Source organism: Acinonyx jubatus, chromosome D1 (assembly GCF_027475565.1).
Source record: "Acinonyx jubatus isolate Ajub_Pintada_27869175 chromosome D1, VMU_Ajub_asm_v1.0, whole genome shotgun sequence".
NCBI lineage: Eukaryota > Metazoa > Chordata > Mammalia > Carnivora > Felidae > Acinonyx > Acinonyx jubatus.
This window is the reverse complement of record NC_069390.1, coordinates 97,072,700-97,133,647: the sequence shown is the minus strand read 5'-3', so window position 1 is coordinate 97,133,647 and position 60,948 is coordinate 97,072,700. Positions and strand designations below refer to the sequence as shown.

Below are 60,948 nucleotides of genomic sequence, written 5' to 3'. Positions count from 1 at the left end.
TCTGTGTGTCAGTCTGTCTGTCTACCTACCCACCTGGATCCATATGTATCAGGTGAGGCCGAGCAGGTGCATGGACCACCTTCCCCACAGCCTTGTCTCGCGGCAATCAGCTCCAGGCCCCTGGACTTCTCACTAGCATGCGTGCAAACAATTCCTGGAGTCTCCAGCGGCAGGAAGGCCAACCTGGGGAGTGACTGCCAGCTGGAAAGTGACAGGTCCAGCTTCCGGGGTGCTGTGAGTTCCATTTCATGACCCGATTACCGGCCGTTTGCTTTACAACCATCTGTACCCTGGCCAACGTATTTTATGCACTTTCCTGTATGGTGCTTTAGCTCGTAATAAAATCAGTTGGACGTTTACGTGAGAGTCCATCAACCTGCTTGGTCTGGCCCACTTGGACAGGAGGGCAAAGGGCCTGTGGCGGCCGGCGCTGGGAGCGTAGCAGCCTCCGCCGGGCTGAACAGGCGGCAGCTGGGTTGACTGATCCACCCCAACTCGAAGGTTGGAGCTCTTAGAATAGCGGCACACCTGCAGGTAAGCAGTTTCTATTGTGGTGAGGCGTTAAAAAAACAAAAGGGCAGGCGAGGAACAAGTTCGCCTTTAAAGCGACAGCTGTGCGTGACTGCCGCCTCGGTGGCCCGCCCACTCCCCCTGCAAGCTCGGTGCTAGCCATGAGCTGGGCCTGGGGAGAGGTGGGGGGCGCTCCCGGCACCTGCGCCTGAGCCCCGCCCTCGCCCCCCCACCAGCCTCCTTTGACCACTGACAGAGGCTGCCTCTGAGTGGGGGTCTCGGAGATACTGAGCTTGGTTCTGCCACATTTGTGGCATGAGTGCAGGCGAGCCGATGGTCCCTCTTTGAGCCTCAGTATCTTCATTTGTGAAGTGTGGATGGTATCTCTTCTAGAGGTCGTTGTAAGAATTAAAGAGGACACATTTCAGGCACGCAGGGAGCCAGCCAAGGGTAGTGCCTATTTGGTAATGGGTGGAGACGCCCCAGTTAACTCCATCTCGGCAGCCCAAGGCCGGGGGGGGGGGGGGGCGGGGGTGACCGTGCTCTCCACTCCACCAGGCAGGTCTGACGTTGCACAAGCATTTCCCAGGCGTCCGAGAAGGTGCATTTAAGGCCAGGCCTCCACTGGAGGACCTCCTAGTCAGCCAGTCACCGCAGGGCTGCTCCTTCGGGACCCTTCATGCTCTGAGCCTCGTATGACACAAATCTGTGGCCTGAGGTAGGGCGCCAGCAACCACCTGAGCCTTACAGACGAGGACCACTGGTGCTCAGAGAGGCAAAGACCAGCGTCAAGGCAGGCCTCACGGCAACAAAGTCAGACTGTCCTTGGGCCGGAGTCCAGGTGAGCCTCTTGGCACAGCCATCTGCATGGCAGTGAGGAGGGACAAGAGGGGCTCCTCAGAGCCAGCCCCCCTGCAGAGGCCTTCAGCTCGACACACGAGGTGGAAACCCTTGTCGGAAACATGGGGATTCATTGTAGTCAACACCTCTGTCTCAGGCTGAGGCTCACGTGGGAAGGTTCTCATTCCTCATGGGGAAGGCTAAGCCCTGACATCGACCACCTTCCTCACAGCCTCATCAGTGTGGAAATCGACTCCAGACCCCCTGACCCAGTCCCTACAAGCTCTCATGAGGTGAGGCTTGCATGCTGTGAGGCCGCCCACTGGCAAGTAACGTTTCCGCATTTCCCCACAGAAGGCGTCTTTTAGCTCACAGCTTGTCGGTAGCTTGGATTCCTCCAGCGGTTTCTCTGTCCTCCAATTCCCCGAGGTTCTTGCAAGAAGGATGTGCTTTGGCCAGCCTGGAGAGGGTGGGCCTGGAAGGATGTTCTGACGTCACAACTTCCAGGCTCTGCTCCAGACTTGGCAAATAAGTGGAGGCTGCTCAGGCCATGTGAGGAGGGTAGGCACTTATTCTTAACTTTTTAAATTATTATTATTGTTTATTATTCAGAGACAGAGCATGAGCATGGGAGGGGAAGAGAGAGAGGGAGACACAAAATCCGAAGCAGGCTCCAGGCTCCGAGCTGTCCGCACAGAGCCCGACGTGGGGCTCGAACCCATGAACTGTGAGATCATGACCTGAGCCAAAGTTGGACACTTAACCAAATGAGCCACCCAGTTGGAGCTGAGCTCCCTGTAGGAGCTTATTCTTAAGGTCGGGTCTCTGAATGACTCCTACTTACCAGGCATACATAATATCTTGTTCCTTCAGATTATGAAAAACCCAAAGCGTATTACAAAATTTAGAGTATAGGGCCCCTGGGTGGCTCCATCGGTCAAGTGTCTGACTCTTGGTTTCAGCACAGGTCACGATCTCACGGTTCATGGGTTTGAGCCCCAGGTCGGTTCATGGGGAAACTGAGGTTCAGAGAGTTTAAGTAACTTGTGCAGAGGTAGCACTGTTAGCAAGTGGCAGAGCTGGGATTTGAACCTACCACAGACTCCAGAGCCTGTATTGACCTCTATCATCCTCTGGAATTCTTCCAGGTCATTAGTGATCCGTAAACATGGGGAGTCCAGACTGGAAGGCCAGCCTCAAGACTGACTCAGACTGGGGGCGCCTGGGTGGCTCAGTCGGTTAAGCGTCCAACTTCGGCTCAGGTCATGATCTCATGATCTCACCGTTTGTGAATTCAAGTCCCACGTCAGGCTCTGTGTTGACAGTGTGGTGCCTGCTCGGGATTCTCTCTCTCCCCTTCTCACTGCTCCTCTCCTGCATGCACTCTCCCCGACCTGTCTCTCTCTCAAAATAATAAACATTAAAAAAAAAAAAGACTGTAATCTAATCTGTATCAAAAGCCTAACATCTGTGAATCCTTTGACCTTGAGAATGCCTGGGAATCTCACTCAGCCGTAAGAAAGAATGAAATCTTGCGACAACCTGGATGGACAGGGAGGGCATTATGCTAAGTGAAATAAGCCAGACACAGAAAGGCAAACGTTGTGTAATCCCACTTACTTAAAGAACCATAAATTCCCAGTGACAGATAGTAGAATCGAATGATGGTTGCCAGGGGCTGTGGGGAAGGGGATCGGAGTTCAATGGGCACAGATTTTCCGTTTGGAAAGATGAAACAGGTCTACGGACGGAGAATGGTGATGGTTGCACAACACTGTGAATGCAACTGAATACTACTGAAACCTACACTTATAAATGGTGGAAACGGTAAACTGTACGTTATGTATATTTTCCCACAATAAAAATAACGTGCAAAGCAATACTATACGTAGCTTGTAGGTGTATACAGCAAAAGCATAAAGACATGCATGAGAATGGTAAATTGCGAAAGGAGGAGAGCAGTTACACTGAGGGGGGGCAGGGATCCCAGTAGGCATGAGTAGAAAGAATGCTTCAGTTGCATCTGGGATGTTTCCATTCTAAAAACAAAATATGAAGGAAAGAGGACAAAGCTAGTTGGTAGGCATACGTCGGTTTCCCATAATTATACTCTAACTTTTTTTAAACAGAGAGTTAAAATTTTTTTTTAATTTATTTTGAGAGAGACAGAGTGAGTGGGGGAGGGGCAGAGACTGAGGGAGAGAGAGAATCCCAAGCAGGTTCCACACTGTCAGCACAGAGCCTGACCCGGGGCTTGATCTCACAAACCGTGAGATCATGACCTGAGCGAGCCAAGACCAAGAGTAGGATGCTTAATCCACTGAGCCACCCAGGCGCCCCCCCCCCCACATTCTTTTTGAATAACAAAGAGTTGAGGCCTTTGGCCCCGGGTGGGGGGTGGGGGAGGGGGTGGGGGGGTGGAGGGGGGTGGGAGGGGGTGGGGGGGGTCGCGTAGCTGAGGACAACTCTCGTGCCATAAAGTAAAGCAGCGGTGGTCAGAGGTCGTGGGGAATGGTTGTTGAGATGTATGAGTTCTCACTGGGAAGTCAGATAACTGCCAGCGTTCTGGAAGGTGCGTGCCTGCGGCCCCAGGCCCTGCCCCCGTAGAAGCTGGGGAAGAGGGCCTGTCGCACGGCATGGCACACATCTGCCAGAGGACCCTATTCTGGTTGGATTCATCCAGGACGCATGTGGCTTCTGTTGGTGTGAGCTGACAGTGCCCCAAACAGAATTTCAGTGTGCCCCAGAGAGGACACAGAATGTAGTATCTTCCCTGCAGGGGGGATCTCCAGGTTTTGTGGGGCCTGAAGCCGAAACAATTTGGAGGGCTCGGACCAACAAGGGGCCTCATGTGCGCGAGGGGCCCTGGAGCTTCAGTGTCATTAACTTGGTAGGAAGTCTGCTTGCCTGGTGAGACTGGGTTTGCCCTGCCTACAGCCCAGTTTTGCTTCCAAATGACTTAAATTACATGTTTTCCCTTCTTGCCTTTTGCAAATGCATTAAAATTTACGAATTGAACAATAAAATTGTCATTCAATAACGTAGTCATTTTTGGCAAAATGGCTCGTTTAACCCTCCCCTACTCAAATTGCTAACAATGCATGACGGAACGAAAGAGGCCAAACCCCACGAACCTCGTCTGCAGTGTGGAGCCAGGTAGGGCGGTGGGAGGTGGGGGGATTCTTCTAGCATTTATTGAGTCTGCCTGTACAGACATCGTGCTGGGTGCTTGCGTTGTATTATTTCACCCTTTTGCCTGCTATGGGGCAGCAGACCCTCCCAGGGGGCTCAAAACAGCTCCCCTATAAGAGCGTGGGGGGAAATGTCAGGACACCACGAGTTGAAGTTCAAATAATGAAACTGTTAGCAGGGTAATTTTGGCATAAAACCCACTGCATCAGCCAGTCTCCCAACAGGAAACAGATGGCACATTCAAAATAGGATAATTTGAGGAGGGTTTATTTACAAAAACGATGTGGGTGTCAGGGAACCACAAAGGATAGGGCAGCAATCCAAGTTCGGGAGCAGCCAAGCATTGCCCCCATGATGCGGGAAGGGACGAGGGAGGGAATGGCCACTGGCCTCCGCAGGGAGAGAAAGGCACCACAAGGCCCGTGAGAGAAGACATGATCGTGGTTGATCACAAGAGGAAGTAAGCCACCTGACCTCTGCCTCTGTCTCCGATCTCCTGTGGGGCTCCACCAGGACACAGAAGATCCTGGACGTGGGCCACAAGGGTGGCCTCCTGGGGCAGAGGGCTGAGTGGAGAAGGTGGCAGGGGCGGAGGTGGTTCTGAAGGACAAAGAAATGTAAACGGCACAGGCTACCTCTTTGGCCCCTCAGCATCCACCCTAGGCCTTTTCCCAGGTGAACATCTTGTCTCTCCTACAAGATGAGACAGCCATTGAGAAGCCATGAGAGACAGCCATGAGAAGCAGACCCGCCATTTCTCACCAGCTATCATACCACCGTGGGGTAATGTTAGCTGGTCATACTCTCAGCCGAAATCACCGGTGTTCCTCAGATAGAGTAACGGGCCAAAGGGAGAAAAAGAAACAAGAACAGCTCACGAAATAGGGACGCGACGGTCTCCACTCCTATGGCTGGCCCCAAGGCCAAGGTAACCCTAGATGCCTTCTTCTCACTTCCATTCCCTTTCACCTCTGCTGGCACTTTTCGGGACAGGGTTCTTGACCAAGCAGGGTGACCCACATCTTCACGTTTGCGGGATCTGAGTCCTTGGTTGCCTTAATTTTTGGGTTCCCACAGTTTTCTGCTGACTTGGACGGTTAGGCACAGGGGTGCTCCAGTGATGCCCCTCACTTCAGACACTGTTCTCCTTGTCCCCATTCAGTAGCAGCAAGCCCGTTTTGCCCTGGTAGCCAGGATCAATCATGCCACCCAGGGCTGTTAACCCCTCTCTTTGTCTGTTGGTTTAGTGGCACGTGGAGCCCCAAATGAGCCAGGGCCATTTCAGCTTCTGACTCATCAGAATCAAGGCTGTGTACCCTGGAAACAGCGTTTCTTCTTTGGGCGCCAGAACCTCTAGCTCACCAATCCGAAGGTTGGGGGGCGGGGAGATAGGAAGCAAGCATTTTTCCAGTGGGTTATTAGGAATCGTAGTGAAAGAGGCCATTCTCACCTCTACCCCTTGGTTCTTGGACCCACATAAGGCACCATACATATATTGGCCACTGGTTTCAAGCATATAGTGGGTCTTGTACGACAGCACCCCAACCTTGCAGAATAATTCCACCACCCCATGAAGCCAGAATCTCCCAGAGGTCTCAGTGAGACCCCAGTACCAACCTCCCTGAAAGTCACAAGAGCCATAGTTGTAAAGCAATACCATTAATCGTTATGTTTCATGCCTTCACCAAGGATCGGTGCCATGCAAATACTTTAGCTAAACCAACAGCTCAGGCCAATTCCAGGCTTGCTGGAATTGACCTTCACGGCACGGTCCTCCTCGGTCCGTTACCTGGTCATGGAGGAACACCCCGAGGCATTAGGTGTTGTTCGGCAGCACTCGAGAAGGTTGCAGTGTTAGTAGAGACGCTGTGGTCATCTGCCCACGACCACAGATCCACACGGTTCAAAACACTCGATGACCATTGTTGACCTAAATAAAGAGGTAATCTGAGGTAAGCCAGGACAACAGTGTATTCGGGAATAGCAGAGGAACTGCAGTTGAGGGCAAGCAAACAGCGAGCTGCTGGTGAGTCTGTTGAGGGTTTGGCTGTACTCATGGGCAGGGACTACAGCGAGGGGGGAGCTCAGTTAGAGCCTGTTAAAATAAAACAACAAATGGAGAGGAGACTTCGACATTTTCCTAAGCAGATCAGATCAGTCACCCAAGCAAACCTCAATTCAGCCCACTTGGTGAGACCAGCCCAACCTGGGTCATCTCCTCTTCCCGCCTCTAACAAAAGCTCCCGAGATCGATAGGAGACATCTTCTCATCAGCCCGTCATCACCCAAGAAAATTCCAACATTGTCTATTTTCTTCAAATCAGACATTTACTGGAAACCAGTCCTTTAGTCCCGAAGCTTTGTCTTCCTGACGGCACATCGGATTGTCTATATTATGTCCTCCGGTTCTATTTTATTTTATTTTTCTTTATTTAGTTTTAAAGACAAATGGTTAGTTTATTCAAATTGTTTAACCTCGTGGTTACAGGCTTCAGTTCAAGGTACATATTGGTTTGAGAGTGATGGGTGGTGGTAAAAATTACCCAAAATAACGAGTCATGAGATACCTGAGCTTGAAAAAGATACGGCACTCCTAAAAATACCAATTTTTATCTTTTAGAAGTTGATCAAATTTAAATACATGTTTTACATTATATGTGTCAGTCTACCTAGTTTATTTCTCATAATAGTTTCTGAAAACTACCACCGTAACAGGGTTCATTTCCCAGAGGGACTTAGACAGTGAAACCACAGCCATCAAGCACCTCGGTCACTCATACTCAGTTTTATGTGGTCTATGGTCTCTCTATCGCCCCATCTGATCGCCACACTCTCCACCCTTAAGAAAATTCATTTTCGGGGGCACCTGGGTGGCTCAGTCGGTTGAGCGTCCGACTTCGGCTCGGGTCATGATCTTGCTGTCCGTGAGTTCGAGCCCCGCATCAGGCTCTGTGCTGACCGTTCAGAGCCTGGAGCCTGCTTTAGATTCTGTGTCTCCCTCTCTCTCTGCTCCTCTCCCGCTCATGCTCTGTCTCTCTCTGTCAATTATAAATAAACACTAAAAAAAAAAAAAAATTAAAAAAAAAAAAGAAAATTCGTTTTCATAACTAATGTCCAGACTATGGGATCTATCAACCTTTGGCACTTCTGCTGCCCCAACCCTCCCTCCCCAACCCCACCACACACACTTCATTACAAATTGGTACATGCACAGAGCAACCTTAAGGAATTTAAAATCTGCTGGTCTAATATCAGGTCGCTCTTTAAAAACTTTAGCAAGCATAACGTTACACAGAATTTGTTACTCAAGGCAGATTTTCATGCCTACTCTCAGAGCTTTTGTTTCATTTATTTTAAAGATTTTATTCTTTTCAGTAATCTCTACCCCCAGTGTGGGGCTTGAACTCACGACCCTAAGATCAAGAGTCGCACGCTCCACTGAGGGAACCAACCAGGTGCCGCCCCAGAGCTTTTAATTTCATAGTTCTCGGTGAGGAATCAGCATTTTTGACATTTTATTTTATTATTATTTTTTTAAATTTTTTGAAAGGAGAGAGAGAGCGAGCAAGCACGAGCGAGGGAGGGACAGAGAGAGAGAGACAGAGACACAGGATCAGAAGCAGGCTCCGGGATCTGAACTGTCAGCACAGAACCCGAAGCTGAGCTCGAACCCACCAACTGTGAGATCATGACCTGAGCTGAAGTCAGACACTTAACAGACTGAGCCACCCAGGCGCCCCAGTTGTTGCCCTTTTAAACTGCAGCTTTTCTTCTGTGCCCCAGGGTAGGTCCCTCAGTCCTATTCCTCCCAGCTGCAGTTCACAGCTTGGAGTGGGGTTCCCTTCCTTACTTGCCTCCTGCTCTCTTGCCCTTCTCGGTGTGGTCTCTCTACCTTTTTTTAAGCAGAAGGTGTTCCGTCAGCCCTCAGTTCTTCCTCAGGAGGACTTGCTCTCAAGTCAGTGTAGAGTTGGTGTGTCCGCGGAGGAGGTGAGTTCAGGGCCTTCCTGCATCGCCGCCATCTTGCCCTGGAACAGAGCCCTCCTCCAGTTCTGCGTCAGCCTGAGACTCTCTCACACCACCTCGGCTCCGGGGCTCACTGTGGTAACGAGGCTTACCTTGTCTCTGATGGTGAAGCAGCTGGCCTTTGCCAATGAGTCTCCATTATTCCTGCTGAAATTAGGGAACCGATCCCAGCACCTGCTGTCACCTCCAGTGGCCATCACAGGGTACTTCGAGGAGGCTGGCCCTCGCCTCACCAACTGACACCTTAACAAAGCGTGAGTCTTTCAGTTCTCCCAGGGAATCCAAGTTGGATCCAGTTCCAACATACTCATTACCTGGAGCCTTAGGAATTCTTTCCTGATGACCTTATGCTGGGGAAGACCTGGCATTTCGACCTCAGTGATTGCAGGCCCGTGGTTCTCAACCTTCAGTGTCCATCACAATCACCTGAAGGGCTTGCAACACACATTGCTGGGCCCCTTCCCCACGGTTTCAGATTTGGGCGGTCTGGGTTGGGGTCGGTGATTCTGCATTTCTAACAACTTCTAGAGTGGTGTTGGTATTGCTACTCTCGGAACCCCCACTAAGCAGGTCCACGCTTTCATTAGCCAATTTAGCAAATTACGAATACTACTCAAGTCTGCTTCGGTCAAACCATTAGTGGCTGCAACCGTATCAACGGACGTGGCTGGATTAAGTCTTATATTCTATCCCTTTCGGTCTGATATGCCTAGAATTCACTCCCATGTATACCCCCCCCAGATTCTTGCTAATACAGATTAGCAAGACATTGTAACTCTTTGGTGTATAACCACGCCTTCTACCTCTCTCACTGAGTTATTTTGGGGTCTGATGGTCATCATTGGTCGAGGGGCGATGAGAGGTGGAGCCTGAGGAGAGTCATAGCAGCTTGTGAGATAATTAGCTCTTGGGACATGGCCATTTAAAAGCCTTTACACAGGGGTGCCTGGGTGGCTCAGTCGGTTGAACATCTGACTTCAGCTCATGATCCCGCAGTTCGCGAGTTCAAGTCCCATGTCGGGCTCTGTGCTAACAGCCTGCAGCCTGCTTTGGATTCTGTGTCTGCCCCTCCCCCACTTACACTCTGTCTGCCCCCCCTCTCAAAAATGAACAAACTTAAATAAATTTTTTTAAATAAGTAAACATTAAAAAAAATAAAAGCTTTGGGGCGCCTGGGTGGCCCAGTCGGTTAAGCGTCTGACTTCGGCACAGGTCATGATCTCACAGTTTGTGAGTTCGAGCCCCGCATCGGGTTCTGTGCTGACAGCTCAGAGCCTGGAGTCTGCTTCGGATTCTGTGTCTCCTTCTCTCTCTGCCCCTCCCCCACTTGTGCTCTGTGGAATTTGTTTATTAGGCTCAGGAATTTGTTTATTAAGACTTTGAGAGATTTCATTGGCCTTAGAATTTGAAAGTCTCCCCACACCCACCTAATTCCAAGAGAGAGGCATTTGCGAGGCTTTTCAGTTAAAAACAAAAAACACTTAATTTTAGAATCATTTTAGATTTACAGAGAAGTTACAAAGATAATACAGAGACTTTCCATATACTCTATACCCAGCTTCCCCTATTACTAACGTTTTACATTCATATGGCATATTTGTCACAATTGATAAACCAATACTGATACATTATTAGTAACTAAAGTCTATACTCAGATTTCCTCAGTTTCTCACTTATCCCTCTTTTTTTCCAAGATACCATCCAGGATACCAGTTTGTATTTAGTAGGAATGTTTCCCTAGGTTCCTCTTGGGTTCAACAGTTTCTCAGACTTTCCTTGTTTTTTGTTTTTGTTTGTATTTAATGTAATTTACTTTTTATTTTTAATGTTTATTTATTTTTGAGAGAGGGAGAGAGAGCAAAAGCAGGGAAGGGGCAGAGAGAGAAGGAGACACAGAACTGGAAGCAGGCTCCAGGCTCTGAGCTGTCAGCACAGAGCCCGACACAGGGCTCGAACTCTCGAACTGCGAGATCATGACCTGAGCCAAAGCTGGACGCTTAACCGACTAGAGCCACCCAGGTGCCCTTAATGTAATTTAAAAAAAAAATTTTTTTTTAACGTTTATTTATTTTTGAGATAGGGAGAGACAGAGCATGAACAGGGGAGGGTCAGAGAGAGGGAGACACAGAATATGAAGCAGGCTCCAGGCTCTGAGCTGTCAGCACAGAGCCCGACGCGGGGCTAGAACTCACGGACCGCGAGATCACGACCTGAGCCGAAGTCGGCCGCCCAACGGACTGAGCCACCCAGGCGCCCCTGTAATTTATTTTTAAAAAAAAAATTTTTTTTCAACGTTTATTTATTTTTGGGACAGAGAGAGACAGAGCATGAACGGGGGAGGGGCAGAGAGAGAGGGAGACACAGAATCGGAAACAGGCTCCAGGCTCTGAGCCATCAGCCCAGAGCCGGACGCGGGGCTCGAACTCACGGACCGCGAGATCGTGACCTGGCTGAAGTCGGACGCTTAACCGACTGCGCCACCCAGGCGCCCCTGTAATTTATTTTTTTAAGTAAACTCTACACCCAACGTGGGACTCCAACTCATGAGCCAGAGACCAAGAGTAGCATGCTCTACCAGCTGAGCCAGCCAGGTGCCCCAGACTTTCCTTGTCTTTTGTTGTTGTTGTCGTTGTTTTTGTTGTTGTTGTTGTTTGTTTGTTTACAACCTTTACTGTTTTGGGGGTACTGGCCAAGTATTTTGTAGAATGTCCCTTAATTTGAGGTGTCTGGTATTTTTCTCATGGTTATACTCGGGTCGTGGTTTTGAGAGAGGAAGAACCACAAGAGGTGAAGTGCCATTCTCATCATGTCCTATCACAGTACATAATATCAACATGACCTTTCACATGATCCTGACCTTGATCACCTGACCGAGGTTGTGCTTGTCAGTGTTCATTGATTTATTTTGAGAGGGAGGGAGGGAGGGAGAGAGAGAGAATGAGAGCAGAGGAGAGGGACACAAGGAGAGGTAGAAACCCAAGTAGGCTCCCCGCTCGGCATGGCCAGATGCAGGGCTTGCTTGATATCATAACCGTAGGATCATGACCCAAGCCAAAATCAGGAGTCAGATGCTCCGGGCCCCTGGATGGGTCCGTTGGTTAAGTGTCCGACTCTTTTTTTAAAAACATTATTTATATTTTTAAATTTACATCCAAATTAGCATATAGTGGAACAATGATTTCAGGGGTAGATTCCTTAAGGCCCCTGACCCATTTAGCCCCTCCCCCCTCCCACACCCCCTCCCATAACCCTCTGTTTGTTCTCCACATTTAAGAATCTCTTATGTCTTGTCCCCCTCCCTGTTTTTTATATTATTTTTGCTTCCCTTCCCTGTGTTCATCTGTTCTGTCTTAAAGTCCTCATATGAGTGAAGTCATATGATATTTGTCTTTCTCTGACTAATTTCGCTTAGCATAATACCCTTTAGTTCCACCCACATAGTTGTAAATGGCAAGATTTCATTCTTTTTGATTGCCGAGTAATACTCCATTGTATATATACACCACATCTTCTTAATCCATTCATCCATCGATGGGCATTTGAGCTCTTTCCATACTTTGGCTATTGTTGATAGTGCTGCTATAAACATTGAGGTGCATGTGTCCCTTCGAAACAGCACACCTGTATCCCTTGGATAAATACCTAGTAGTGCAATTGCTGGGTCATAGAGTATTTCTATTTGTAATTTTTTGAGGAACCTCCATACTATTTTCCAGAGTGGCTGCACCAGCTTGCATTCTCACCAGCAGTGCAAAAGAGATCCTCTTTCTCCGTGTCCTCGCCAACATCTGTTGTTGCCTGAGTTGTTAATGTTAGCCATTCTGATAGGTGTAAGGTGATATCTCATGGTGGTTTTGATTTGTATTTCCCTGATGATGAGTGATGTGGAGCGTTTTTTCATGTGTCGGTTGGCCATCTGGATGTCTTCTTTGGAGAAGTGTCTATTCATGTCTTTTGCCCATTTCTTCACTGGATGATTTGTTTTTTAGAGTGTCTGACTCTTGGTTTTGGCACAGGTCATGATCTCATGGTTTGTGAGTTCGAGCCCCACATCAGGCTCTGTGCTGACAGTGCAGAGCCTGCTTGGGATTCTCTCTCTCCCTTGCTCTCTGCCCTTCCCCAGCTTACACTCATTTCCTCTCTCTCAAAATAAATAAGTAAACTCAAAAAAATAAAAAAAAAAAGAGTCAGACACTCAATTGACTGAGCCACCCAGGCGTCTATATTATCTTTCAAAGGTATTAAAATAATAATAAGAATGTCATGTTTACCCATGTAAATTACCCTTCTTAGAGATTTTTATTTCCTTTCTGTAGATCCATATTTCCACATGATTTTATTTCATTTTGGCTTCTCCTTTAACATTTCTTATGTTGTGGGTCTGGTGATAATGAATTCTTTTAGCTTCTGTATGTCTGAAAATATTTTATTTAGCCTTCATTTTTGAAATGTATTTTAATGGGTATAGAATTCAAGGTCAATGTTTTTTTTTTCTTTCAGTACTTTAAATGTTGCTCTGCTGACTTCTCACTTGAATTCTTTCTGATAAGAATTCTACTCTCATTTTTATCTTTGCTCCTCTGCACATAGTGTCTGTGTGTGTGTGAGTGTGTGTGTGTGTGTGTGTGTGTGTGTGTGTTTCTGGCTGCTTGTAAGATTTTCCTTTATCATTAGTTTTGAGCGATTTGATTGTGATATACCTTATAGTTTTCTCCATATTTCTTGTGCTTGGGGTTTATTGAGACATTTTGGATAGCTTCTATTGTTGTGTCTTCAAGGTTACTCATCTTTTTTTTTTTTCTGCAGTGTCTAATCTGCTGTCAATCTGTTCAGTATATTTTTCATCTCAGACATTGTAGTTTTCACCTCTAGAAGTTTGCATGGTTTTGGTTTTTGTTTTTAACTTCTTCTGTCTCTTATGTTTTGGACTATGTGGGACAGACTTACAATTGTTTTAATGTCCTTGTCTGGTAACTCTAATATGAGTCAATTCTGATGGACTGATAATTCTCCTTATTCTGGGTTTTGCTTTTCTGCTTTTTTGCATGCTTTTTTTTTTAAAAATCAGCTTCCAGATATTATGAATCTCACTTTGTTGGGTGCTACAGTTTTTATATTCCTATAAATATTCTTGAACTTTGTTCTGGGGTGAGTTATTTGGAAAGTGTTTGATTCTCTCGGGTCTTGCTTTTTAAGATTTGTGATAGCGGGACCATATCCATGCTCATTCTAAGTCTAGTTATTTCCCACTACTTTCTGAGTACTCTATCCCATGCCCCTCAGATCATGAGGTTTTCCGGTCTGCCTGGTGGGAAGGGGCACTATTCCCAACCCCATGTGAATGCTGGGCACTCTTCCCTCTAATCCATTTGAGTGGTTTTCTTCTGCCTCAGCTAGTTTCTGCACATTCTTGGGCTGATCAATACCCAGCCAAATACTCAAGGGGACCCTCTGCACATCTCTGGAGTTCTTCTCCTGTGCAGCTCTCTCCTTTCTGGTACTCTGCCCTGCAAACTTGATCTGTTTCATCTTCTCAGAATCAGCTCTGTTTCCTCAACTCAGTTTGTTGGGCTCCACCTGGGTTCCCTTTTCCACATCACGGCTGGGGAACTCTTTCAGGGCAGTAAGCTGGGTGATCATAACCATACTACAATCAGCAAGCTGGCTCATCTCATCTTTCTCATCTTCAAGTTTCACTGCCTTTCATTGGCCGGTGTCCAGCGGTGTTGAAAACTGTCCCTTCATATATTGTGTGTCGTTGGTTGTTGGTCATTGGCAGGAAGTGGAAGACAGCAGTCCTGCTCCCCAGTGGTCACTGGCATGTCCCTAGTTGCACGTTAATAGTTTTTAATTTCTGTTTTTCCCCTATGTGCTCTGGGGTTCTATGCTGGCCAGAATTAAGTCAAGGAATGCAGAACTACAATGGATATTATAAAGAGTTTATTATAAGAATTAGATTTTGCTCCAGTGTTCTCAAAGTGCAGTCATTAAACCAACAGCATCAAGAAGCAGCATTACCTGAGAGTCTGTTAGAAATGTATATATCTAGGGGTGCCTGGGTGGCTCAGTTGGTTAAGCATCCGACTTGGGCCCAGGTCATGATCTCGTGGTTCATGACTTTGAGCCCCGTGTCAGGCTCTGTGCTGACACCTCCGAGCCTGGAGCCTGCTTCGGATTCTGCGACTCCCTCTCTTTCTGCCCCTCCTCCATTCACACGCTGTCCCTCTCTTTCTCAAAAATAAGTAAAAACATTTAAAAAAAGAAAAGAAATGTAAATGTCGACGCCCCACCACAGCCCTACTGACCCAGAAGCTCTGAAGGTGAGACTCAGCAAACGAGTGTTAATAAGCCCTCCAGGTGATACAGTTGCAGGTTGAAGTCTGAGAGTCACTGCTTCACATATTGGAGAAGAGACTGGAGAAGTAATGGTTCAAATAACCGTGTTGGAAGACCAGACCAGCGGGGGGGAATCACTCATAGGCCCTGTTCGACACTAGCCTTGGTGAGCAAGTTAGTGCTTTCAGGGAAATGTGGAAGTGAGGCACATCAGCTGCTGGAATGGGATCACAGAGGGGACTGGAGTAGACGATGGAAGGCTGTTGTCTCTTCATGGCTACACTCTGTGAATTCACAGCAGAGTAGTCTGGTAACGGGTCTGGGATTGCTTCTTTAGCAGAACTAGCAATAAGGAAGGAGAGTTGGACAAGGGAGAAACAAGAAGAAGGATGCACAACAAGGAAAAAGAACAAGGGGAAACTAGAACTTTCTGGCACCTATCACCTCTGACCATGATGGCCTTTATATTGTTAATGCAAGCTGCTTCAGTCCCACCTCCCAGATCTTGTGCAAATTTTCTTTGGGCCAACTCTGATCCCTAGCCAAACAGGGAAGGGGATTCTGGGAAAGGCAGGTCCAGATTAGCCCAGCAAACAATTTACAAAACCACAACCCTCCACCCTATGTTAATCTGACATTCAGTCACACTTCTTTTAACCATATTTAACTTCCAAATAAACAGCAAAATCATGTTTCTGGTTAACATACTCCATTGTTCATCACAAAATCAAAAGCATACTCTTTTCCCAAAAGAGGATACACATTCTTGTTTTCTATTTTGAGAAAAAGAGAGAGAGAGGGAGAGAGAGAGAGAATCCGAAGTAGGCTCTGCACTATCAGCACAGGGCACGATGCAGGGCTCAAACCCACAAACTATGAGAAATAGACCTGAGCCGAACCAAGAGTCAGACACTTAGCTGACTGAGCTACCCCAGGTGCCCCAAGGATACAAATTCTTATGTCACATTATCTTCAGATGATGTTCAAGCCTTTTCTAAAGTAGGCCAAAATTCCCTCTAATCTTTATTGATACATCTTAGATGGTAGAATGAGAAGAGAGAAAAAGAGAATTAGTTAATACATACCTAGTAAAGCTTATAGTAAGAAATATAATTATTATACTCATTTCTACAAGTGGTCATGTGGTCATAAATGGTATCTATAATTTCTTTCTTCCTTCTTCCACCACCCATTCCATATTTTCTTTGCCCTCTGCAAGGACCTTTGATAGTCCTGATCCCTTGCCTGGAGGAATGACCCAGACCTTCATTCCTGAAGGGTCTGGGCTAGTACTAGTCCAGCCTGTACTAAGTTGTGGTTTTCCACTTTTTGTCACATTATATGGTAAAATTAAGAGTAGCCCCAGAAAATCTGCCGCATTCCATTCATATTCTTCCTTACCTTCTTTGTGTGATCACAACCCAATTTCCCCCTTTCAAATCTGGATCAATCACCACAAAGCAGCCCGTTGGTTCATTAGCATAAGAAGCCCAAAGTAGGCAGAAGCCCACGTGGCAATCTCAATTTCCAGTTTAACGGAACTTCTGCCGAGTTCTCTGGAGGGGCATTCCTCTCTTGGGAACTAAGACTGTTGGACCAGCAGAACCCAAAATTGCTGATGGCTTGCAGGCAACATCCAATTCATGATGGGCAATTCAGGTAACTTGGTAATGCTTGGTGGTCAGCATTCAGTCCTCCCTAAGGCCCAAGAGCAAGCTAGAAACGTTTCTCAAAGGGGGGAGTAGTTTTTGTCACAGGATGACATAGCTTTTCTTCAAAATCCTAAAGGAGCCTGCCAAAGGCTCTGTACAAGCATCCCTGCCATAGGTACTTCAAGGTCACTGGATCTGCTCGATCATACAGTCTAAGGGCCACCTGTACTGCAGCTTGGACCTGGTGCAGAGCCTTCTCGTCCTGGGCCACACTTAAAAATGGCAACAATTCAGGGGCACCTGGGTGGCTCAGTCGCTTAAGTGTCCGACTTCAGCTCAGGTCATGATCTCATGGTTTGTGAGTTCGAGCCCCATGTCAGGCTCTGTGCTGACAGCCTGGAGCCTACTTCAGATTCTGTGTCTCCTCCCTTTCTCTGCTTCTCTCAACTCTGTCTCTCAAGGGTAAATAAACGTTAAAAAAAAAAAAAAAAGGCAACAATTCAGATTTCTCAGCAAATAAGTTAAAGTGACACACCCAAAGTATAGATTACCTTCAAAATCCAAAGAGGCCCACTGGACATTATGCCCCTTTCTTGGCAGTAGGAGAGGCCCGATGTAGCAATTTGTCCTTCACCTAGAAAGGGATATTGCAACATACCGTGGTCCTATGGATCCCTAGAATTCCACTGACACAGGTCCACGATGTTTTAAATCTATTTCCTATCCTCTAGCATGCTTGAGTTTTTATTAAAGTATCTAGGTAGATGCTATATATCATCACATCCATAATATAGTGGGCCAGCATGATATCCTGTAGAATTCAGAGGTGACCAAAGTCTCTGTAGACCAGTAAGAGCGGTAATAGAGCCCTGACGTAGGACAATGAAGTCATATTGCTGGTTCTGCCAGTTGTATTGCTGGTCTTTGCTGGGGGGGGGGGGGGGGGGGGGGGCGGGAAGTATTCAACACATCAATAGCTACATACCAGGCCTAAGAGGATGTGATTTTCTCCAGAAAAAAACAAAAAAGCACTTGTAGGATAGCACTTGAAGTCATCATAATCCACTATCAATCTCTATAATCCATTTGTCTTCTGCATAAACCAAACGCACAGGTGTTGAAAGATATGGTAGGAACAACCAATGTTTCAACTTTCAAGTCTCTGTTGGTGGCACTTTTACAATTTTATCTTTGCTCTTTAGTTGGGAAGGTTGCTGTCCTGTCCCCCTACATTTCCTCACACACACTGTATTGTAGTGAAAGAAGTAGATTTACAACTTTGCTGTAGCTGACTTTTCAAACCAGGTAATAAGCCCTTTCATTTTTTCAAAATTGTTATGGCATTCCATGAACACAGCACACCTCGAATTTCTTTCATCAGCATTTTTGCAGCTTTTGGGATACAATTCTTGCACACTTTTTGTTAGTTATACCTATTTTTTTGGAGGTTGGGACAAAGCTGTGTGTTCAGCTGTAAGTATCTAAGTTTCTCATTTAGGTCTTTGATTTCTCTCATCAGTGTTTTGTGCTTCTAAACATACAAATTCTGTTCATACCATTAGATTCACTCCTAAGTGGACTTCGTGGGTATGTTTAGCTTACTGAAACATCTGATACCTCACTTCCATGTAGCCTGGACTAACATCTCTCCAAATGATTACTATCTTGCTTCGGTTTAGGTAATGAGAACTGAAAAACTGAAAGGAAGATGGTAGACGTTTTCTACGCTGAATGAGGGTGCCCACTCAGATTTTATTCAACTGGGCTTACAGAAGTAGTGCTGGGAATGTCTTAACGCCACATCATGTGAATTACTTTAGTAAAATGTTCTCAAATGCAAGCATTCCTAAACACACACACACACACATACATACACACACACATTTGGAGTTCCAGTGGGCTTTTATTGAGATAAATTAACAAAAACCAAGATTTTATCAACCATTTTTTTCTGAACCTTCTAAACTCAGCAGAGACTCTGGTCCATATACGTGTACATACAACATAATACATCCCGACAAAAACAGAGTCCCACTGGAACATTTGCCAATTAACAAAAAGCCAATTTTCCCTTTCCCCGAATGTTTTCAAAATTTTGAGTCCCCACTGTTCACTTCTCAGTGGAACTGGTCCCTTGTGGCTAGGGACATTAGAATTCCATTCCATTTTTACTGAACAAAAAAGTATTTTTTCAAGTTTTAGTTTTGTTTCAAAAAAGGGAAGTGACTTTGTTTTCTCCAGGCACCCCTCCCACACAACCACTGGTTAAAATACAGTAGCCTGTATCTTAATAACCCAGCCCCTACCCCCTCCCTTTCCCTGCCCAGTATTGTCTACTGGAGAATTTAAACACACTTCTGCTGGAATCTGTCAGCTGTGGAGGGGCAGAGTCCAGGTGCCAGGCTAGCTCCCTCTAACCTCATGAACTGTTATAACCTTTGGACACGTAACCCTTTACCCCAAAGATGAGTTTTTAGACCAGAGATTTTTCTTTGGGAGTTTTAAAAAGCAATTCTTAAGGATATAAAGTAGGATACAAGCTCACCAAAGTCCACTTAAGTTCACCTAAAAGTTGACTGACTTCAGCTCCCATGAAGCCAAAATTTTGCTGGACAAGTGTTTTGTCAAAAAATGATTCCACAGTAACAATTTTTAACATACACAGAACGTTGAAAAAAGTAGCAAATTAAAATAACATGGCTTAGTTCCCCCAAAATTATTTCATCTTTTTTTACTCATCTATAAGGTCAGGAGTGTGGCTAAAGGCCATTTCTGATGAGGTTATGAGCTTCCAAAGTGTTTCTAAATCCTTAGTGCAGACACCCTCCCTTTTGGGGCATAGTAACCTCCCTCCCACCCCTATTAAAAAAAAAAAAGAAAAAGAAAAAGAAAAAAAAAAAAACTAAACAAAGTGATCAGAATGAGATGTTTTGATTCCAACCAATTTACACTCAAGGCTTTGTGCTGAATTGTCTGGTTCTGACCCAAGCATGATGGTATCAAACACAAAGCACACAGCAAAGGAAAGATGCTCCCATCTCATTCTGAAAAAAATAATATTGATAACCAATTGCCTCCCCCCTCCCTCCAGCCACTGGGGCCCACCCATATGATGATGCTGGGACCAACTTGAAAATAATTAAGAGACATATTTAGATTTCCTTCTCCCTTAACTTCTTCCCATGGGAGATCATTTTAGAATAAGTTTATTCCATTCCCAAAGGAAAGCCAAGAAAGTTTCTCCATCAAAATATACAGGAAGAGAAAAACTAAACAGGCCCAGAGGCATCAAGGTGTGTAATGATCCATAAACCATTACACAACTACTACACCACAGGCAAAACCATGAGTTGGACATAATTTAAGTATTAAAAATAGGGAAGTCTCATTCAAATGAACCACTGGAAAAAAAATAGCGCCATTACTTAAAACAGCCAATATTGGAAAGAACACAAAAACAATTTCCAGTAACAATACCCCTTAATAGCCCGAGGGGGGGGGGGGTGTTAAAAAAAAAAAAAAAAAAAAAAAAGAGAGACTAGGCTTTGACCTAGTCTTTAGAGCATCTTTCCATTTAGCAATTCCTATTCAAGAGTCAAGCACCAAAACTGGACAGCTGCCTCTACAGGACTGTGTCCAATAGTGGTGTCCCAGATAGTTTAAGTGCCACTCCTCATCAGAGGCTATATACTTCAGTAATACTTTCAGTTAAGTCTGTGCTTTAAGAGGGACCCCACAGGCATGTGGCACCAGGCACAGTCTGAGGATGGCAAAGGAGACTGCGCGGTTTGTTGTCACCCACACACTCTCTAGCGAGATACCAATTTGCATTTACAAGCTTTTCTTCTATAATGAATGATCCCTCTTATCTCGCCAGAGGTGGGGGAGAAAGAGAGAGCTGCATCAGTACAAGGACAAGATTTTTTGGTCAAAAGTTGATGCCTTCTAAATTCCCTCCCCCCACCCCTCCCCGGAAGAAAAGGATTCCTTAATTAGGGTTTGTATTTAGTAACCAACATTGGCTGGAAAGAACATAGCTTGGATACCAAATATTTGAGCTTATTCTTTTTGGGGTTTGTACTGTGCAGCTCTTGCTACAGTTTTTTTAAGGAGTTAGGGCTATGTCTCATCAGGAGGCATCTGCAGGATTTTGATCCTAAGGAGTTTTGGGTGAGTCACAAATAGTTTTGCTTAGAACTAGGCAAGAGTCAAAAAAAAAAGCAACTTTGAATAATTGATTTCTTTACCCAGATGAGTTAAGCATGAAAGCGTATGCAGGATTTATCTTGTAGTATTTTAGGGTCTGGAGAAAAATGCAGTATGGCAATCAGATTTTTTTCATATTATTTTTTTGCTTTTTTTTAAAACCCTAGATGCCTCCTGACTGACCTAGTACACTGGGTTAAAAGGGAATTAAAAACATTAAAAAAAAAAAGTTCACTGGTTTTGATTCATCTCACTCCTTTTGCCTGGAGATCAGGCCAAACATCAAGCATGTTGGGAGGGGCACAATTTAAAGCAACACTATTAACTGTAAAGCATTTGCCAGCAATTTACAATGCAAAATGACAGATAATTCTTGTCACAAAGCAAGAGGATGGCAAGCAGCTTTCTGTAGCGTGAAAGTTAACAGCTCTCAGGAGTTGCCCATTCCTGGAAGTTTATGTATCAAGGTGGGCGGAGGGCAACACACTTACAGAGTATAGGAAGTGATCCACAGAAAGTAAGCTCCAGAACTGCTAACGTTACCAAAGCTGGTACTGGCTAGTATTCTGAAATGCAAATCCATGCTTTGTACATACACTGCTCAGACACTGCCACTCAACTGAATCCCCACACTGCAAGGGAGATTAATCTTTGTCCCCTTTTGCTGAGCTTGAAAAGTTCCTCAAACTTTTTTTAAGAAGGGGGAAGAAGCACAATCAGAGAGAGCTTCTCAAAACTAGCATCTTGAATCAGAGGTTTTTGAAGTTTCCTTGCTCTCTCTCGCAGGTGTTCTCCAAAGGTATCAGATGATACAGTGTGGCAGCAAACAGTGAATCCCAGACTTCTGGGTCCCTCTTCCAACACAGGGTCCCCACAGAGGTCTGCTCTCTACAGCAAGAGGCCAAAAGTACTTTTTAGAATTTAGTGTTGCGGAAAACTGAGCCCCTCTCATCTTTAGCTGCTCCCATAATCACTCTAATCCCCTTAATCCCAGCAACCTTCATCCAAAAAAAAAATATATATATATGTATATATATATATGAACCCAGAAAAAAACTTATTTACAAAGTTTATACAAGTATACACACCCAATTTTCTATGGGACACGCTCTGCCACTGAGGAAAGAGGGTCAAGGCTCTGACATGTCTACACATCAAGTGCCATAACTGCTAATGGAAGCGTATGTAAACCAGTCTTTAGTGTTCTGCTACAGAGCACAAAGGCGTGTCATATGGCTCCTGCAATGATAGACTGCTCTTTCCTTTGGGAGCGATGATGTTGGAATCTACTCAGCCCAGAAGAAATTTTTACTTGGGATTGTTTTTTTTTTTTTAAATACATATATTTACAGTGCGGATGAACTGCAGTTGCATATCAACTCCTCCACATAAACAAAAAGAAAATGGTGTTTAACATTACTAATATGTTTCATCTTCCAGCCCTGGGCTTGAGTACTGGGTAAAAAGGGAAGGGAGAGACTTCAACTTGAAACCAAATGAAAAGACAAAAAATTTTTAAAAGATAGGAAAAAGAAAAAAGAAAAAAAGCAAAGAATTACTATGTTGATTCCTTGGGCTGTGTCTAAAAGATGATACTCTGAATGGTCTCATAGCATAAGGCACTTCGCACAAATAAGTAATAAGCTCTTCAGGCTTAAAAAACGGATGAGTAATTAGGGAGAAGTTGAAATGCACTCAAGAGTCAGCTGTTGGAGAATTTTGAAATTGTAGACAAGCTTGTGTGTTCATCAAGATTCTTCTCTTTTTAGGGTTTCTCCCCTTCTCTTCTTCCTCCTCCTTCCTTGTCCCCCTTCCCCAGAAAACATTTTTTAAAAACCAGCAGTTAGTGCAACTAATGTTCAGTCAGCACACAGTGCAAACAAGTGGAACAAAAAAGGTAAATTCCTTCTTTTCAGCTTTTTCTCTTCACCAGTTAAAAAAAGAAAAAATGTCTGAGCTCTTTTAAGTCTTCATAGTTCCAAAATAAAAGAAGATGAAAAACCCACAAAGAGAAGAGCATCCCCCCCAAACGATGTGTCACAGATCCAAACGAGCCTTCTGTAGTTTGTCAAAGCCTAAAGAAAGAAGGAAGAAACCTAAAATTAACTTTTGTGAAAGCAACGAACTAGGGTACCTACTTTTTCACAATCTCCATCCCAAATGCTCTTAGTAGCTTCTACTGAGCCTATGCCTCCCACAGAATCCATTTAGGATGAAGGAATTTCTGCTAGGCATCCCAGAGATAGAATGAGAGCCTGAAAGTTCTGGGATCCAAAACAAGTAAAATCAAGATTTTTTTTTTTTTTAACCTTCCACGAACTCAACAGCCTACCAACACACCAGCAAACATTGCCTACTTTTAGGTTTGCCTGAGGGCTTTGTGTTTGACATTTCAATTAAGGAGGGGAGGGGAAAGAAAGACTAAAGCGAAGAGAGGATCTTAGAAACTTGAAACTTAAAAATAACAGGTAAAAGGTTTATTGCTAATTTGGAAACAATCATCTCTCAAATCAGATTTTCCTTACAAAAAACCCTGCAAAATAGCCTATATTCCTTTATGTTGAGCTTTCTTTTGAGCATCAGTATTAGAGCCTGATAGTTGATAGTCATCAAACAATGAAATGAAATGGTGCAGGAAACCAGAGTGGGCAGTTAAAAAAAAGACAATTATCCTCACAGCCTGATTACACATTTGGCAATGAGGCAGTGTAGGTAATTTAACCTGATTTATTAAGGAGGTGCCTGGGTGGCTCAGTTAAGCGGCCAACTTAGGGCCAGGTCATGATCTCACTCAGTTCATGAGTTTGAGCCCCATGTCGGGCTCTGTGCTGACAGCCTGGAGCCTGCCTCAGATTCTGGGTCTCCCTCTCTCTCTGCCCCTCCCCTGCTCACATGCACACACTCTCTCTAAAAAATAAACATAAAAAAAAAAAAATTTTTAACCTGATTTATTAAGGTGGCCAGTAGAAATTAAGAGTGATGCTAACAACAGAGAGATGACTGAGTGATAAAGGAAAGACAAGAAATATTTTCATATTCAAACCGCTAAAAAAGATTCTTTGCTTTCATTATTTTGGAAGTATGGATTTGTCTTAAGTACTCCTCATATATCACATTACACAGGAAGACTGCATTCAAGAACAGGATTTACAGATTCTCTAATGAGACCACAACTTCACCCAAGCCAACAGGTCCCAGTTTATTTATTTATGCCAACCTGTGTTTTACTCTATCATTGTTATTATATGTAGCGCCACATCAGATTTTCCCCAGGAAAGGGGATTTTGGTTTCTTTCTTTTCTTTAAACATCACACTCACTTAGCTACTGTTCTGTCAGGTACGCACATGCTTGTTAAGGTTTCTCATCTTCTACAGGCTCGCTATGGTATTCTGCCACATACAGACTCTTGTCAATGTTGCTTGGGATCGGTTTAATTTCTGTTCCCAGCTGCTCCTCAATACTTTTCAGGTTGAAGCGATCATCATATGTGATCAAGTTGATGGCTAAGCCAAGATGACCAAAGCGACCTAAAGAAAAACAGTTTTTAATAAAAATGAGTTAAATATGAGAATCAATGTGTGCACGCAAGTCTATTAGTGGCAAAACCATACAGGACTGTTTTTGTTCACTGCCACTGTGAGTGTACGAAACCACTTATGGTCTCATACACACATTACAACTTTGTTTCACGCCCTAAGTAGTACCCTCATTTACCTTTTTCAAATGACAAAACAGATGCTCATTTATGTCAAAAGTTGCCACAAAACATCAACAGTAGTTTGCACCACCTGAGAAAAGCATGCCTCTCATGCTTTATATATATATATATATATGCTTAAATTTTCCCTCACCTTAAGCACATATAAAGTTATTTTAACTTTTCTTAAATGCTCTAGAATAGAAATCAGTTTTAAATATCAAACAACTAAATTAGTTTTAATTCACTGTTCTCACTGCTAGTATACTCTATTTCACAAAAGAACAGAATTTAGTGATTACACTTCTCCAAACACTTCCATGAAGAACATCTTCCTGGGGCGCCTGGGTGGCTCAGTCGGTTAACGTCCGACTTCGGCCCAGGTCATGATCTCGCGGTCCGTGGGTTCGAGCCCCGCGTCGGGCTCTGTGCTGACAGCTCGGAGCCTGGAGCCTGTTTCGGATTCTGTGTCTCCCTCTCTCTGACCCTCCCCTGTTCATACTCTGTCTCTCTCTGTCTCAAAAATAAACAAACATTAAAAAAAAAAAAAAAGAAGAAGAAGAAGAAGAAGAACATCTTCCTTTTCCTCACCTGATCTTCCAATACGATGGAGATAGGTCTCTGCCAGCTTTGGGAAGTCAAAGTTTATTACCACATTCACAGCTTGTATATCAATACCTCGGGTAAACAAATCTTAAAAAAGAAAGAGAGAATCTCCATTATATCTTTCAATTTAAGCATGTTTCTTGGTACCACAATACTCTTTAACATGTCTTTCTAGTGCAACCTAAGTTCTAATTCATTAGGTATTTTAAATGTACTTGCAAATTACTAGCATTATCTTTACTGCACATTATCATAAATAATTTTCTGCTAGCCAAGTTACCTTTTCCTAAGTCCCATAAATTTTTTTTTGAAACGGTGTAAGGTAACTGCAAATGCAGGAAGAGATCAGAATGACTGTTAAGCTACAAACTCATTATAAATGAGTCTCAGGAGTAACCAGTAATTTTTAGTATTCAATCCAAGATCAAAATAGATTAACCAAGAATACTTTGAAAAGAAGAGATAAGCCACTAAGAGTAATTACTTACACTTTTAGAATTCATTCATCTCATTCTAAGTGATTTACAAGTCTGAGGTTAGCGCCAAGGCCACACCTTCTCTTTTCTAGTTCCCCAATTACTACGCTAATTTAGGCTATGAAAACTACAAGTAGAAACAATTACAATAGACTAATAACTAGGTTTTAGGGCTTCTATCAGTTCCACACTCCAAAATAATCCACAATGGTGACTACTGTTTCCAAAATACCACTTTGAATTTGTAACTCATTAATTTGCCTCTGGATAAAATGTAAGATTGACATACAAGGTCCTCCACCCTACACGTGTTGATCCTAATATACTTCTCTAACACATGTCCTCAAACCCCCTCCATGAAATTCATCCACTTATCTTTCCTTAAATGCATGTTCTTGAAGCCCTCTATGGATCATGTTTTATACCAGTCCCCTAACTGAAAACTCCTTATTCAAGTCTAAAACTTATATAGTTTATGAAGCCAGTTAAAATTCCAGCTCTTCTCAGATCACCACAGCTAATTAATTTCCCTTCCTATGAAAATTTAGGACTTTTTTCCTACACACACCTCACATTTGCAAATTAACTTTACCCCCTTGAAGACCCAACCCGAAGCCTGTTTTAATAAAGTTTTACTGCCACAGGACCATGCCTGTGTGTTTTTGTACTGTTTAAGGGTGTTTTTAAGCTAGAATGGCAGAGCTGAGTAACTTGTTTCAGAGACCTTATGGTATACGAGGTCTAAAATACCTACTATCTGGCACTTTAAAGAAAAAGGTTGCAGGGCCTGCTTTAGACTCTCAAGGTTGTTTATCTTTTTTACCTCTGATTAAACCATTGGTCCTTGAAATAAAGAGTGATACTTCGCATGTATTTATACACTTTGTACACATACGTTATTCAGTACTTATTTAATGACATTAAACACTCTTCTGTTTTCTGTCTGCACATGCTGAATTTGCTTAACAACTCTCAACATTTCACCAGTGAACTAGTTCCTTTTCTACATTATAGGTTCCCCAAGGGCAGGGAGTATGTGTGTATATATCTGAAAATTTTTAATTATGGTAAAATAGACATAAAACTGAGGAGTAATATTTTTCCAGCACCAACTAACTACCTGGCAGAATATTGGTTGAATATCAAAAACTATTTTTGAATAAATAAAATACATATTTGTTCAGAATTTGGTTTAAAGCATCTCATTTTACAGATTAAAAAAAAGGCATAAAAGAAAAGCATGACTTGTCCAAGGTCGTATGATTACAGGTTAAAAAGGGTAGGACTTGAACCCTAATCTTAAAATTCTAAGTCTATGCTTCAATTTTGTGTCAGCCTCTCTCTCTGCCCCTCCCCTGCTCACGCTCTCTTTCTGTCTCTCAAAAACAAACCAACATTAAAAAAAATTTTTAAATACAAATAAAAATTCTAGAAGTCTAATATCCTTTCCATTTATTTCAATATAAAGGTTAGAATTGCTGGTAAAGTAAACATACATGTATTAATTCACAGCTGTATTGTTAGATATAAGACAGAAAAAGGTAAACTGGAAGCACCAAGGACACCTGATAGTCTTTTTTTGGTTCTTGTAGATTAGCAAATTCAATATTCCGTTAGTAAAAATTTGGAGTTTATTTCTAGAGCAGCATTTTAACAAATTCAAATTGTGAACTACTCTACATTTTGATCTGGGTGATAGTTGTATGGGTGTATACATATGCAAAAAGTCACTGAGGGGTGCCTGGATGGCTCAGTCGGTTGAGTGTCTGACTGCAGCTCAGATCATGATTTCGTGGTTCGTGGGTTCGAGCCCCGCATCGGGCTCTGTGCTGACAGCTCAGAGCCTGCAGCCTGCTTCCGATTCTGTCTCTGGCTCTCTCTGCCCCTCCCTCACTTGTGCTCTGTCTCTAAAATAAATAAACATTAAAAAAAATTTTTTTTTATGTAAAAAAAAGTCACTGAATGATATCCTTACAATTACTGTATTTCTCTGTGTATGTGTACCTCAATTACAGAAAAAAGTCCTTGGGCCGCCTGATTTGTGGGTTCAGGCTCCACATCACGTTCTGTGCTGATAGCTCGGAGCCTGGAGCCTGCTCCAGATTCTGTGTCTCCCTCTCTGTCTGCCCCTCCCCTGCTGTCTCTCTCTCTCAAAATTAAGCACTAAAAAAAAATTTTTTTTTAAATCCAGATTCTTCTCTACCCAGAAGCCTAGTTTAGATGATTAATCTCATACCAATACTAAGATTGTACTTCCAGTGTAGAGATGGAAAGATACTCATTGTCTGTTCTGAATGTCCACCTGGCTCCCGAGTTGAAGTTCAGTACACTAAATATACACCAAAATATACACTAGTCTGTTTCTGGCAAAAAAATTAAGAGGCCACAGTAAATAATTTCCAAAACATAGTTTCTTAATGTTAATTTATTTTGCATGTACTACATACATCTTATTCCTGTATGCTAAGGTTATTCAGAAAACACACAAATTCCACAACTGTTTAAAAGACAGAGATGAGGTATGAGCGCCAACAAGTGTTCTGCAGTTTCAGATATGGAAACTAGTTTCAGGAATTAAGCTCATTTCAACTTCAGAAATTCCAGAAATGGTATTAGGGTGAGCTGAACTCTGTCACAGACTCTGATGGAAGATATGGATAGAGAAAGCAGAGCAGAACTAAAGAGAAAACCAAGGGGTAAACACGGAAATACTTACCAGTGCAAACAAGATTGCGGCATAAGCCATTTCGGAAATCATGAAATACACGATTTCGATGTTCCTAGGAACAAAGTAATGCACTTGGTTTGTTTAAATCTCATACACATAACCCTAATTTTCCTATCATTAATTTCTCCTATCCAAACAGTTTAGTATACCCGAAATTTACACAAATGAGAGAGGAGCCAATTCAAAACCCCTAAGTTAAAAACAAAAGATAAAAAAGTTAACCATATATTAGTTTCCCACGGGAATTAATAAGCAACTAAAACATACTTTAATACGTATCTTCATGTACCATTTATCTTAACTCTTAAGGGTATTTTTTATCTTTTTTTGCTGGGTTTTAAGCAACAATTTTCACCATGTTTCTGTGTATATATTTTTTCAATGTTTCAAACAGAAAATGACAGAAGTTTGGCCTGATCTAAACATCTACTACTTGTCTTTTGAGTTACCTGTATGCAAAAACAAAAATTTACTTTTCAATTAAAATACAAAAATGAAAACACATACATAATGACTCTAAAAAAAGTGAAATAAATCTATCATCTGGCAAACTCATCTTTCCTTTCATTCAAAGCAACATTTTTCCAGTTGGAAATATTCTCTACACCTTAATACATTCATTTCCTGTGACAATTTCTATTATTAGGGTCCACATGATGATATCTGATCCATTTTCAAGCTGCTTTGAAAACCGTATGTGTGATTAACTTAAGCTCTTAATCTGTTAGTCTACAGGAACTGCTTTCTTTCACAAAATTTCACAATGTTTAATTAGCACACACACAAAAATCTTATTTTTATAGTTCTGCGTTTCTTTAAACTCTTGATTTAGTTCTAAAATTTAGAGATTGTGCCCTTAAGGCAAACAGTGAAGAAAAACATAAGGGCTGAGGTACATAAATTAAAAATCTAGAGCAGTGTTATCCAATAGAACCTTCTGCAATGATGGAAGTGTTCTATATCTGTACTTTCTAAAACTGTAGTTGCTAGTCACATGTAACATGGCACTTAAAATGTGGTTAGTGTGACAGAGGAACTACATTTCAAACTTTAATTTTAACTCCTTTAATTGCCACATGTGACTAGTGGTTACTGTATTAAATAGTGCAAATCTGCATTACCTGGGAAAGGGAGTAAAATCTCATATTTGTATCATGCTCAATAGTTTACAATAGTTACTCATTTATAAACTCATTTATAAACTATCTCCATCTTCCTAACAACCTTGTGAGGGAAGAGTGTGTATACCATGTTTTATAGCCAGAAAACTGAACCACGGAGGTCACAATGAAAGGTCCCTTGCTTACTAAGGAATAATTCATTCTTATGTTTAGGACATATGGAGGAGCATTAAAACAAAAAACAGAATCCAAGAAATACTTAGAAAAATATTTTAAAAATCTGCACACAAGTTCCAGTTTTATACTCACCTGCCTCATTTTAGCATGGATATAGAAGCAAGAATAACCCAGTTGAGAAATCTTCTTGGCTAGCAATTCAACTCGCTGAGAGGAGTTACAGAAAATGATCGACTGGTTTATCTGAAGCTAAAGGGAAAAAAAAAAAAAGATATGAGAAAGAAAAACAAAAACCTTCATTTTACTTTGCCAAATCTTGAAAATAGTGACCGATAGATGTTAAAAATACGGTCTAAGACTTAGAATCTCATGACACAACAGAGATGCAAAATTGTAAAAATCATCAAGACTACAACACATTCAATTCTCATTATATGCAAGAATTATGTTCTATAAAGTTGCCACAAACACTGGATATGTGAAAAAAACAAAAAATACTGAACACGTGAATACAAAACCACTGCTCCCAGGAGAGATAAAGGATTAGGTTCCTGTGAGCCTCTAGTCACATCTTTTTCACCAATCCATCAACAGATAATCTTATGTGTGTTGCTATTCAAAGACCCCTTATTTACTCATGGCCAACAGTGTAACTCCTGCCTGGCTGTGAAGAGTTTATCTGCAAGGCACATCAGTTTTCTTGTGCTTAGGAGCGACGGAGAGCACTAAGCTTAGGAGCCATTTAAAACTGTGAAACAGGGGCGCCTGGGTGGCTCAGACGGTTAAGCGTCCGACTTCAGCTCAGGTCATGATCTCGCGGTTTGTGAGTTCAGGCCCCGCGTCGGGCTCTGTGCTGACAGCTCAGAGCCTGGAGCCTGTTTCAGATTCTGTGTCTCCCTCTCTCTCTGACCCTCCCCCGTTCATGCTCTGTCTCCCTCTGTCTCAAAAATAAATAAATGTTAATAAATAAATTAATTAATTAAAACCATGAAATAAACAAAAACCAAAACATTAAAATGCAAAAAATGTGGCATTAATGTAGCACAGACTACAAGAAAGACAAGTATGAGAGCTGAAATAAGAAGGCAGTGTGTCACCTTGTTCAATCTCAGTTGGGATTATGCACAACTGCTGTTATTTTCCATTGTACTACTAGTATCCACAAATGACTTCAGTAGCACGTGTGTATTGATCACAAGTTACAAATAAATTTTGGGGAGCAGCCAAATTTGCAAATACAGAATATGCAGATAATGAGAGCAACTATAAAATCAAGGTCAAATTATTTTAGGATCTAATTAAAAGTACCTTTGACATCATACTGTATCAACTTCAGATCAACAACCCAAACTACCTTTTAAGAAAAAGCTGTGGACTGTTTTTTATATTGAAAATGGTAGGAAAAATAGACACAACTGTTTAATTGGGGTTATAATATTCAGTAGCTGAAGCCCATTACTTACCCTGGAGAAAAGTGTGTTGAGGCAGTGTACTTTTTGGCGCTCAGTTACATAGGCATAGTACTGGGTTACTCCCTTCAAAGTTAGTTCCTCCATCAGGTTAATCTCATAGGGTTTCTGCAAATGGGAATTCTGAAAAAAAGAAGAGTCATATAATTCAATGAAAGCAGAGTGTATCTCTGGAACTCAAAATATACCCTACAATTTTCTGATAAAACTATCGCTTTAAAGGGATGCAGATCTCTTCTCTTCAAAGTATACATAATCTATGATGGAAACAAGTTACCATATAATGGAAGATCTAACATTCAGATATGTAGCTAAGTTCCTATTTTGTGCTTTGTATATAGGATCACACTATAATCAATTTATCCAGTATCAATGATTATATGTCAGCCTGACACCAAACGCTAAGTGAATAATTTAATCAAATTACTATTACAACTAAAAAAATAAGTTAATTTATGCACAACAAATCTTAACTGATCAGCTGACAAAAAAGCCAACAACTTCAATCAGCATAACGTAGAGACTGATTACAGGATGTAATTATGAATAAAGGTATACTTGTGGGCAACAGAATGGCACTGCTTCCATGTAGATTTATACTCACCATGAACTTCTGTACACTAAGAGGAAAAGTAGCGGAGTATAATAAAATCTGTCTGTTTTTAGGTAGCGTGAGAATAATATCCTCCATTATCTGCACAAAATCCTGTGACAGCAACTTATCTGCCTGCAGTACAAAGAAAAGACAATTTCAAAAACAATTAGTGTTTAAGGTCTTTGGTTAGTAAGGCATCATCCAAGAGCATTCATGTAATACTCCTGGTTGTAAAACAGTAAGTTCTCTAACATCATCCAGTCCGATGGCACCAAGACACAGTCCCAGGGATTCAGAAGGTGGATAATCTATAATACCATATTCTAGATAGGCAAAAAAAAAATCCTAGAACAGAATTTTAATTTAGTTTGAGAGACAGTGAGAGAGAAAAATGTGCATGCGTGGGAGGGGCAGCAAGAGAATCCCAAGCAGGCTCCGTGCTCAGTGCAGAGCCCCACTTGGGGCTCTGTCTCACTGTGAGGTCATGACTTAAGCCAAAATCAAAAGTCAGATGCTAAGCCACCTAAGCGTCCCCCATAACAGAATTTTAATGTGATTTCCATGAGAGACAGTACATGGCTGAGAGTACAATCTGCAGAGTCAAATTACCTGAGTTGAAATCTAGTCTCTTTGACTTTTTAGCTATGTTGGCAGGTTATTTACACCCAATACTTCAGTCCACAACTTTAAAATTAGAAATTTCACTTATTGTTAACTACTTTATAGGATACCTACCTTACAGGGTTGGTGTAAAAAGTAAATGAAGAAACATGTTCAGTACTTATTGCTAGCCAATAGTCATTAATAAACATTCTCTCTCCTTACTCAAAGATAAAAAAACCTGTCTGATAGACTACAATAACCTGATCTAGTTATCTAAGACACAAATCAAATAGGAAAGCAACTTTATTTCAAAAACATTAACACCCATAGACTTTATATACAAAAACACTGCCAGATCCCACAAATGCAGAGCCAGAGTAAGTTCTTAAAAGGCACTTACAACCTGGTGAGATAACACATATACTGGAGATGAAAAACCAAACAGTACAAAGGACATACTAGGGGCATCTGGGTAGTTCAGTCAGTTAAGCATCTTCACTGATCTCACGGTTTGTGAGATTGAGCCCTGCATGGAGCCTGCTTGGGACTCTCACTTGCTCTTTCAGACAAGAGAAGAGAAGAGGAGAGAAGAGGAGGGGAGGGGAGGGGAGGGGAGGGGAGGGGAGGGGAGGGGAGGGGAGGGGAGAAGAAAAGAAGACATACTAAACGAGGGGTGAGAGACATTACATGTCTTTTAAGATGTATTAGTGATTGGAAAGAGACTTAGAATGAATTTGGCTTTAAGGTACTCAACAATTACTTTTCTTGAAAAATAAAAACAAAACTTACAAACTATCTGTCATCCCTAAGAAAAAGACCCAAGGCTGAACTTTTCCTATAAATACCTATCACCTATTGCCTTTAAAAAGTTAAATGGGTTTTATAAGCAAATTAGTTTGAATTGACAAGAGTCATGCATTTATTAAAGGTTCACAGGGGCGCCTGGGTGGCGCAGTCGGTTAAGCGTCCGACTTCAGCCAGGTCACGATCTCGCGGTCCATGAGTTCGAGCCCCGCTTCAGGCTCTGGGCTGATGGCTCAGAGCCTGGAGCCTGTTTCCAATTCTGTGTCTCCCTCTCTCTCTGCCCTTCCCCCGTTCATGCTCTGTCTCTCTCTGTCCCAAAAAAAATAAAAATAAACGTTGAAAAAAATAAATAAATAAATAAAAAGGTTCACAAACACAAAGAGCTTTTGCTTCATTCACTGACAGTTCTAAACAAAGCACAAAATAATACTTTCCAAATAAGGAGACATTACCTCATCCAACACTATCATCTGGACATGATCAACTTTTGCTACTCCTTTCTTGATAAGATCCAGGATTCTTCCAGGGGTAGCTATCACCACATGCACTACACAAAATTAGAAAATATGTATTCTCATTAATTTTAGCTTAGGCAAACACGATACAATAAAGATTTATCATACATATTTTATCAGAAACACTGTTGTAAAGGTAGGAATAATACAAACAGGCAAAGATGTGTTTTAGGATATGGATTTTCATTTCATCTTAGGTTGGCCAGAAAATACTTGTTTCACTTCTATGTGGGGTGAGCTAACAGATTGCCAAATCACCTGCTCCAAATAAGGGGCATACTTGTATTAAAACAATCCCCAATGAATAACAAAGGCATACCAGGCTTTTGGTACAGTTGCTTCCCTCTAATCTAGAGGAATGGCCTTCAGAAGATTATTACAAAGATGAAATGAGACAATCATTTTAAGTAACTGTGCAGTATGAAGCACATGGTAAGTAATTTACCAGATGACAACCATATATAAGATTCTGACTCAAACTTTATGTATAATTTTATATAAGTTAATTTCATGCTTGGTGTTTTGTTATCTTTTTTCACTTAATGATGTATCCTGGAGAACTCTTAATGAAAATGAATACAGTTCAGCTTAATTTTTTTAACAGCTTTGGGAATTCCATTCAGACTACACCCCGATGTATTTAGCCAATCTCCACTAACGTTTAGGATGTTCCAATTTTTTTAGTACTACAAACCATACTGCACTAACCTGACCCTGCATTTGCCTATTTCTTCAGGAAAGATTCTTGAATATATACACTCCTAATTTCAAAACATAATCACAAACTGCTCACCATAAAAATTGTATCAATTTATACCCCCATGCTACAAGATAGACTGTTTCTTCTCAAACTTTTATTATTGGTTACTACTATTTCTTAGTCTTGCCAATTGGATAGGCATGGTATCAAATTGCTGTTTTCATTTACATTTAAAAAATTACCAGGAAGGCTGAATATCCTTCCAATTAATATCAATTTGTCTTTTTTTCTCGAATGAAATGGTCATTTCCTTTACTCATTTTTCTACTGCAATGTTTCTGGTCCTTAATTCTCAAAAACAATTTTTAGTAAGTTTAAAAGGAAACACCTGCGTATGTAATTCCACTTAGAGCCAGGCCACCTTAGAGCAATCATTTCCTACCTGTGTCATCAAGCCTCATTATGTCATCCCGTAAATTGGTTCCTCCTGTGGTTGCCATCACTTTGGCCCCTCCCATGTGTTTGCTGACCTGGATGCAAATTTGACTGACCTGTAGAGCAAGTTCTCTAGTGGGAACAATCACCATTGCTAGAAAACAGAAAAAAAGAAAACATATTTTAAGAGTTTTTAATAAGCTACAGAAATACTGCCTCTTGCAATCTAGATACTCAGGACATTTTAGAAAATTGAATCATAATAGGCCTGATTCTGAAAAGTCAAGTAAGTAAATTTCCTTTACCAAAAAAACAAACAAAAAACAAAACAAAAAAACCAACCAAAAAAACCCACCTATTACAGTATTGCAGATTCAGACTTTTCCTCAGCAGCACTGCTATATAAACCTGGTACTCCTTAGTTACAAACCTTTAAAGGGTTCTTTTGAGTTGGTAAAAACTAGCCCAAAGTTTATTAATTTTTCACCAAAAGATTCACTAGTCTAAACACCTGAATAGAAAACTCTTGCTGCCCAGGTTCCATTTAAATCACATGAAGGTAGGTAAAGGGAAAATGGAAGAAATGATCATTATAGATCAAGACCAATTTATGAAAATTTAAGAAAAAGCTTTAGAGATCAAAAATTATGGGATGCCTGGGTGGCTCAGTTGGTGGAGTGTCTGACTTCGGCTCACGTCATCATCTCATGGCTTGTAAATTCAAGTCCTGCATCCGGCTCTGTGCTGACAGCTCAGAGCCTGGAGCCTGGTTTGGATTCTGTGTCTCCATCTCTCTCTGCCCCTCCCCCACTTGCGTTCTGTTTCTCTTAAAAATAAACTTAAAAAAAAAAAAAACTAACTCTATTAGCTTGCTCTGCGTACAGCTATGGAAATTTCTTTCTTCTCTACTTCCTAAGCTCTTAAAATTCCAAAACCACAAGGCTTTATACAGAAGAAAAAGTTCATGAGCTCTTGCAGACACACAGGTGCCACAAGAAACAACTCAGTTCCATAATTTCTAAGTAGCAATGTCAGATAACTTCTCATGATCTTAGCTTTCCTATCTATAAGGCAATAATGCTTATTTTGCCTATTTCACTGGAATGTTATCAAAACTGTGTAATATGTAAAACTCTTCTGAAAACTAGAAATCTTTCCAAAAGCTGGATATTTTGTAAGACAACTGGGCCCCAAGCTATGAAAGGATAGGTAAATACTAACTCCACATTATATAAATTCTGACTAAAAAAAAGATGGTAACATCTTCCACATAGCTCCAAGGTGCAAACTGCAATTTTTAGTTTAAACAAACAACTAACTGGGACACCTGGGTGGCTCAGTCAGTTGAGCCTCCAGCTCTTGATTTCCGCTCAGGTCATGATCTCACACTTCATGACTTTTGAGCCCCTCACTGGGCTGTGCGCTGGCAGTGCAGAGCCTGCTTGGGATTCGCTCTTTCTCCCTCTCTGTTCCTCCCCAGCTTGTGCTCTCTCTCAAAATAAATAAATAAACTTAAAAAAAACCACAACAAAACTAACCTTGTATATTGTCCTTCTTCAGGTCTAGCCGTTCAAGTAAGGGAATGAGGTAGGCACCGCTCTTGCCTGTTCCATTTTTTGCTCTAGCTAAGATATCCCTACCAGATAAAGCAATGGGAATGCTCTCCTCCTAAGAGACAAGAAAATGAAAATTACTCATGAATAAAAACAATTAATAAGGAAATTATTCTTTGAATGCACTGAAGGTATACCTCTTTGGTACAACTTTAAAGTGTCTCACATTTGCATTTTACAAGAATAGGCAGAGGTAAATTACCAGCCAATGTCATCAACATTGCCAACCAATACGGATCAGAACTGCATACAGTATAAACTGTATCCCAATGTAATACAAACTGTATACGTGAATTTGTACGTGCAAGAATGTGTATGCCTAAGGAAGCTGGGCATCTAAACAAAGAAAACAACAAATGAAAAGGAGGAACCTGGGCTGACACACAAATAAGACTTGAATAAACAGAAAAAAAGCAAAGGACATCTCACAATTAAAAACTGGAGAAGAAGTGATACAAAGAATACAAAGGTAAGACTGTATGTTTTGAGACTAGGAAGCCAATTTAAATTTAAACACAATGAAAAATTGTGCCTTGGGCAGCCCATCCTTGCAAAAAATAGGAATCAGCTAGAAAGTTTAACTTTAGTTCCTAGTTGATTTTATTACATAAGTTCACAATGTCAATGTTTTCACATGCAACTTCTCTGTCCTGAAGCGTGCTCAACTGGAGGCCCAATTCTATTCCAGTTATCTCCATCGATGGTCACATCAGAGACTGACTTTTCACTTTCACATTTAGCTTACTGTGTCAAGTGTATTTTGTAAAAATAACATTTCCTATTTGGACAAATCACCTAAATAGCAAAGGCCTCCCCAAAATTACTGAAAATTATTCATATACGGAGAGAAATTTAAAAATGAGAATAGGTATCAACAGGGAAGAAGCAGAACACTTCCATTTCTAAAACTAAAAATTTTAATTTCTAAAACCAAAAAATTAGGAAAATAAATTAGGAAAGAGATTTATTACCACTTTAACAGTTTCTATGCCTGAGCTAATAACCAAAAGAAGTATCTCTGGCACTTTAAAGTTATTATACAAACATTTAAGTAATAAACATCATTACTTGCATTTTTTTCCACTGTGGTACTCATTCTACCTAGAACCCATCACAGGAGTCAGATGGGTTCCATATTATCAGAAAAAGAAACACAGCTGCCAAAACAACGTAAAAAATGGTCCAATGACAATACTCTGTTACCCTCTCTTCCTACAACCAGCATTAAGCACTCTGCTTATCACAGTAAAGCAGGTCAAAGAAAAATCCTTGGCTTTGACTCTTTGGTCTTAATCTCCTCCTACTTTGAGTCAACTCTGTTAATCTTCAGTTGCTCTGGAGGCCTATTACCTCCACGGTTCATTTTATTTATTTATTTATTTATTTACTCTCTACCCCCAATATGGGGCTCGAACTCACAACCCCGAAATCAAGAGATGCATGCTCTCCAACTGAGCCAGTCAGGTGCCCTATCTTCTACAGTTTTTAAATAGGCTACGTGCACACTACTCAGTTCTAGAGCAGGATAAAAGGGTCTCCCAGTGACATCCTGAGTCAGGTTCTTTATTTTTATTATTTTATTTGTTTAAGCAGGCTTCACACCCAGCCCTGAGCCCAACACGGAGCTTGAATTCACGACCCTAAGATCAAGACCTGAGCTGAGATCAAGAGTTGGACACTTAACTGACCCAAGCCACCCAAGCAGCCCTGGAGTCAGGTTCTTTAAAAGAATAAAACTTTTAATGAAGTGAGGCAGGTCAGAATTAGCTTAGGGGTATCCTAATTCCCATTTTGGGTTCACCTTTTAACTTGGATTAAGGCACTGACTTCCGTTCCCCTGCACTCTCTGATAAGGGCTTATAGTCTACAGAAACTGTTTAAAGTTTTTTTGTTTTTTAAACCAAGTAAACTAGTCTTTAAGATACACATATATTTGCCCCATATGGTAACCATTATGATTAGCAAGCAGGGAATTCAATACATCCACACCGTCTCTCACCACTGTTTCCTAGGAAGATTAGGTAATATGAAGAAAGAGAATTCAAGTCAGGTTCAGACAGCTTTGAAACCCAAGAGAAAATCATGGGAGCTACCAGGGAGAAAAGAAAGAAGGAACGAAACAAAAAACTTTAAAAACTTACTGTGTGTCCGGCACTCAGATACTTTATATTATTTATATCCTTTCAAGTTAGGTACTTTGTTTTATAATGAAAACCTCTCCACACAAAAACGTGTCCATGAATGTTCACAGTAGCATTATTCAAAATAGCTAATAGCAGAAAAAAACCCTGTCGACTGATAAACCAAATGTAGTATAGCCATGCAACAGAATTATTATTCAGCAATACAAAGGCAAGGACTGACACATGTTACAACGTGGATGAACCCTAAAAAATGCTAAGTCAAAGAAGCCACTCACAAAAAACCATGTATGCTAGGATTCCATCTAGATGAAATGTGGGGAACAGGCAAATCCATGGAGACACTGAGATTAGTGGCTGGTTAGGGCTAGAGGAAAATGAAGGGAGACTGCTAAAGCAGCTTCTTTTTGAGGTGATGAAAATTTTCTAAAATTGATTGCAGTAACAGTTGCACAACTGTGAATATACTATCGCACTGAATTATATGGTTTAAATGTGTGAATTCTGTGATATGGGATTTGTATCTCAATCAAGTTATCAAAAAACCCATGATAACCCTACAATCTGAGGTCTGATTTTGCCACCTTATCTCCCCAAGTCCATGTTCCACTGTAAGGTCTAGGGACTTATCCACTAAGTATTTGTTGTGTTTTGGTTACCCTAGGATTCATCTTCCCTTTCCCAGTAGCACCCTAACTTCCATCTGAGGAACTGCATCTCCCCACCGGACACTCTAGCCAAAGAGGAGACATCAACTGAAGCCAGGCCAGCTCCATGCTCCCTTCTTAGAATTTAAATTGTTAAAGTACATCCTATAACAATTTGTAGCTTTCTAAGCCCTTCACAGCTGCCTCAGTTCTTGGTCTATTCCAAGTGTGTTTCTCTAGATTTTTCTCACTCTTGTGAACTCCTCTGATACTCTTTCAAGAAATTTCCCTTTGCTTAAGTTAGCCCAAGTTGGTTTCTGTCGCCTACAACCAAAGCACAGTACACTTCCCAATTTCCTAATACTGAGAGGCATTTGACAAAAGTGTCTTACCTAAAAAAACTGAAAATTGCCCAATTAGCTGCTTTTGGAGTAGCTGCTTCTTTTTACCTCCTAGTGCTAGGGAGCCTTAACAATATTAATCTCAAGGGAAAAGATAGTATGACTATGGTGAAGAAGATGGCAATGGTTCTCCCATCCAAGTACTAACCAGGCCCAAACCTGCTTAGCTTCTGAAATCAGATGAGATCAGGCATGTTCAGGGTAGTATGGTCATAGACAATGGCAATGGTTCTCATAGGTATCTAGTGCTACCCAAAAAAAAGGATATGGAAGATAATAATTTCAAAAATGTCTCTAACTTAGGAACACACTCCAATTTTGCCACAGTAACCAATGAGGAAATACTTTTAAAACACTTTTCTGCAAAGTTAGGAAACCAATTCCTAGAGTCATAAGAAATCTACATTAGCAAAAGGAATGATTTGCAAAGGATTAAGGATGCTATAATTCCTAGCTATCAATAAACTATCAATTTTTATTAGACCTGGTTGACAAAATAATTTCTCAAAATAGTTGAGAAATTTTGTTGCCAACAATAAGGAACTTCCATGTTTCCCTCAATAATGGACTACTTGCCATTTCGTCATTACCTAAAAAGTCTTCAAAGGTTGTACGTAGGGTCTGGAAGCAGTAAGAGCTGTCATTTTCAACCATCTCGAAGTAAACAGTTGACCCTTGAACGAGGGAATTACAGGCACTGTTACCCTCCCTCCCGTTCCACCCCTCTGCATCGCGGCAGACTCAAAAATCCATGTATAAATAACTTTTGACTCCTCTACAACTACGAACAGCCTACCATTGACTGGAAGCCTGATATTGGTAAGGTAAACAATCAACACATTTTGTACGTTATATGTAAATAAATAAAGTAAGCTAGAGAAAATACTAAGAAAGTTCTAAGGAAAACACATTTACAATACTGAAAAAAAATCTGTGCATAAGTGGATCCATGCAGTTCAAACCCTTGTTGTTCAAGAGTTGACTCTGTAAGGCTTCACGATGTTAAGCAGAATAAAACAGTAGATTCTTAGGCCTTCCAAAGAAGTCTGTGCTCCTATAAAGCTATGCCTTTAGAAAGGCATAGTTATGCTAGCTCTGGGGGATAGCATTCAGAACTAGAACTAGAGTCACAGATGGTTGCACCAAAGAAAGATGTGTGGAAGCAATCTGTAGTATATATGGTTCCAGACTGTCAGGGTACAAGCTTTTTTGAGGATGTAATTTTAAGTGCTTCATTGTCCAATAATCTTACAGCCAACAAAGTCACCATCTCTTAAAAAAAGATTCAAATGCAGATGACACCCATCTGATCCAAAAGGCTTTTGTATTTGGGGAAAAAATGTGTGGACAACATTGTAAAACTAAGTATTATAGAACACCTTAAAAACAACTGGAAAACAAGGAGAGAAAAGTAGGTAAGAACACAATGAATAGAAGACATCCAGTCATGAGGTTAGATTTTACTAGAGGGTTTCTAAATTTCTTTGTTTCAAAATCTTAATATTTATGGTTTGTTAAACTGAATTAATTCTAAGGACCATCTTGTATTTTCCACAGATTCTCAGGCAAAACAACAGTGAAGAAAAAGACAATGGGAATTGTGGTCCCAGGTATCTAAAATAATACTTTGTATCTGTACACTGCTTTGCTATGTCAAAATAGTTTGTTTACAGGGGTACCTGGGTGGCTTAGTCAGTTGAGTGTCTTACTTCGGCCCAGGTCATGATCCCATGCTTTGTGGGTTCGAGTCCCACGTGGGGCTCTGTGCTGACAGCTCAGAGCATGGAGCCTGCTTCAGATTCTGTATCTACCTCTCCCTATACCCCTCCCCCACTCTATCTCCCCAAAATAAACAAACATTAAAAAATATATATTTTGTTTACAAACTGCATTTGATTCTCACAAAAACCCTGTGAGGAAGATTACTTATTTTTATTTTACAGAGAAAGCTAGATGTGAGACTAGTTAAGTGGCTAGAGAGATAACGATCTCTGTTATATTAATACTCAGACGCGAACAACAATGTCAATTTTAGGGGTGCCTCGGTGGCTCAGTTGGTTTAGTATCCAACTTTTGATTTCCGCTCAGGTCATGATCTCACGGTTTGTGAGATCAAGCCCTGCATTAGGTGGGAAACAGGAGCCAGCAAGGCTCCATTAAGAATTCAGTCTCCTAAATGAACCACTGTCTCTTTTTTATTTTCTTTTTGAGGAAGGCAGGGGCATTTATTCCTTCCTGCCTCCCCCCATTTCCTTTGTTCATAAAACAAGTCTATGGAATAACAACCCATACCAATTATGGAGCATTCAACATCTACGAGGCACTATACCAAGCATACTAACATGAATGACCTCACTTAACCCTCACAACAACTCTATAATATATATCATATATACTGTTATATCAATTTTACAGGCCAGGAAACTGATGATTAGAGAGATAACTCAAATAATCAACTTAGAAAGGAGGGGAGTTGGGAATTCAACCTGGACAGTCTGACTGCAAAGCTAGTGCTGTTCAATAGTTCTACAGACCAAGGTTGCATGTGGACATGCCAACCATAATTTCACAACATTCTAAATAAATACTACTGAGTATCAGAAGGCCCATTTCCTGCCATGCACCTGAATACTGGAGATACAAAGTTGAATGATACAGTCCCTATAACAGAAGACTCATAAAACCTTCATCCCTGTAGATAAAATGGATTAACATGAACTACATTATATAAAAATAAATTCCGAAGTATTTTTAATGTATGTACTCAAATTGTCTGATGATATATAACCTTATCTTGATACTTTCTCCAACCATAATAAACCTCTTTAGTTCGTCCAGAAAGGCACACAAAGTTTAGAATCTCTAGGCAATCGCTATCCCAGTGTCTCTGGCTTAGAATATGGATCACTTCTTCCAGGTCATTCCATCTTCTTTTAATGGCTACACATATACACAATTTCAACTAGAAGAGGGCTCATCACAGCACACTGAAATTATCTGTACAGTTAGTAGTCTCATCCACCTGGCTGTGAGGGCAGGAACCCTATCTGTCTTGTTCATCACAGTATCTCCAGTGTCTAACATTTTCTGGGTCACTCAGTACATGTTTGCTCAACGAAAAAGTGCTCATTGTCACAGGGTTTGTCCTTACTACAGCCTGGAACCAACACTGTCAATTAACATGCATGTTTAGGCCTACATGTATGTGTGTGCACATACACATTTCCACCTAAAGAGTCAAGGAGCAAACAGTGCACTCAGTACTCAGATGTAAGTCTCTAATACTGCTGTCCCACTGACAATCAGGGTTCCCTGGAGAAATGACTGATTCCAAGGCTGGGATAGCATAGGTGCAGATAAGCTTGACACCATGATATACCAAAAAGGAAGTACTCAAGGAAAAAGAGGGGATAGTGAGGAGTGGACAGGCAGAGCACAGAGGATTTTTAGGGCAGTAAAACTACTATGTGTGATACTACAATGATGGGTACATGTCCGCATACATTTGTACAGCATACTATAGAAAGTACACCACCAAGAGTGAACACTAATGCATACTATAAACACATTACAAACTTTAGGTAAGGTTAAGAGAGGTTCCTTAGTTATAATAAATAGATCACTCATGTGAGGGATGTTGAAAATGAGAAGTTATGCATGAGTAGGGAACAGGGTTTATGGGAAATACCTTTTCTGCTCAATTGCTATGAACTTAAAATTGCTCCAAAAGATAGTCTATCAGAAAAAAAGCGGGGGGGGGGGGGGGGGGATATTACAAAAACACAGAAACCAGCTTGAAGGAGCTCACCATAGCCAAATATGGGACAATTTGGCCACAAAAATACCACCAGGGGAAAAAAAATTCATGCGTCCACACTGATAACATATAGCTACATGAAAAGATATGGGAAGGCTCTTCTTCACAAGGCCAAACATGCAAGGAGCACTACCATTGGAAATCCATCATTACCCACCAGAGTAAAGATTAAAGTATGCAAGAATCAACAATGGATACTAAGACTAAGGGGAAATTTTGATGGAAGAGTAAGATACCTGCATGGTCTTAAAGGCTCCCCACAGACTGCTTATTAGTTTTAAGGGAAGGGGGAAAAAACAGTTAATTAGGGGTGCCTGGGTGGCTCAGTCAGTTAAGCGTCCAACTTGATTTCAGCTCAGGTCATGATCTCACAGTGAGATTGAGCCCTGTATTGGGCTCCACACTCACAGCATGGAGCCTGCTTGGGATTCTCTCTCTCCTCTCTGTGCCCCTTCCCGGCTCACGCATGTGCACACACTCTCTCTCTCAAAATAAAAACTTAAAAAAAAAAAAAAAAAAAATCAGGCACCACCTTGAAAGGGTAACCAAAATTAAATTCACCATTGAGAAACAGATGGACACTGTATATGAGTATCATCACATACAGACAGGAGACAAACCCAAAATGAGGAATGTTCTACATTAAAAAAAAAAACAAAAAAAAAACCACTAGGGAAATGCTCACAACTGTAAAACGTTAAAGAAATGTAACCAACTATATGTAATACAGGTTCATAATATGAAAAACCCGATTCTAGGATGCATCCTGCACAGAAAAGAAAAAAAATCCTATAAAGGATATTTTAGAGTCAATTAAAAATCAGAATACAAATGACAGATGAGATAAAAATACTGTATTAAACTGACCAAAGTAAGTATACTACGGTTACTCACAGGCACCTAGGGGCGCCTGGCTGGCACAGTTGGTAAACAGGTTACTCTTCATCTCAGGGTTGTGAGTTTAAGCTGCACGCCAGGCACAGAGCTTATTTAAAAAAAAAAAAAAAAAAAAAAAAAGTCCTATTCTCAGGAAATACACACTGAAATATTTAGAGGCAATGGGCCATGATTCTGTGACTTACCCTTAAAAGGTTCAGAAAAAGTGCCTATGTGTATACACACACACACACACACACACACAAGTGTTGGATAACTGTATCACCCACACAGATCAAAAAGTATGGATTGCTTAACTCACAATATTTTATATGGATAAAAACAAGAAACATACCTGAATAGGAGATGGCTTTTCCCAGCCCATTTCAAAAATTCCCATCAGTAACTCCCGTTTCAAACAGTAATCTTCAAACTCATTTCCTTTTGTGGAGGTCACATCCTACTCAGACAAACAAAAGAAATAAAACAACAACAAAATAATAAAGTACAACTGTGTTCCTTAGGTAGCTAGTATGCTTAAGAAAATTTGTTTCAGGGACTAATTTTTTATCTACCCCATTTAAAATATAAATATATGCAAATTGCTTGTCTCGATCTATATTTCAAGTATTCCTAAAGAATAATTCCTAAAGAATAAATAACTATTCTTTAACACACACACAAATCGTTTAAAAATTGTTTTGGGGTGGGGGGTGCCCGGGTGGCTCAGTTGGTTAAGCAGCTGACTTTGGCTCAGGTCATGATCTCACGGTTCCTCTAGCCCCATGTCACACCCTGTGAGGACAGCTCAGAGCCTGGAGCCTGCTTCAGATTCTGGGTCTTCCTCTCTCTCTGCACCCCCACCCCCCAACTCATGCTCTGTCTCTCTCTCTCAAGAATAAATATTAAATTTAAAGAATAAAATAAAATGAAAATTGTTTTGGGGAGTGGTGCCTGGATAGCTCAGTGGGTTAAGCAGCTAACTCTTGATTTCAGCTCAAGTCACGATCTCACAGGTTCATGAGTTCGGCCCCTGTGTTGGGCTCAGCACTGACAGCGCAGAGCCTGCTTGGGATTCATTCTCTCTCTCTCTCTCTCTCTCTCTCTCTCAAAATAAAGACATAACCATTTAAAAAATAAAATAAATTGTTTTGGGGAAAGGCCACCCTACGGTCATATTCTTCTGAGGACTGGTAGAATACTGTTATTTTTACAAATCACAAGATGTGAAGTCAAACCCTAACTCCCACTCACTGCCTACAAATATCCTATCCTAAATAAAGGTTTCTCACACTTAGCACTATTGACATTTGGGCCAGAAAATTCTCTGTTGTAAGGGGATGTCCTGTAGCATCCCCCCCAGTTGAGTTTAACCAGCTGAGTTAACCAAAAATGTCTCTAGCTACTGCTAAATGACCCCTAAGGGACAAAAATCACCCCTAGCTGGGAACACTGTGCTAAGAGAACTAACCTTTCAACCTTCCTTGTTCTCATCCACTAAACAGGGTTAATACCTAACCTGAATCTTACTATGTCGGTGGGAGCAAAAGAGAATTTTGAGAAAATGCCTTGCAAATCATGAAAGTACTCTGTAAGTTAGATAAAATACACACGTGTAAACACAGTATTTAATATACAGACACACATTACTGTATTAATAGAATTCCTCCAAACAGTGAAAAATTTTGGCAATTCATCATACATAATCTATATAATTTCAACCATTTCAACCTATTTCAGAGTAAATACACAATGCCTATTGTTAAGTAACTACCTCATTTTTAGAGTTTCCACACCATTTTTCCACTTGAATTTTACAACCAACTTACCGAAGTTTTGATTCTTAGATCCTTTGGAGGGAGTTTTAAAGTCTTTTTCCAGTCATCACCAGGTCTACAGAGAATACAGTAAAATTGAAGCATGAGAATTCACAGCATCACTCTTTTCTTTTTTAATTTTTTTTTTAACGTTTATTCATTTTTGAGAGACAGAGCATGAGCGGGGAAGGGGCAGAGGGAGGGAGACACAGAATCTGAAGCAGGCTCCAGGCTCTGAGCTGTCAGCACAGAGCCCAACGTGGGGCTCGAACTCATGAACTGCGAGATCATCACCTGAGGCGAAGTCGGACACTCAACCGACTGAGCCACCCAGGCGCCCCCACAGCATCACTCTTCTAATAATACAAAGATGATTCACCATAATTATAATAAACAGTAAGTTTAATGTATTGCTGTTTACTTCAGAATACGGTTAACAGACATAAACAGCTTTAGAAAAACCTCTCTTCTTACAAAAGAACAACAATCTAGAGAGGATTTAAAAATAATCAAAAATAGAAGGGAACAGGCAGGGGCACCGTGGGTGGCTCAGCTGGAAGGACATGTGACTCTTTGATCTCAGGGTCATAAGTTTGAGCCCCAAGTTGGGTATAGAGATTACTTAAATGAATAAAACCTAAAAAATAAAAAAATAAATAAAAAGGGAATAAGGCACTTAACCACCCCCCCACCCCCACTTTTTTTGGACAGAGAGTACCCGGGCCAGGGAGATGGACAGAGGGAGGGAGAGAAAGAGAGAATCCTGAGCAGGCTCCACACTGAGCGCAAAGCCCAACACAGGGCTCAATTCCATGATTCCAGAATCATGACCTGGGCCGAAATCAAGAGTCAGCAGTGTAATATACAGTACAACTGTTCTCAAAACTGGTAACCCATGTGTTTTGTTTGATGTACATAGTGTGTTTTCATTTAAATTAGTTGCCAACATCTAAACATTAAAAGATTTCATATAGGGGCGCCTGGGTGGCGCAGTCGGTTAAGCGTCTTCAGCCAGGTCACGATCTCGCGGTCCGTGAGTTCGAGCCCCGCGTCAGGCTCTGGGCTGATGGCTCAGAGCCTGGAGCCTGTTTCCGATTCTGTGTCTCCCTCTCTCTCTGCCCCTCCCTCGTTCATGCTCTGTCTCTCTCTGTCCCAAAAATAAATAAAAAACGTTGAAAAAAAAAAAAAGATTTCATATAAAAGTCCACATTCTGGCTTTTCTTGAAAAAACTGGAAGCTTCATCAACACTAGTTCCAAACTTCTGCATGTCAACAGTTTGAAAGAGCTTAATAACTGGAAGTTTAAATCAAGCAGCAGACTCCTTTAGTCAGAACAAGTAAGTACCCTCTCATTTGGCACAGTCTCCTGTAAGTTAGCATCTGAGTTTCTAACTTCTGATGACTAGTTAAAACTAAGCGCTCTAAAGTTTCAAAACTTTAGGTTTCAAACCAGGTCAAGCCCTGACTCTACTATTTATTATTTCTGTGATTTGCAGCAGTTACCTTTCTAAGCCTCTAATTCTCTCCTATATAAAGTGGGTTAAGAATTATATCAAATAGGGGATGCCTGGGTGGCTCAGTCGGGTAAGTGTCAGACTCTTGATTTCAGCTCAGGTCATGATCTCATGGCTCCTCAGATCAAGCCCTGTGTCTGGCTTGCGCTGACAGTGCAGAGCCTGCTTGGGATTCTCTCTCTCCCTCTCTCTCTGCCCTTCCCCACTCCTGCATGCGCTCTCAAAATAACCATCAAAAAAAAAAAAATTATGGGGCGCCTGGGTGGCTCAGTTGGCTGAGCGCCCGGCTTTGGCTCAGGTCATGACCTCACGGTTTGTGAGTTCAAGCCCCGCGTTGGGCTCTGTGCTGATAGCTCAGAGCCTAGAGGCTGTTTCGGATTCTGTGTTTCCCTCTCTCTCTCTGCTCCTCTCCTGCTCATGTTCTGTCTCTCTCTCTCTCAAAAATAAATAAACATTAAAAATAATAATAATTATAGCAAATAATTTATATAAAGCACTCAGCACAGTGCCTGGCAAAATAAGAAGTCAGCGTTAGCTGTTAATGAACAACTCCCAATCTATTTTACTGAGAATGTTTGAAATCATGAAAGAGAAACATATAAAACAAATTTCCCTTTTGCTCAGGTGAAAACTTCAAATTACACCCAAAGCATCTAATAGGGAAAAAAAAATGTCAATAAAGCAGACAGTGCTTTCCACTGTGTCATCTTTATAAAATAAACAAAAGTTTTCACTGATTTCATTACAGCAATTCTTATATGATCAGAGCCCTCAAAACATCTCAAGAGTCTTGATTTAGAAAGATGAGCCATTTTCCTTAAAGCTAGGACCCATGTAATTTAAGATACTGTAACACAGGTAACTATTTGCTACTAATTCCAAGGGTACCAAAGTCTTTCACCTCTGCCTACAAAACAGACCAAGGTTTTTGAACAAAAAATTTAGTTGTACATCCTAGTAGGCTAACTTGCCGCTGTCAAATTCAATATAAAGTGAATAAAAATGCAGAAATACAATGGAAAATCTTACCACATGGAACTTGTAATCTTAGGAGAGAAAAAACCCAAACTATTTAAAAAGAGAAAATAAGTGATAAAGATAAGTATTAGAAGATTTCTGAAGACAGTGATGGGATCTAGAAAGCTTCACAGGAAGAGGACAAACTGAGATTTAAGGAACCTAAAGAATTAGGGGCACCTGGGTGGCTAGTTGGTTAAGCATCCAACTTCGGCTCAGGTCATGATCTCATAGTTCTTGAGTTTGAGCCCCATACTGGGCTCTCTATTGTCACGGGAGCCTGCTTCAGATCCTCTAGATCCTCTGTCTCCCTTCCTCTCTGCCCCTCTCCTGCTCACTCACTCTCAAAAACAAACAAACAGTAGGGGCGCCTGGGTGGCTCAGTCGGTTAAGCTTTCTACTTCAGGTCAGGTCATGAACTTGTGGTTCTTGAGTTTGAGCTCCGCATCAGGCTCTGTGCTGACAGTTCAGAGCCTGAGGCCTGTTTCGGATTCTGTGTCTCCCTCTCTCTCTGCCCCTCCCCCGGCTCTCTCTCTCTTAAAAATAAACATTAAAAAAAAAAAAATTGAAAAAAAAAAAAAGAACCCAGAATTAAAAAGAAACCATTAATCCCAGGATGAGCAAAAGAGAGAAAGCAAAATCTACTGTTGTCTCAAGCCAGAATTTAAGTAGAAAATAATGAAATAACACAGCTTTATGTTTAAAAATAGCCTAGGAGCTCCTGGGTGGCTCAGCTGGTTAAGCGCCTGACTTCAGCTCAGGTCACGAAAGTTCGTGAGTTCGAGCCCCACGTCGGGCTCTGTGCTGACAGCTCAGAATGTGGAACCTGCTTCAGATGCTGTGTCTCCCTCTCTGCTCCTCCACAACTCATGCTCTGTCTCCCTCTCTCTCAAAAATAAACATTAAAAAAAATTTTTTTTAAAGATGTCCTAAATTTTGCTAACCTATTCATATTTTGTCAAGAGAAACTACAATTTAGAAAATATTTTTGATTTCTATACTAAAGCATTCACCTTAAAAATCATAAAATATGCACAAGAAATAACAACATGTATTGATGCCAATTCTCTCAATGACCAAATCAATTCCATTGGAAGTTAATTTCTACAGGTCCCTAGCAAATCACATACCAGTAACCATCTCTATGATATTCAAGGGCTACTTTTCTTTAGAAGTGCTTCTTAGGTACGGAGAAGATCTAGGTTTTAGTAATACATACACTTTAGTTCAGTGAAGCAGTTTCATCATATGAAGATTTCAAGAGTAAATCAATCTCTACGACTAGAATCTTAATAAAGCCAAACATGAAGTGGGGTCAAGAGTCGAACTAACTGAATCTCTAGTCTATTAACTGAATCTCTAGAGTGATAGTTATCATTCAAATAATTTAAAGTGTACACTCAGATGACAAATAGCAGATTTAAAAGAAAAAATTATTCTGTGGTAAGATGAGGCTCCTAAGTTTTTAAGAGTCAACAAAGGGAATTGGGACTATTCAGAGATGTACATTTCCATGAGTTCAAAATCTTGAGTTCCCTATGATACATAACAGCTTGTAATACTGTATATGTGTAAAACGAGAAAGCTTATAAAACAAAACTAAACTACAGGTAACATAATCTTAAAAAAAAAAATAAAGTAACATTATCTTAAAAAAAAAAGTTATGGATAAATTTCCTCTCAGTAAGTATGACTCAGAAGGCTAGATAAGTCTTTAAATTTAAAACTTGAAATTGGCTCTAACTGCCACTTCATCTAGGGTAAGGTACAGTTACAACACTAGGGAAAAAGCCATACTGGCAAAAACAAGATGAATCTGAGCTAATTATGAAAGCCAGAAATGTTTCAAAAAGTAATGTATACAAAATTAATATATATCATCTGTGTCTGTTTGTTATTTAACAAGCCTGTATTAATTACGACAAAAATACATTATTCCATTGCAAATACCCACTGCCCATAATACAAAGCCATCTGTCCTCTATTTGCAATCAAAATGGTTAAATAAGGTATAAAGTAGTCAACAAAGTAACAAAAAGAAATCTCCTTGGTCTCCCAAGTGTGTTGATTTATTCTAACACTTACTTAATAGTGGTGGTCATACTCTGTGCTTGCTGCTGAGTGCCATTATTGATTGTGTTGGTATTTTTCAGCTGGTTCATCTGTTGCTGTGTCTGTGTGCCCCCTCCTCCGGGGCCACCACTGGGCTTCACAGGGCCCCTCAGCTGACCATTTTGACTGGAAAGACCCATTATAACAGGGTTCTCTGTTCTGGCCGTGCTCATGCTGTATTAATTGTAAAGGTGTCTCTTTCAAACTTCAAAACTTTTGAAAGTCAGTAGAGAAACTGTAATAACAGTTTATTAGGCTCTCCAAAACGAAGAGATAAATATAAGTCTTGCTCAATATATGAGTCCTTTATTGCAATGCAGGCAAGCACCTGTAAGTCTCTGAACGGTAAGCAGCAGTAACTTGCTCTCATGCACCGAATCAACTTTTTATTTTTTAAAAAGCCCTCTAACAAGGTTGAGTTATGTATCTGAATTCACTCACTTCAATCTGAAACAAAGAGAAAGTTTAATTAGCAAACACAGGAAAGTTAGAAACTTTCCCTTTTAAACAACCCCTTTAGAGGAAATCACTCTATTAAAGAATTAAAAATATAGATCTACTTAGACCAAAACTAACCATGCTACGAGAGACACACAAAGATTAACTGCCTCAAAAACCAGGCCAAATAAGACCAATCTCAAACATTTTAAATTGTCAGTTCAAAGCAACCCAAAGATGATTAGGTAAAAAGACATTGTGATTAAATTAGCATTAGTTGTCAAATGATAGTATCTTCCCTTCAGTTTCCTCCCTCATGAATTCTTTAAAAGTCCCTGACACCTCTAAAAGTCAATGATTCATTACACTTAATTGCATTACAACTCAAAGAAGTATCACACAAATTTGCCAATTGTAAAATTAGTAAAATTTACAATACACATCTTAGAACAAGGCAAGACAATGTATTAATTTTTTTCCCCTACTTCTGACAGCAACTGAGAATTCCTGAAATTGAGCTTTTGACTTAACTTTATGCTTTCAGGGAGAAAACCCCACATTTGTGCCTTTATGAATTTCAACCATAGAAGTTGAACTTCATGAAGAAAAATAAATTTTCTTTTTTTCTCTTAGGTTTTGCCCTTTAAAACTATAGCTGAAGTAGTCAAGAGATACGTCTGTATGTCACAATCTTTTGCTTGAGAAAGAGCCAAGAAAATCTTTAGCCACCTTAATAAAATCTGAATACTAACAAACTATTAGCCACATACATTGCCAGTAACACTTTTCAAAAAGTATATCCTAACTTGAAATATTTGCTTTGTTATTAAATATACTTATCTATAAAAACACAAAAAGGAAATTGCCTGTTGAAAAAAATGTGGTGAAAACTAAAATACACTAGTAACTTTAACCAAACTTTCCAAGAAATCCAGAGTACTAATTAATAGTTGTTTTAAAAAAGAACTGGCCAAACTACCATTTTTAATTATTTCCCAAATCGAACTCTTATTTTACAATGTAGTAAATAAAACAATTTACAAAGGCCAGAAAATAAAGGACTACGCTCTTGGGTTCTTTTTAAACTCCTTCATATTTCTTACCAAAAATACACCAGCTTATTGATTGGTGTTGATTTTCTGGCCAAACACCAAGGATTCAAAAACAATAGAACTTTTCTAAAAGACAACTGGTTATGTCTTTTTTAAAAATTGTAAATAAAGTTGCTGACAAGCAAATCCTGATTATTACATATACAAAGCTGTCTATTCTAAGTCTCTTAGAATCTGATCCCTTATGCAGACCGTGGTTAATAGCATTTCAAGGCATTAAACAGTTTCCTGTATTGACAGGTTTATATTATGATCAACAATATCACGGAGTTCACACAAGACTTGTTCGCTTGCAAAGCAGTAAGAGGATGAAGAGGGCAGCCTCTAAAGATTAAAAGATATCATTATTGTCCCTCCAGCACGTAAGAACTCCTATCTCCCTAGATCCAAAATGTAACTAGTACTCCCTTCTTACTTGAACCAAAACCTGCACTGCAGCTTTATGTCTCAGAGAAGGAAATAATCCTCCTACCCCTTCCCAATTTAGCCTTGCAAGTTACATTCTACATTTTCAAAAATACGAACGAAACGTAGACTAGCTGGGAGGAGCCCCTTGCCGAGTTAATTACAGCGCTTCCCAGATTGTAGTTAGCAATTGACAGTTTCACACCCAAAACAGTATCGTCATCTCAGACAAGAGCTTTTGTTTGCAAATGCGGCGCAGTTTCTGTAAGCTTGGTCTGCAAGTTGGAGTGACTGTTTTATTCCGAGGGGAAGAGGGGACCGTGGAAGAGAAAAGGGGGCGAGCGCTAAGGGAAAGAAACAAGCCAGTGATTTGAGCCCCGTAATAGTGGGGCAATAATTTCTCGCTCCCCCCGTACGCCTCCCCCCCCCCCAAAATCCTCACACACTTCAAGTGAGCCCCCTGTGACCATCAACACAAAGGGGTTGGGGCCCTGTAATCGCATCTGCGCCACAAGAGCAGGGAACCAACTCCGCGGACAGAAAACAATAGGGATTCCCCCTGTAAGGCCCCAAAGAGAAACCCTTAAAGTCAGAAAGCCCCTCTTTTCCTCCACGACTCGGGGGCTCCACAATCGGTCTCTTGTTACCGACCTACGAGGCCTTATTCCAACCAAACAGCAGCGGGTCCTCTTCCAAAGCTAGCTCTCCGACACTGCATATCCCTGCCGCCCCCTATAGGGCCGCCTCGTACCCTATAACCTCCACCATCCCCCTAAGTCCTTGCCGCCCCTGTGGTCCCACATCCCCTCGACCTCCATAAAGCTCCTCCGAGCACTCCGCCCGCTCCCTCTCCGGACCCCGCCGCGCACGACATTCCCATATTCGACTCCTCTCAGGCGCCCCCACCCCACACGGCAGCCGTCCGCCGCCCGCCTTCCTCCCCGGGGCCCGGCCAGGCCTCAGGCCTCCGCCTCAGAGCGCCCCCCACGCCAGCCGAGGGGCTTCTCGCGGCCCCGACCGCACCGCTGACCTCGACCCCACCACCTCACCCCACTCCCCGCAGCTCGGGCCCGAGTCCTACCACCGAGGCCACTCCCGCTCGGCACCCTCGGTCCTTTATTGTTGACTCGAAGCTCCCAAAATGGCGGCGGCTCCTTCCTCCTCGGAAACCTCCGCCCGCCCCCACTCGGCCCCTCGCCGCTGCCTCCTCCTCCCGCCCCCGCCCCCGCCCCCGCCCCGCTCCGGGGGCCGCTCCGCAGGGCCGCCCGCGCCCGCCGGCTCTCCGGCCGCCCAGCCCTACCTCCGCCGCTGCCCGCTCTCATGGCGCCGCCAGAGTCGCCGCCCGGGCTGAGCTAACTCGGCTGCTCTGCCCCTCCCCCGCCCGCCCGCCGCCCCCTCCCCCTCGCCTCCCCCTCCCCCTGCCTGTCCGCATGGCGGCGGCGGCGGCCGCGGCTCCTCCTACAGACAAGATGGCGAGAGCTCCGCCACCGCCGCGCCAGCCTCGGAGTCACGGCCTCCCGGCTTCGCGGCCGGAGGAACGCGGGCCGGGGAACCTCCCTGAGGAGAAAATGGACGGCCGTGCTCTCACACAGATGGGGGCCCCGAGGACGGAGACTCGAGGGGGCAATACGGGTTCCTTTCTGAGCGGGCAGCGGGGCTGGCTTTTTCCACAGCTGAGGAGAAACGAGGGGGACACGGTGGCCGGGAAGAGTCCACCCTGTCTTCGCCCCTTGGCAGTGGAAATCGGGGGTTGTGACCAGAGGAGGAGCTGCTTGTTCCTGAGCAAGGACTCGTTCCGAGAACGAGCCGTCCGGGCCGCGCGGCTGGGGGACAGGAGAGCTGACCTGACGTCCCCCGCGGGCCGCGGAGGCTGCTGCAGGACCGGGGTGTCGCGTCCGAGCCCCTCCGGGCGCGCCTCCATCCAGGAACGCGCGGAACTGGTGGCCCGGAGGTGTCGGCGCGCGCCCGGGAGTGGGGACCGGAAGGGGCACGCGGGATGGGGGCGCCCGGGGGCCCGGGGCTGCGACCTGCCTGGCCCCGGGAGGCCAGGCCGGGAGACGCGGCGGGGGGGAGCCGGCCTGTCCCGAGGGGAAGGGAGAGCTGCTGAGGAGTCACTTCTGGTGGAAGTAGGAACCAGAAGGCGGAGGGCGATTCTTCCCCAGGCCTGACTCTCCCTAGGAAGCTATTCCAGTATTTGTGCCCATAAGTACTTGTCGTGTCCTGATGCGTCGGGAGCGCTATTTTGTCCCAGCTAAAACAAAAATTTGAAGCTGGGAAGCTTCCTAGGTCAAGAGAAGAGAAAAACCTGGGTCTCCCCCAGCCGAGAGACAGTACAGGACAGTGGCCAGACCGTGTGCGACAACAGAACTCCGACCCTCCACCTCTGCAGCAACCGGCTTGGGAAGCCAGACCACAGCCTCTGCAGTGACGGGCCCAGAACGAGCAGCGCTTGGTCACTGACTGCCAGCTTCCCCGGTTTTTCCCCCTGCTTCCAACCCGGGGCCAATCAGAGAAAGCCAAATATGTTCCCCAAACCAATCACAGAACAGCGCCTCTTCCGGTTAGCCTGCCTCCGGCTTCTCAGGCCAACAACCTCCAATCAGAGCACACCTCAAGCCTCCCCGTTTTCCCTGCCTGCCGTTGAGTACCAAACTAAGTGAAGGTGGCCGGCTCCCTCGCTTAGCAAGCAGTGAATAAATAGCCTGTTCTCCTTTGGTCGTCTTTGTTTATTTTCACACAGCCAATGGAAAGGTAGTACAGAAGTGTAAAGAGCCTATTCTTGAGATCACGAAGAAAGTTCCCCTTACAACTTTTTTGTTATAAGTTTAAATTTAGAATGTCATCTCCCACCCAGATTTTAAAGCATCCACTCATGCAAGGGAATAACCCTGCACCTTGTGCCCATCCTAGGGAGAGAATGGCTAAGTTGTTCCTTTTTTTTTTTTTATGTTTATTTATTTATTTTGAGAGAGAGGGAGTGGCACAATTGGGGGAGGGACAAAGAGAGGGACACAGAGAGAGAGAGCATCCCAAGCAGGCTCAGCTCGGTCAGCGCAGAGCAGGGATGTGGGGGCTGGATCTCAGGAACCAGTGAGATCATGATCTGAGCCCAAACCAAGAGACGGTCGCTTAACGAACTGAGCCACCCAGGTGCCCCTGTTCCTTAATAAAATATTAAAGCGTGAGGCCTTGTTTGGCTCACTGCCTTTCCAAGTAGGAATGTGAAGGGAAGGAGGGCAAAAATAAGTGGGAGGGAGAGGAGCCTAAGAATTTAAAACCGGCCACTGCTTGCTGGTGGGTCTCTTTGCCCAGGCCACTCAAGAAATGAGACCAGGGGCGCCTGGATGGCTCAGTCATTTAAGCCTCTGACTTCAGGTCAGGTCATGATCTCACCCTTCCTGCGTCTGAGCCCCGCATCAGGCTCTGTGCTGACAGCTCAGAGCCTGAAGCCCACTTCAGATTCTGTCTCCCTCTCTCTCTGACCCTCTCCTGCTTGCACTCTGTGTCTCTCTCAAAACCAAAGAAACATAGAAAGAAAGAAAGAAAGAAAGAAAGAAAGAAAGAAAGAAAGAAAGAAAGAAAGAAAAAGAAATGAGACCAGGCAAAGGAAACGGTTTTGTGTTTACAAATAAGTGATTACTTTCAAAAGGAGTCTGGTTGAGGTCATGACAAAAAACAAAAGTGAGGAGGGAATATGAAATAGCTGCCCTTTCTCACCTAGGAATCCTGCCAGGGCTAAAACCTTTAATGATTCTGCATAATGTTCTTGTAAGATAGTCAGATATCCTTACAACTTACTTATGTCAGCCCTTTGCAGTTTTCTGGTAAGAAGCATAGATGGTGCAGAATTAAGTTACGAATCCTTGGATCTTCTTCTGGGTTCCATTTCAGTGTTTGGTAGGTCCAGTCTCGCTGTCTCCGTATATATATATATATTTTTTTTTTTTTTCTCCCCAGTTCAAACAGATTAGTGAAAATGTGACACTTTAGGAATAGAGATGAATTATGATAATGTACACAGTATCCTTATATTTATAAATTTTATTTAAGGGGCGCCCGGGTGATTTAACTGGTTAAGCAACTGAAACTCTTGATTTCAGCTCAGCATGATCTCACGGTTCATGAGTTCAAGCCCCATGTCAGGCTTTGTGCTGACAGTGTGAAGCCTGCTTGGGATTCTGTCTCTCTCTCTCTCTCTGTCTCTCTCTCTCTCTCTCTCTCTCTCTGCTCCTCCCCTGATTGCTCTCTATCTTTCTCTCATAATAACTAAAAATAAACTTAAAAACAATAAAATAAAAATAACACACAAATCCAGTCCTTGGGACTTTTAGTTATTATTGAATATAATAGTTTGGGTGATCTGAGGTAAATATGGCTTCTGGAGGGTAAGTTGTCCCCAGTGAGGTCACTTATTAATTGTAGTAAAGTGCTTCCCAAGATGTCTTGGCCATTTCCATTTGTTTTCCCCATACCCTACTTATTGGCTTTCGAACTATGAAACCGTTAGCTAAAGTGTTAGGCCTGCGTTGTTGGCCGGCTCCTAGAGAACTGGTCTGTAGGAAAGATATTTTTAAAAAGAAAAAGATTCATAAACAAAGTTGAGGTTTTCATCATCTCTGTTTAAAACACAGAATTCTTTTTTTTTTTTTTTTTTTGTAAGTCATGAGCTGCAACTAGAAAATGCTACTTGGAATTTGATCACCATAATGGGTCCTCCCAGCAAATATTCTTTGCCAGTCTCATGTCCTGTCCTCATTTATTTACCTAAAAATACCTAGAAGGGAAAAAAAAAATCCCAGGTTAATTTATACATGATTTCATTTTGACTTCAATTTAAAATATTTAGAATCTAGAATTCCAAGTAATTTCAACCTGGAAGATATACATCTGTGATGCTCTCTTAAAAACCCCAAATGTTTCCTTTTTCTTTTTAAGTTTATTTGTTTATTGATTTAAGTAATCTTTACACCCATCTTGGGGCTCAAACTCACTACGTGGAGATCAAGAGTCACACGTGCTCCTCCGACTGGGCCAGCCAGGCACCCCCCCCCCCTTAAAAAAACTCCAAATGTTTTCAACATGCTAAAACAAATTTCATGATTTTAACTTTCCATAAGTTTTTTTTTTTAAGGAAATGTGGCTTTTTTTTTAACTCAAGCTACTTCATTACTTAGAAGAAAAAAATGTTTGCCCATACCATAGTCTCAATAAAATGATTATATCACACCTGCCTAAGCTCTATAGTACAGCATTTTCCCTCTTACATAGTTTGTGGGCTAATATTTTGATTTTTCCAAAAGAAGGTTCAACAGATAAAGTTCTTCTCGAAATATGCTCAAGCAACATCTGGTAGTGGCTAACTAAGACTAAAGGCTAATGGGCCCATTTTCTTTGGCCTCATAGCCGGTAAAAATTGCTTCTTCAGTTTATATGCCCGAGGAAAATGAAGTATCAGCCTCCTACATGCTTAGCAAAGATACCCTCAGAGAGGTCCAGGCACCGCATAGACGTTAATGCAAACTAAGCAGATGTCTTTTTTTTTTTTAATTTTTTTTTCAACGTTTATTTATTTTTGGGACAGAGAGAGACAGAGCATGAACGGGCGAGGGGCAGAGAGAGAGGGAGACACAGAATCGGAAACAGGCTCCAGGCTCCGAGCCATCAGCCCAGAGCCCGACGCGGGGCTCAAACTCACGGACCGCGAGATCGTGACCTGGCTGAAGTCGGACGCTTAACCGACTGCGCCACCCAGGCGCCCCTAGCAGATGTCTTTAATCACTGAGAGACCACACCAGGCACATTTTGTTGGGATAAATGCTCCACTTCCAGGATAAACTTAAGTTGAAAAGTAGGAAAGCAAGATGACAACCAGAGAGGGAAGTGAGTGGGTTAAACACATTTCCCCAAAACTGCCAGCTTTAGTTTGCAGAATTCATATTCCCTCTGACAGAAAAAAAATCTCCCCGTTCCCAGGGTACCATAACCAGCTAGCTCAGCTCACCAGGTTTCTTGCGGCCTCATCAGGTCCCAACATTTTTTTTTTTAATGTTTATTTATTTTTGAGAGAGACAGACAGAGTATGAGCGGGGAAAGGGAAGAGAGAGAGAGAGAGGGAGACACAGAACCCAAAGCCTGCTAGGCTCTGAGCTGTCAGCACAGAGACCGACGTGGGGCTCGAACCCATGAACCACGAGATCATAACCTGAGCCGAAGTCAGACGCTTCAGTGAGCCACCCAGGTGCCCCAGGTCCCAGCATTGTTTTGGTCATCACCCAGAGAATCCTACCTATTTGTTTTGTCTCTTCGGTTCTCCTAAAATTACTGTCCACCAACAATTTAAACTTATTCACTAATTTGAAAATAATGTGCGGCTGGGCAGACACTGAAAATTCGTTCTTTAGGTATACATTTCATTTGGTCTAATCAGATCAAGAAAGAACCTACACCATCCCCATCTATGATGCGTTGGTCCCCTTGGGTACTTTTTGAATTAGTTCAGGGGTGGTTGGTTGTTGAGAGGTGACGTTGATGGGGGTCCATGACGAACTTGTGGGATTGTCATGGTATTAGTATGTGTACCATGCCTCCTTTGTACCCAGGACCTTATAACAAAATTATATTTCTGAATAACCTTCTCTTGCAGGGGTAGCAACATTTGTGACAAGTGTCCCACCCTGATTTCCTAACACTAGTCAATTTGCAGAGCCTTTTATTGGTCTTTGAAAATAGACTGTGATCTTAGGTATGAGCCCTGGGAAGGTATCTTATAGCTAAAGAGTGGGCAATGTCTTCAGCCCTGAGTGCCAAGTTTGGAGTAAGTAACATCTCTGGCTACCAGGACAAGACAAGGAACACGGGGAGAAAACAATATTTCAGTGCAGAAGTCTCCCCAGTGACCTTCTAGCTCTTCATCTGGTTGATGAAATTTAAACATTGCTCTTTATCATGTCAACCATCCCCTACATAACCCTTTAATGTCTCCTAGATTCTTTTTACCACCTGGAGATATGCCATTGACAGATTGAGACTGCCAATGTGCCATCCAATTTGGTTTCCCATTCTTCCTCCGATACATCAGGGGCCTTGGTCTCTTGATAGGAGACCCATGCCCTCACTTTTCATTGTTGCCCTTGCAAAACCCTCTCATTTTCTTTCCTCTGGGTCTAAGTCCCATTCAGAACCCAGTAGATTGTCACAAGCTCCCGTCCTCCCAAGTTTCCCACTTTGTTGCTCCTGCCCAACCAGAGTTCAGGCTCCAGAGTCAGTCAGATATGGTTTCAAATCCCAGTTCTGACACTTACTAACTCTATACACTTGGGAAGTTTCCTTTTTTTTTTTTAATATCTATTTATTTATGTAATTTCTACACCCAACATGGGTTTGAACTCACAACCCTGAGATCAAGAGTCTCATGCTCTTCTGACTGAGCCAGCCAAGTTCCCCTGGGAAACTTCTATGCTTCACCTTCCCATGTATAAAATGGGGATGATGGGAGCCACAGCTGTATAAGAGTAAATGAGAATTTGTATAAATCCCTTATTTTAGTAGTCGGTAGATGGCACTTAAAAAAATTGCTTGGTATTGCTATTATTATTTTATTAGATTTCGTCTGAATCTATTCTTACTCTATCGGATTAGAGCCTATGGTTGGCCACTTCAATTCTTTTTCCCCGGTCTCTATCCTCACGCACTTCTTCAGCTTAGCATCTTACCAACCTCAAACAAGTGCCACGCTCTAATTTCACAGCTTCTGCTCCAGGAATAGTTGGTGCTGGAGAGAGGCGTGTAACCAAGCTGATTGTTGGCTCAACAACAAATTCCTGTTCCCACACCTCAGCTGAGCCCTCTGCAAGCCTCTTACTGGTGGTTCTCAATCACGGCTGTTCATTAGTGTCAACACAGCCACTTTATAAAAACACTGGTGCCTGGGCCCCATCCCAGAGGAATTATATCAGAATCCTTGGGGTTGGGCACCCAGCATCATTTTTTAAGTCTCCCCAGAAGATCCTAATATGCAGTCAAGGATGAGAACCAACCACTGTTCTTAAAGGGTATTTTTTTCCCCCACAGCAGCATTCCAAATCTGTCCTTCTATCCATAAGCCCACCTTCAAATCAAAGCCTTACCATAGAAGTTTCATTAACTTTCCACCTCCCCCATGCAGACTTCTATTCGTTCCTACCTAGGACAATGAAGTATCATGCCTCCTATCTAAGGCTAACATGGCCCTGACATCCATCCTTTTTAAATAAAATATCCCATTGGTTACCACCTTTCCTTTGCTTTTTTCTTTTTTTTGTTCTTTATTATTTATTTTTTTTTAGAGAGAGAGAGAGAGTGTGCGCACTAGT

At 42.1% G+C, this 60,948-nt stretch overlaps 1 protein-coding gene and 1 non-coding gene across 6 annotated transcripts; one reads left to right on the top strand and one right to left on the bottom strand.

The window, feature by feature from the left end:
- Positions 1-18,436: 18,436 nt before the first annotated feature.
- On the bottom strand, positions 18,437-54,324 carry DDX6 (DEAD-box helicase 6). Of its 5 annotated transcripts, none has more exons than XM_053204001.1 (14): positions 54,186-54,324; positions 50,616-51,089; positions 46,012-46,075; positions 44,538-44,642; positions 36,226-36,355; positions 34,695-34,841; positions 33,490-33,584; positions 31,640-31,762; positions 31,030-31,158; positions 29,699-29,815; positions 28,257-28,320; positions 25,050-25,151; positions 24,079-24,288; positions 18,437-22,834 (listed from the first exon to the last, which is right to left on the bottom strand). In XM_053204001.1, the coding sequence occupies exons 2-13, from the start codon at positions 50,813-50,815 to the stop codon at positions 24,113-24,115; spliced, it is 1,452 nt and encodes a 483-aa protein (XP_053059976.1). In that variant the 5' UTR covers positions 50,816-51,089; positions 54,186-54,324; the 3' UTR covers positions 18,437-22,834; positions 24,079-24,112. The 5 variants fall into 5 exon arrangements, with proteins under 5 accessions (XP_053059976.1, XP_026892470.1, XP_053059975.1 ...); XM_027036669.2 differs by lacking the exon at positions 54,186-54,324 and adding an exon at positions 53,898-53,984; XM_053204000.1 differs by lacking the exon at positions 54,186-54,324 and adding an exon at positions 53,898-53,984 and having other exon boundaries at positions 24,106-24,288.
- TRNAC-GCA (transfer RNA cysteine (anticodon GCA)) lies at positions 27,280-27,364 on the top strand. Its single transcript has one exon. It is a non-coding gene; the product is annotated as a tRNA-Cys (tRNA).
- Positions 54,325-60,948: the final 6,624 nt, after the last annotated feature.

Excerpts from the sequence above, each read along its gene's own strand:
- DDX6 (XM_053204001.1), bottom strand. The coding sequence starts at position 50,815 with ATGAGCACGGCCAGAACAGAGAACCCTGTTATAATGGGTCTTTCCAGT. Across the intron at positions 33,585-34,694 it reads AATGAGGCTTGATGACACAG|TGCATGTGGTGATAGCTACC; the intron begins GTAGGAAATGAT and ends AATTTTGTGTAG. Across the intron at positions 24,289-25,049 it reads CCATCGTATTGGAAGATCAG|GTCGCTTTGGTCATCTTGGC; the intron begins GTGAGGAAAAGG and ends GTTTTTCTTTAG.